Genomic DNA, 71,714 nt, shown 5'->3' on the forward strand with positions numbered 1-71,714 from the left:
TGTATCTGTATTATACGGCACGCAAGTCAATTTATACGGCACGTCTCTGAAAAAGATTGGAACATCTTGTTCAGGTTCGGCAATAGGGTTTTTTTCGTTCGCTTTTTTGACCCCTTTTTGCTATTGTTTTTATACTTTTCGGATGGATAGTTGTTAGGGCATATCTCATATTCTAAGTGTGGTTAAACATGATGATTCAGAAAGCATCAGTTAGCTCTTTGGTTTTTGGCTTTAACAGCGTTTTCCCAGCATTGTTTTTCGCTCTACTACTTTGTACTGTAGTCTTATTAGTTGAATGAGTGACCAAAGGAACGTGGCGGTCTGTAACACCGTTGTAGAGCTTGAGATATAAAACTGAACATAATTGTAGGCTGTCATTTGTGTCGCATCCTCAATCGGTTGCCAGGTTTTTATGCTTCTGTCAGCACACATTTAGATCGTCTCAGGTCTACTATTATTTTGTTGGAATATTTATTCTCAGCGGTTGTGGAAGAGCATCATGAAACTTTCGCCTTTTTTAAGAGACCCAAGTACGACTCAGCCGTTTGGAAATTAAATTACAATTATATTTGAAGCGTTGTTGTTTTTTTTTTCATCTGAAATTCTTAAACTGACTGAAAATAATGTGTTCGTAAAAATCTTTTTGTTATACAAGGTTTATTTTTGTAATTTAATGTTAATGTAGAGGGCCCATTATTCGTTTTTAAAAACTAAGTTACAAATTTTACGTGGTTATAAGCTTAATTTTTTTACTTGGCAGGGGTCGTGTTTTTATGCACCGAAGCAACTTTTTTCAACTTTCAATTCAGGCATTGGTATATGTAACAGTAAGAACGGCTACTGGATTTTGGAAGTTTTAGCCTATTCGTTTTAATAAAGTTTGTAACTGCTTCAATCTGAGCCTGCTGGTCTAATTGCGATTGATATGTATTTTCAATTGCATAAAGTGCAGCATTGCAATGACTCGTTTTATCTTTTGTTTATAACTGCTCATTTTTTCTTAATTTTCGAAAGCAATTAGAATTGAAACCTATTAGCGATTTTAGTCAAGCCGATGAGGTAAAGTTATTGCAGAAAGCGAGCAGCTTGAAGCATGAGTTTTTAAATTTCGTTTGATAAAGATTAGGACTCTTTGGTCAGATTCAGCAAAGTCATTTGCGTTTGCTGATTTAACCCCCTTTTTTGCTGGTTTTAAAGTTTTATGATAGATTTTTGTTAGGTGCATATTTCTTCTGATGTTCTAAGGGTGCTTGTTTATTCATGATTATTCAGAAAATCATTAAGTATCTATTCGTTTTTTATGGCGTTTACAGCTTTATCCCAGCATTGTTTTTCGTTTTACTACTTTGTGCTGTAGTCATTTAAGTCTTGTTAAATGAATTTTCTGGATCATTCTTTACTGTTCAGAAGCTTTTCATTTGGCTATGCTAAGAATTTTTTTGTTCCGACCCCTCCTGATGGAGGGAGGAACTATATACTCAAATAGGTTTTTGTTCAGTCAATCATTGATATATTCATCGCAGAGAGTTGTGAGTGGTATCATTAAAAAGCCCGGCAGTGTAGAATATGGAATTAAAAAGATATTTGTGAATTTGGTTTTCTAGAGCGAGTTATCATGGTTTAAATTTTTGTGAATATTAGACCGATTTGCGTTTATTTGTTGTTAGCAATAGTACTGTTGATTTAATTTTTAAAGACACAAAAAGTGTTGTTGACTATTTTGATTTAATTTTTTTGCTAATATTTTGGCTAAATATTTTAAAATTCAGCCTTTTTCATCAAAAATTGTACGAAATAAGCTTCTTTAGTCCACCTTGATAAAGTTTGCCGGATATACACACCCAAAAACAATTAACACAATCTTTGTAAACCACAAAGGGAGCTAGTCCTATTTCCACTTCCATTGAGAGCAGTCTGGAATTAAATTTTGCCGTTTTTTGCTTATGTGATTATCAGAAATTTTTTCAACTTTAAATTCAGACAAGGACTAGTCAACAGTGAATGACTCCTTAAGCATTTTTGTTTCAAAAAGGTGGAATTTTCAAACTCTAAAAGCGTTTGTTGATTGATTTTGCTGCTTTGTCCTTGTTGTATTTCCAAAATTTGGTAGCTGCTTTCTATCTGGTTAATTCTGCCAGCTCTTCGTTTTTGAGCCCTTAGTTGTAAAATGATACATAGTTTCATAGTGGATTTTAATTGATGGCCGTGTTTTAATGCTGATGACACTCTTTTTTTTGAAAAAATGTTTTATAAACTTTTGGTTTTTGACCGTTTTGCTCGTGTTTTTATTTAGTGAAGGCGGTGGCTTGCTTGCAATTATTCGTTGTGCAAGCTGTTTTCAAATTTTTGTAGCTATTGCTTTTCATGTCTTCGACAGCCCTAGTTACCTAAAAATGTTTTGTTTTGGTCTTTTTTTCATTCAATTTTTCCTCTTTTCTAGTTCCCTGTTCTTTTGTCATATTCGTTGAATTTCGAAGACTGTGTTCGTAATGAGGTGTTTGGTTTGTGCAGCTCTTTGCAGTGTAATTTACAACTTGATCTGCTGTTTTTTTCTAACTTTTTTTAATAAATTTGGGTAACAACAGAAAGAGCAATTCGAGTCATGTTACCGCTTCGTACGAGATTCAAGGAACCTTGATGATTTATAGCTATTTCCGTCTCCACTGTCTCGCGTACAGATATTTTTCTGACAAAATTTTCAATTGATGCACTAATAGGAGTTAACGAATTAAGATGAACGTCGCCACTCTCCAAAGTAAGTGTAGGTTTCCTTGAAACTGATCTTTCTTGACAAAATATTATGCTCAATTTAGATATTCCAATAAATAGCCAGGAATTTAGATTTCTTCGGAGCAACTATTCCAGTACTTGTTTTTACCTGTATCATCAGTTTGTTTTTATAGTTCAGGTCAATAAAGCTAGAGGAAATTTTTCGACAGTCGTGTGCCAATGATAAGGCGTATGTGTTGACAGATATTTTATACGATTTTAGTTTAAAAAACAACTTATTGGACAATTTCTTGAACAGCCCTTTCTTAAAACATGCTTACAATTGTCTAAAATTATTAAGAAAGTATTCGATAGATAGTTCTGGAAATTATAAGTTTCCAACTATATGTCGACGAAATGTTTGTCACCATTTCAAGCTCTTTCTGGAAATGAAGATTTGATTGGAAATGAAGAATGTATTGATGTTTGTCATGATGTTACTGTTTTGAGTCATAATGATGCTTTATGCGTGTTGATTGAGCAACAAAACCTTGATTGGACGTTGCTTATAATTGTAAGACTTCATGGGTCATTGATATCATGTTGACGATTGTCTTGCACGGTAGTTGAAACTTAAACAAAGGAAAATTTAACTTTTTCAGGTATGTCAGCTGTTGTGAAACCTCTGAAAACAGTCGATGAGTTGCTGAGTTGGGATAAAAATGTTATGTCTGAAGATTTCTACGACTCTTTGCCCAGTTTGCCCTCTAATTTTCAATGGCTACCCGAACGACGAAGAACACTGGTTTGCCACGACTTCAAAGGGGGTTATGGAAACGACAACGTGCCAATCGATTCACAGAATGAAGCTTACGATTTCACAAATGATTATTTGTTTTTCCATTGGGATCGCTGTGATCTTTTTGTTTATTTCTCACATCAGTTTATTACCATTCCACCTCATGGGTGGATTTGTGCAGCGCATCGAAACTCCACTCCGATTCTGGGGACTTTGATCACTGAGCATGATGTAAGAAGAATTATCAACTGTCGTATCAAATTTAATACTCAATAGATTGAGTCTGGTTAGAAGCTTACATCTAGACCACGTTTGAAGGAATTATTGTAAACGTGTGTTTTGTTTGTGCAGCATTTTGTTTTGTCGCTTGAGTGATTTGACTTAATCAGTTATTAATTGCTCTTGAACGATGTTCATAGCAATTATTGTAAACGTGTTGGTCTTTTTTATGCAATTTTTTGCTTGACCATTTTTGCGCTTCTCTTCTAGAACATTCTTTGACTTCTCAAGTGACTTTTTGACGCTTTCGTTCTTCATTTTTGAGTGATCTCTGTTGCTTTCACTACGAAGTAAAGCTTGTTGCTATTATAAAGTCGGTTGCAGCATAGCAAAAACAAGGACCTGATTGCCGAGTGGTCAGTGCGTCTGGTTATGGATCGGGAGGTCAGTGGTTCGAATGCCGGTGGGGTCAAATGTTTTTCCACCCACCTGTCGTTCGAGAGCAATTCTTACGACATTCGTCGGTTTATGTTTGTTTCTGTGGATTGAGTGACTTTATTACGCCTCACTTCTCAATTTTTTGTTACCTAAATTCCTCTCCTTCAGAATTTAAGGCCCTAGCTTGATTTGCGGGTTTTTTTTTACAAAAAGTTATCCAGGCTATGTGTTCATTTTTCCTTTTAAATCTTAGTAGTGGTCCAAAAAAGGTAATGACATCATCACAGGCTAAAATTAATGCGAGACCCGGCCCGTCGTTTCAGAGCTATTCGTCCGAGTTTATTCGGTTTATTTTTTGGTGTACATTTTTTAAAGTTAGACTGATTAAATTAAAACTTGCTAGTGTATAAAAACTCAGTTTGGTTTTCTGACAGTAGGGAAAATTTTTTTCTTGCCATAGACACGTCTGCATTTTGCCGGCGCCATTTACGTGAGAAAGCAAAATTCAACAAAAAAAGTGTTTTTCGCGCAGTTTCAGGTTTTTGATCACTCAAACAGTTGTTTGAGCGTAGATAAGAAGTAAATATTTTTAAAACATTTTTTTTTGAACTCTGATCTTGCTGCCTTCCTATTTGGCTCTCGTATAAGTTTTGCTGGGAGTTTTATTTTGTGGAAACTCAACTTCTGGTTGAAGCTTTTACCTAATCAATTCTTGAAATTTGTCTGTTAGCGGCAATTTTTTGTGCACACGTTTACTGTTCTCTGCGTTTTCATGAGGACGTACTATTGAAAAGAATGTATTTTATTATGGCTTCTCTATTGTACAGAGAAATAATATTTGAGAATTTATTTTGGCTTGAAATTGGAACTCTGTTTTGTCAGATTTTCTGGAAGTTGATTATAGCAATTTGAGATCACCCAAGATATTGGACATTTATTTATTTGACTTTTTAAAGGTGTAGGAATTTCATTTTCACATTGTGACACAGCAGTTGGTGAGAATATTCCTATCTTCTTTGATAAATCTATGAGTTTCAGAAGGATGAGTGCGATTGTTTTTCGTTTTTTTCACAACTCATTGCTTTTGCTTGACTTGTTTTAAGTATGAATTTGTTGGGGTTTTTGAACAAATAAGATTAGTTTTATTTTTTCACTCAAGTTTTTCTCTATCATTTGGTTTGTTTTCTATGTGAAAAAAGTGAAAGAAATCAGATAATCCTCTTATGTTTTGTTTGTAACACATGAAGGCATCACGATTACAAGACCGTAAAAATACATATTTAAGGGTCCTCTTTACAGCATTTTTATGTACTCCTGAGATGCATGTCTATAGTCACTGCACTAAAGACTCAAAGACCGCAGGTATAATGCTCAAATTTGAACCTACAAAACGTTTTCATTTCTATAAAATCAATGCTAGAGGAGTTTTTCTGCTTTGAGGTTGTTTCCAATTCTTTGGTTTTTTTGTAGTTCTTCTGGATCCTTCTTTTTCGCTCTTTTCTCCTTTCTTGATTTTTTTGGTGTTTTTCTCTTTTTTTTCGTTTTTCCTTCGAATTTCTTTTTGGCTTTGTTCTCGGCTTGCCTCATTTTTGGCTTTCATTGTTCTTTTTGACTTGCTTTCTTAATTTGTTCTCTTCATTTACAGCTCCTTTTATTCGCAATGATTTTAACAACTTTCATTTGTCTGCTATGCTAATTTTTGTTCTTTTTTGTTGGTCTTTCGTTATTTTTTGCGTTTCTTTCTTATCGTGGTTTGGCCTATTTCATTTTTTCCCCTTTCTAATTCGCTGCCCCATCCATTCCCTCCTCTCCTTCTTTTAGATCTTCCTCGTGTCCTGACTTTTCTCTTTTCCCATTTTTTGCCCTTACTCTTGTGCTGTTTTCTATGGTTTTTCCGTTTTATCTCTTATCGTTCGCTAATTCTCTTTCCCTCTCTGACTAATTAAGGCTGCTGTTCTTAAGGTTTTGCTTGAGTTGATTTCTCTCGTATCTCATCAATTTTTTCGATCTTCTTTCCTTGCTGTTTTTCCACACTTCCTGTTTCTCTCTCTCTCTTTCTCTCCTCTCTGTCCCTTCTGTCTCTCGTTCTTCCCAGTTCTTTTTATTTAAGAAATGCTGTCCCCTGTTCTGTCTCTACTAAGTGCTCTTATGTTGACGTCTTCAGATCTTTGTTTTGCATTTGTTGATCTCCATTTACGCTGTTGCCTCGCCTATCGCTTCGTTTCTGGTTTTTCTCTCGTTATCTCTTTTTGTCTTTATTCGTCTGCTGTTTTTTAAATCTCGTGATTCTTCATTATTCTCGTTCGATACGTTTATCGCTAATTTCCTCACCATATTTTATCTCTCTCATTTGCCGTTGTCTATATGTTGCGCTTTCTCCCTCTCTCATCCTTCTGTTTCTCATCCCTAGTTTCTCTCTAGTTCATCGCGCTTCTCATTTTGCCTTTTTCTATCTATGAACTATTTTTCTAATAAAAATTATCCAAATAATCTCCACTTTTTCTCAACGATTGGGCACTGTTTTTCATAAAATATTAGATTTCATTATCGCTACCCCAGTCCGAAATCTCATTTTTTTTCTAAATGCTTTAATTTGCTTCATAAGATGGGTTATGTTTTTGACATACTCCTTCTGAGACTAATTATTCCGAAAGTTTTATTGGATTATTTTGCAAACAAATGCATCCTTTTTAAGCAACGGTTTGAGTTTTTTCAACAGAATTTAAGGCCGTTTCACTACGGTGAGATAAAGAGTTTTACATGAGAATGCGTATATTTTCATTGGGTTTCGGGTAAATATCTGTATTGTTTTTCTCATATTTTAAAGGCACAAATTGGTCTGTATATGAAAAAATAGCTACCAAATTGCCAGAAGAGCTGATTTTTACTTCAACAAATAACCAACATACGATTATATCCACTAATGAACACTATCGAAATTAGTGGTTATTAAGGTTATCATATCTGGCGTTTTTTTCAAAGAACCATTTGATTTAAATTTCCCTATCTCTGTGATGGAAGCCCTTCTTTGTTAGCGTTGCTTTCAAATAACACAATCTATCACATTCGGAAGCATTGAACTAAGGCAGACCCTAAATGCGCTTTTTATTGCTTTGATGTTTATAGATGTAGAGCTATCTATTTCTACGCGCGAAGTAGACTTACCCAAATCTATCCGACTAACAGACTCTGGAAAACACTGAAGATGAACTTCAATTATTACGAAAAGAAATTTGATTATTGCTTGAGTTGGTTATAATGAAAGACAATAACTAAAATAAATATAAAAGCATTCGCTATATAAAAGAGAATAGTTTTCTCAGTCTATCATTGGCGGAGATGTCACAATAGATATTATAGAATTTCTGTCTGCTGCAGAACTGCTTTTGCTCATTTAGGAAGGCTACAAGAACTGCTGCGACTTTCTCAATTCAAAAGAAGTCGCTGATCGTGTTGCTGATCAGTTGGTGACAATAGCAAAATGTTTCAAATTACAAGGCTGGCTCATCAATATCGAGAACAAGATCCCAGTAGAGCAGCTTCCTTTGCTAGTGGAATGGTTGAGGACATTGCGTGACAAGGTAACCCTGTCGCATAATTTTTTTCGCATGATTTTTTTGGTATTATTGATTTTTCTCGAATTCAATATTCGTTTTCTGGTCCGGGCTGAACTGATTTTTCTGAAATTTTACTGAAGCACACGATATCGAGCCAATGTTTCTTGTGATTGGTGCTCGTAGTTATGGCTGTTCCATATTATCTGATTGCCGGCAATAAATTTTCTGCTATTTTATTTGAGAAAAAATGAAAATTTAGTCATTAGTTGCTATGTCAATTTTTTTAACGGTGAGGCCAATTTATACCAAAAAGCATCGATGAATAATAATTAATTAATTGCATAGTTCCCATTGTGACAAATCGTGCATTATGACTATTTGTTCAAGTTTGTAGCGTTTGATATTGCAGCTCCATCAATCCATTCCCCAAAGCCATCTCATGTGGTATGACAGTGTGCGTGCAGACAATGGAAAGCTCGATTGGCAGAATGAACTAAACAGTGTGAACAAGCCATTCTATCTTGCATGCGACTCCATCTATCTCAACTATACGTGGAACGAAGAGAAAATCGCAATTTCCAAAATCAATTCGACTTGTGAACAAATTGAAGGGAGTCGTGATCACGTTTCAGCTACGGGGTTTGAGAAGTGTTCGACCGATGTGTTTGTTGGGCTAGATGTGTTCGGAAGAGGGTGTTTCGGGGGAGGTCAGTTCTGTTCAGACAAAGCTGTAGAAGGTACGTGACTACGAAGATATGGTAATAAGTGTGAAATTTGTATGTGTGGACTGTATGTCCAAAACAAAAGCCGTAGAGCTAACCGAGCAACAGCGCGTCTGGGTATCACCGTATCGGAAATAGCAGAGCTCTAAAGCTTCAAACAGGACTTCCAAGAGTGATCTAGATGCTCACTCTTGTGATTAAGAAAAATATTTGCTGTTGTGCTCCTTTTGCTTTTAACAGAAGCTTTTAGGTAATCGAATCAAAGCTTTTAGGTAATCGAATTAGAAAATCTTGGTTCATTAACGATCATTGTTATCTGTTCAACCCATGCAATCACCCATGCAATCACACTCGTTTCCTTCTTGGAAAAATTGTTTGAGGTAAAACTTCCTGTTCTGGGCAATCAAATTTCACCTGCCACTGAGTTACAGCTAGTATAATGATGCATTAAATTCTGAGCTCCCCACTCATTGGGTGAATCAAAGAATTGAATTGCAATCGAATTGTCGTCCAAAATTATCTTGAAGCCCAAAGTTATCTTGTAATATAAATTGACTTCAATTTACTTCATTTCCTGTAAATTCTAGCTTTTTGCGGTGGACTGTAATTTTCGCTGAAAAAGGATCCTATATATGCCACTAAATGGTGTGCTTTCTGCTAGTCTTTTATGCATTTGATAGTTCGGCATGAGGTTTTAATAGTCTTTCTTAGGAATAGTGAATCTGAATGATCTAAATAAATCTCCAATAACAACACCTTTTTGTCCACCATCGTATTACACTCCAAATTTTAAGTTACTCGAACAGCATTATTAGTACTGCTACATTTTTTGATTTGGTTTTCATCCAACTGATTGCCTAACGTGGCAATAAGCGCTAGTTAGTCGGTTTTTTTTGGGTTTTTATGTGAAGGCAGACGTCAATTAGATGCAAGGCAATTCATTGATTACATTTTGTCAGCAACTGCATTCCTCGTCAAATATGTATTTTGGAATTTTAAAAAGCAACACTGAATTCCGAGCCATATCAACGAGTAAACAACTGATATTAATCCGGCAGTGTAAATATTTGCAAATTTCTTATTTTAATATTCAACAGAAAAGTTAAGTAAATTGAAGTTTTGTCTCAAATTAAAAAAACGCCTTAAATTTAGAGGTTTTTGAACGCCAACACGACAACAATAAGTCTAATTTATTCTCCGGAATTTAAAGTCAGGCCATGCTGAGCAAGTAACCTTCCACAAACAAGAGTTCAAGATGAAAACAGAGCAGAAGAAAGTTATAAATTGTTTGGGGAATTTTGTTTCTTGTTCGATTTTAATTTTACTAAGTAGTTCATTCCAATCAAGTATTGCTAGTCTTGCAAATGAGTTTTGCATTTCGGTTGAGGAAATTTTCAGGTTCCAGAACAACTTTTTGACTCTAGACCCGCGAGCTTGTTACCTTGCCGGGTGTTATTTGATTTGTCGTCTTCATCGTCTTGTGCTCATTTTTCATTCAGTTTTAATTGCACACCATGGATTTATGAGGGGTTATCTGCTGACGTTTGTAGAAAGATTTTGCGCCTTTTCCGGGATAAACATTCGTGGTAATCATGCAAAGTTTCTTTATGATTCCATAAAAGACATACAAAATTTTTTTGTATGATCTTGCAATGAATGCTAAGATTTACATATGGTATTTCTATGATTACTATGATTCTTAATAATATTTTTATGATTACTAAGAGTTAATTTTAGTCTTTGTATGATTATTAAGAACCGTTCATTCGCTTTGTATGGTTAGAAAGAACAATAGAGAAGTATCTTTGTTTGATAACAAAGAAGCATACATGGCTTTTGTATGGATATCAAGAAAATTGATTTGATGTCTCGCCACTAACCCATTCAGGCATGAATTTCTTGATTGCGTCCCAGATAAGCCAGGCCTGAAAAAAGCAAAGAAAAAGTCTCAGAAAAACCGGGACTGCTAACAAACACGGGGAAAAGAAGTTCCAGATAAGCCGGTATTTAAAACAGGTGCAGCACAAATAGCACATAACGGAAAAGCACATAATGAGAACTAGAAAAGCCAAGATTGGATACAATCACAGAAAGGGTTGCTTTAAAGGGGGGACTAAAAACACGCATGACAAAAGGTTTCCAGAGAAGCCGGGACTGAAAACAAGCACCAGAAAAGTATTCCCAAATAAGCCGGGACTGAAATCAAACACAGAGCAAGGAGTCCTTTCACGGATTTATTGTCGGTATTGTCGAATTAGTTTAGGGGCTGGTTTTTCAATTCAACTTTATACTGCGGTAGCAAGGAGGTAAAATTTTGAGTAAAAAGCCCTCCTAAAAACTAAAAACAAAAGGGATTTCATTTTCAAGGATTTTAGGACATATTGTTATTTTGCGTTAAAAATCATAAATAGCTTAGTATGATTACTAAGATGGCTGCATTTGTGTAATAGTAGTTGCGTCAATTGTTGGTTTCTAACTTAACCTTTGCTTACACTTGTTTATTTGGTTTAATTTACGCATTGAAATTTTTTCTGTTTCGTCTTAGTCTTAGTTCTGAGTTTGATTTTCAAGTTTCCATAAAAACTATATACGGCTTAGTATTATTACTAAGAATCTTTAATTGCTTATTATGATTACTAAGATTTTTTTGATAGTTACCGCGGGTTCTCATGGTCTTTTTTTGAGATCACTAACATTGAGGCTGCGGTCAATTGCATGAATGTTCGTTTGAATGTGAATAAATGATTTGGTGAATTCAAAGTTAAGGCCAGCGGATGACGCTTTGCGGTCAAAAGAGGCATCTTTTTTATGCACAATTTTGCTTAACTTTTCAAGTGTTTGACTTTTCAAGTCTTTTTTGTGCGCTTGAATTTTCGGTTTTACCTGATCTAATGTACATTTTAACCAGCCGAACTGAATTGGAGTCAGTTAACTACTAAATATCAAATGAAAAGTGCGCCGAAATTGATGTGGTTTCCTACTTTAAGTCTCAATACTGATTTATAGCTTCTAATGACGACGTAGTTTGAAATCCCTCAGTGAGCTTTTTTGTCCCCCTCCTTCAGGCTACTCCTCCCGGCCGAAACAGCCTGCAATAGATTAATGCACCCACTTCGTTTGAGAGCAATTCTTTTGACGTTAGTCGGTGTTATTTTAAGAATAGCTTCTACTTATTTATTTGTTGAGTACCTGCAGATAAAGGGCTGATTCGTTTTCTGGCTTTTTCAATTTTTGAATTTCATATGCTAAAATTGTAAGCTTAATTTTTTGTTGCTATTTCTGTTACAGCCGACAGATATCGTTATCTGTTGTTTTGAAGTTTGTCGGCAGGTTTGGAAAGAGATTTTAATTGGTGTCAGACAAAGCTTGTTTTAATTTTGTTCGTTTTTTTTCTAGAATTTGCATGCGACCGAATTTTTTCCGTAAAACTGTTTTGAATTTTCCTCGAGAGAAATGGGGTAAACTGGTAAAGCTCGAGGGCTTTAAATTGCCAGGCAGCTTTTAAAATATTAGAGGATATTGTATGTGATTGCTCTCAATGAGTTCTTCAAAAAAATATTAGTCGAGTCGAATTTTGCTCGACAAAGTGCCTCTGCTGTCCTAAAGTTTCTCCATACCGTTAAAACATAGTAATATATGTACAAGAAGACAAAGTTCAAAGGTGAGAAGAACTTGTAGGCAATAGAAATGCCGTAATCTTGTTCTTTCAGTGTGTAAAAAATTGGACATGTCTGTGGCCATATTTGCTCCTGGTTGGAGCTTAGAGTGTTGCAGCTCTGGTGACTCATATAGCCAGGATTCATTCCTGAAACGAGATCGGCTCTTGTGGCAACCAATGTACTCTCATCTCCCAGAACCTAACCCTCTTTGTGTTGAGCTGCCTTTTGAGACCAACTTCAACTTTGGTCTACGAACGAGAAGTTGTGAAAAATCAGACGAATTGTTTTACTGTTTAAGTGACACTCAGGCGTTACCAGTCAACGCTCTTGAACGATTTATCTCGTTAGTATGATTAACTATTAGTCAAGCCCAATTTACAGGGAATCGGCAATAAAATTCTGGACACCAAAAACGACAAGCTATTAATAAGAATTTGTATAATAATCTGGATTTTAAGAATGAAAAGTGTTTATCTTGGTGTTAGAAAGCTCCTTAGAAAGGATGTTCATTAGGAAAAGAGATGATCATGAGCTGCGATGATAATAAAGAATAAGAATTAATTTCCCAGGACCTTTTATGTGTCTACAAATTATGTAGATAGAAGCTGTCTAAAGGCGACAGTTGACAGGGTTACAAAATTCTAAAATTTTCCGTCAAAATCCTACTACAACTACCTAATTATCAAAAGTTTGTTTTAGAAACGTGAGCTATGACAAATCAAATGCGCATGAAGGTTTAACATTGGCGATGTCAGATTTCGATAAAAAAGAGGAGCTGCAAATTTTGAACTTGAAGTGTACACAAAGTGAACGCTTGACGTTTTCTCTTTCATATGAACAATTATTGAGCAGAAATACATGTACTGTTTCCGCTGAGCTGTTCGCGCAAATACATTCTAACAATGACCTAACTTGTACCCTTCGCATTAGGATACAAGGGGTACCGGATGGTGGAAATTTGGTGGACAGTGAACCTAGTTCAAAGGTCACTCCAGTTCATGCAGAAGTGAAGAACTCCAGTGGGTTTAATTTTAATCACGTCTGTGTGCTGGTCAAATTGGTTGAAGTTGAAGATTCGATGAAGGAACAAATTGGACTTCAAAGAGCTTTTGTTAGGATTAAAAGTGTGCGAGTTTGTTAGTTTGCACAATGTTGTGTGTACTGAATGTTGTGCATACTGAAGATATGCATATCCTTTGATTATTCGGGACTTATCAAATTTGACTTCAAATGACCTCCTAGATGTTGCTATTATTGATCTATTCAATAATTAGTTTAAATTTTGATTCTTCGAAGCCAAATTTAACTGCAGTTTTCAAACTTATCGAATAAAATGCGGTGCTTCAAATTAAATTATAAAGTTTGCCGAAAATTTATTTTGAATTTATTTCTCTGATACAAAATAATAATACTACCAACAGAAAGTCTAATATATATTTATATATTTAGCACAGAGAGGACAGCAGACGGAACCATTGCCCCAATGACATTGTATTACAGAATATTTTGCTAATTATTTTTTATCGATAATACAACTATTTGTAAGTTTTGGTCCGATAGTATTTGAAAATGTCTAATCAAATTAGATTTCAGATTGTATGTGATATTTTGAAGAAATGGCTTTGAGACTGAAAAGCCAGTTCAAGTGTCTAATTGCTGGTGAACAATTTATAAACATCAGATTGCGACTGAAATACGAAGGATGTCGTAACCGAGAGTACTTCAAGGTAGTTTGTTCACACCAAGTGCCCGAGAAATTTGACAAGAAGAAACCGAAAACTCCCCCTTTGGAGATAATTGAAGAGTTGGGCTGGATTGACTACTTTCCTAACGCCATGGGGCACAGATTATTTGCATTAGATGTTACCAGGATTAAACATTGGCTCGCTCTTGGAGTTTACCCGACAAGACCTGTGGCAATGGCATTAGGTATTCCCGTTTTACAAAACTTTTTTCAAAAACGCGTTCATCCTATTGCAGCTCCTATTACCGTTACTAAGCTCCTATTACCGTTACTAATTGTACAGTTCAGCTTCCCTAATCTTTAGCTACCTACAGCCAAACCTCCTTTACCTGTCCTCCGCGAGCAATTTGTCCAGTGGTAGTCAGTTATTTTTCGGGGGGGGGGGGGGGGGGGGGGGGTGCAGAGTAGTTTAAATGACCTGATTGCATATTTTGAACACTAGCATATACTCTGATGATAATTATATACTCTAATGCTCAATCGCTTCTCAGTAATGAACCGTATCTGATTTTGGGCCGAGTTTCTTGGTTTCTTGGTGTGAATGCTGGTAGCTCAAGTACCATTTTTCCTATTTAGGGAAGAATGATCACCGACTGCCTGTTTTATGCTTACAGTTAACGGGGCTAAGTGAAATGGCATGGCCCGTAATCTCTGTGCTGGTTTTTTAGGCTTGGCCGGTATCTTACCAGTGCACCCAGAATCCTACTTGATAGCCTCCAGAAATAGAGCTGAAGTAGAGAGACTCAAAGAGGAAGGAAGCGAGGTGCCTACTTTGGTGGAGCCAGGATTCGACAAGGAGTACTTCACGACCCCTCTGGACGTAGCCACGCAAGCTAAACAAATCAATAACAAGTGGAAATATTAATAACTTTTTTTGTTTTGAGGTTGTATTAAATTTAACACTTTGCCCAGTCTTAGAGATGCTTCAAATTGTTTTTTGAGGAGCATATTCGTAGGTCGAGAAACAACAACCGTGTAAATTGTATATAAGAGATGCTTGACTTCTATGCCGAAATAGAAACTTCTATGAAAATGTGTAGCCTTAAACAAGATAAAGTGAAAAAGCTTGCGAGTTTAAGTTCATTTGGTGTAATCATCCGACGCACTAGGCTTCTAAGCTTAAATATTCAGTTTGAATGAAGAAGTGGCCTATTTTCTGAGAAGCTCGCATTTTTAGACCTGACCTTAGACCCCCCAACACCGTGGAAAGAGTATAAATTAATTCCTTGATAGTTCTGTAATTTTATTTTTCGATGACCCATGATCAAAGCCGAACTTTGTTCATTTGTCTGAATTCATAAGATCTACTGCAAAAAATTATGAACAGTCAATTTTTCATAGTTTATTCTGACATAAATATACTGCTTGCTAATAGGCTGAACACGATCTTAAAATAGCGGACGTTGATTGACCGACCTTGAATGGTGATTTGAAACGTTTCTTTCCGACTTTATTGTGCTCTCACTTATGTTTTACAGCTTCAGACTTGAATGCACATTTTACAGTCACGGATTTACGAGAGGCCGCGATTTGTGAACTAAACAGGCGAGGAATACGAACGACTAAATGAGCGTTGATTCAGACCAGATCCGTCCCGCCAACAACGAGTACAGCCAAAGTGGAGACAAGGGTGATCCTGTCGATTTGGGTTCCAGGTGAGCACGAGGAATCTATTCTTTCTTATTAGTACAAATAATTTTGAGTGCAAATGATATATGTGCAAATAATTTAAATTTATTGATCAACGTACGCAACGTTGAAACAAATGAATGCAAGGTAGGTTTAATTTAATTCTTCTTGTGGTTTAAAAAATTGGAGAAAATATACCATTTAAGACGTTAACTTGAAACAATTGCCTCTATTTTCGAGATCAAAAATAACTAAGATCAAAAATAAGAGGAAATTGTTTCAAGTTAACGTCCTAAATGGTTTATTTTCTCCATTTTTTAAACTAAAGGAGGGATTAAATTAAACCTACTTTGTGTTCATTTGTTTCAATATGGCGTACATTGATTGTTTAAAATTATTTGCACATATATCACTTTTGTCTACCAATTTTCAGTGTTAGTTCGTTCGAATGTTCAAGACAGAAGTTCTTTGGCTTTTGGAAGTTCTATATTTTCTGAGATGTTAATCAAAACTGCATTAATCAAAGCTAATATTAATCATGAAAAGATTATGGGTTTGCTCTTAAGCCGCGCAGGACAAACCAATGGAAGGTGACCCGCTTTTCCACCCCTATTCATTTAACCCCCAATAATTTAACCCCGATTTATTCACCCTTGTATCCATTTAACCCCACTATCTTTTAAACCCCTTTATCATTTTACCCCGATCGAGTAGTGATCCCCTACTATGAGACATCACTGCATCGTACATAATTTTAAAGACAAGGCACTATAACCCTTTAGAACTGCGTCATGAGAATTGAATTTCTATATAAACTAATTTGTTATGAAAGCTGACATTAATTATAGGCGAGAGTCCGAAAACACGAACGAAAGAGGGAGTAAGCGTTCATCGACTGCAATGGAAGGAGCGGCCGTTCCTTTCATCAGTTCGGACTCCCAGAACAACAAAGTGATCAACGTTAACCGAGTGGAATCAGAGGACGATTCGACATCTGTATTGTCGTTCCATCGCCTTGACTACAAGGTTATCACTGGCCGACCATTCAAAAGGAGGGTCAAAACTATCTTGCGTGATGTTAGTGGGATATTTGAGCCGGGCTTGAATGCGATCATGGGTCCGACGGGTGGTGGGAAAACCAGTTTGTTGGATCTGTTGGCTAAGAGGAAGGAAGCGGATGGTCTGATGGGTGACATTCTCCTAAATGGGCAACCACTTCCCAAGGATTTTAGATTGATGTCAGGGTAAGTTGACAGCGACTTTTGGATGACGCACGTTTCTTATTAACAGATGATGTAATGCTGTTGCAATTACGGCATTCAATTGCGGATAGCTGTTTGTAATTTTAGTGTATGTCTAGAAATGCTGAAAGCAAATCTGAATAACGCAAGTCTAGATAGTGAGCAGTTATTAAGGTTGCCGACATTGCTTATGTTCTTGAATTTCAGGTCTTCAGTAAAGAGTCGGGCAATTGGTACGTTGTACTAACTTAAATAGTTAATTTCTATCAACCTAATTGATTGTTTGCATGATGCTTTCTCCACGCATGCTTTACATATAGTAGTTCTAAAAAATGAATGTTTTCCGACTTCATTGGGTATTGGGTACACATGGCATTCCGCCAAATTCAGAATGTTCTTGAGTTTCCCAATTTCAAAATAACTTTATTGCTTCATGCTTTCTTTAACCCGTTTTGTCTCGATTTCATACATAGCACAGGAGTATGGAACTGTCGCTTCAGTTTGGATTACGTTAGGTAATATAAAGCTGATAAAAATATGCTCGTTTTCTTGGCTTGTTGTCTCCTTTCTAACTGCTATGAAGCTGAAGAAAACCTATAGCTTTGAGTTTTTACTGAGGTCGAGTTTTGTAAGTGTGAAAATGAATATTGAAAGGCAGCAAAAAAGCCCAGCAAAAACTTTTTGGCGAAGTGATGTTTGCCGTCCTCGGATTTAATAGTCGCGAAGCTATATTAACATAATTATGGGTCTAGAAGTTTTTTACGCACCAAAGGTGAGTATTTGTTTTCTATCGGGTTTTTGATCTTAGATTTTTTTTTTGCACAAGTCAACAAAAGTTTTAGGGCAATTTGCTTAACAAAAGTACAAAGCGAAGAGAAAGACTGCTTTTGTTCAGGTTCCTAAATGGTGCAATTTCCAAAAATGGTGCATTGTTTAGACCAAAGCTAAGCCCGAAACCTATCTCAAGTTGCATCATTTTGTACACTGAAAAAACAGTCATTTTCTCCGCTTTTGGCTGTTATTCGACAAGTTGCACTTAACTTTTGTTGACGTAATACCAAAAAAAATCTGAGGTCACCTAGCCTAACTCGCCGTTCCAGATTTTTGTGCCACAAATTTTTATATATTTTGCGAAGGAATTGCTTATTTGGTAGTGTTTTGACCATTTTAAGCTTTTATTTTGCCTTCATGCTGAATTTGGGGCTAATGTGTTTTAAGCTGTTTTAGACACCGCTCAGCGGTTTTATGATCTTCTAGTTGGTGCAGAGTACGGGGAGTTTTTGTTGTCATTAATTGGCTTTTTGATAGCAGTATAGTTATGGCTGAGTTAAGTTATTAATAGCCGCCCTCATCTTCTCAGCCGGATATTATAGCGCTCCTATTTTTACTTTGTCGAATAAAAAAATGTTTCGCTTTACCTCATTTTAACGCTTTTTCAAAATCTCGCGTGATATCTTTTTGACTTCTCTAGGCTAGTTTCTCTCTTCTCTCATTCTGCTCTAGACTCAGCAAAGCAACATAAAATGAACGGAGTAAAAAAAGAAATCAATAATAGTAGGGGATAAACCCATAGAACCAAATTTTAGATGCCTGCTATTTGAACGTCGTTCCTATAAGTCTTAGTTACCATCTCTCAGGTTTATTGGTATTGATAGGAGCCCCTGTAGCCTCTCTCTAAGAAACAGAAGTACGTTATGTTCAACTACGAAATGCCATCAAAATAAATCGGACTTAAAAATGTTTTTGTACAAAAATCTTTTTTTTTCAGTATCTTCTATTCTTTCAATCCCAATCATGCTTATTGGAATCAACGGCGGTGTACGTTTGAAGTGACTTTGACCACCTGAAGCAAATATTAGAATTTTAGACTAAATTTAGAGGAGCTTCTTATTTTTGTCATTTCGTTTTTCGGACGCTTTTTGACCATTTGTATCCTTTGTCAATTTTCTATAGTAATGGAGGAATTTTATTTAAGTTACTTTTTATCTTTTGCTAGATGTGTTAGCGTCATTTCCATCATTTCCATTTCATAGGAATTTATATTCAGGTGTTTCCAAGCGAAAAGTAATTGAGTCCAATTTTCGCTCATGTGTCCAGTTTTTAAAATGCCTGTTTTTGTACATTTGGCAATAACTTTTAAATTCCTTTGTTCACAGAGTATTTCCATGGGCTCTGTCTCTAAGAGAAGAAACATTAGGGAAGTTTTTAGATAAATCAGTGACTGCTTTTTTGAATTTCCCTCTTATCATTTGTGTGATACAGGAGTATCCAGTGTCCAGGAGTTAGCAACCAAGCATTAAACTATTTCATTGCATATGTTATTTAAATACTGTCTTTGTACATACGTTACCAATTGGTGTGAATTGCTCATTTCAAGCAACCTGTCAGTTATTCAGTTAAAGTGTTAGTAGCACATTGGAACTGTGCAGACGAGTTAAAAGATAGTTATGATACAGTCGCCTCGTGGCCTAATAAACGTTGCTGCACAATCTGATTTTTCTCTACAAGATACTGAGAACTATATAAACCAGGAATTAGATAGATCTAATACTTCCTCACCACACATACACCACATAGAAACAGATAAACAACTGGTTTGGTCAAATCCTTTTCACAATACACTAAATCCACAAATCACACGCCAATTGGCATATTCAGATACGCCTCTTATCATGGCGCAGTCAGCAAAGACTCCATTAGGAGTAAACCTGTTTTGGGATGCAGAAGCGACCCCCCCGATAGAATGGAATTAATGGTTTTCCAAAATAAAGATGGCGATAATGGCACGCGATAGTATTGAAGTAGACAAACTACTTAGAGTGAACCCACAACCCACAGATTTATTCTACCACACTACCCACTTACGAAGAGGAATTTGAAGGAGAAACGGAGGACGAAGCAACAAATAGAGAGCAGAGAAACGAAAGAAGAGTAGATTTCGAGAACGAATGTAAAGTAATTGAACGAAAAGGAGCACTAGTGAACAGAATACCTTGGGACGAGGCGGACACAAAAGTCAAAAGCCTCATTTACTTATCAATTGGAGCAGAAGCTAGAAGAACTTACCACCAGAAAAACAATCACACAAATAGAAAAATGCACCACACACGAACTAGTACATGAACTCAACATCACATTCACAATTCCACGCAAAACCACTTTCGACAGGTGCAAGTTTTTCAAATCCATGCAACAATCACACGAATAATTAGAAACATTCTATAGCAGAATAAGAGAGGCAGGCGCACTTTGCAAATTCAAAGATCTGGAAGAGGATTTAGTAAAGGACCTTTTCATATCGAACTTGAATAACACATCCATCCAAATGGATTTACTCTCAGAAGTACGAACGCCTCAACAAGTACTTAACTTCGCCATCAACAGAGAGAGGGGACAAGCAAACCAACAAGACCAACAAGAAATACTAAGAGCACACAAACAACACCAGTTGGTCTCAAGTATCATACATCAGAAACAGACCAGGAGCCCCCCATTCCACAACGAACCCTACAACAATCTATACTCCCTACACCAACAGCTGTTGAGATAGAACCATGTTACAAATGTGGCCAACCATTCATAAAAAACCATCTGAACAAGTGCAGGGCTCAAAACTTCACATGTAAGATATGCATAAAGATTGGGCACTTGACATCACTTTATAAAGCACCAATGCCCGAATGGAGGAATCCACCGATGAAACAAGACATCAGAAAAAAACCACAACAACGGAGTACATCACAAACAAGAAGACTACGGCATATAAAAAGAACAACAATGCGAAGAAGAAACAGAAGAGGAAACAGTTGACGCAGAAGCCGCACTACATAAAAGAGCTAATGGAAGATTGGTCGTCAGTGAACACGATCAGACCAACTGGAGTTGGAGTTAATGAAGTAAACAACGTATCGTTAAATAAAGAAGCAGGAGAATTCTGGGTAAAAACGAACTACAATAACATAGTTAGACTGGCTAGCAGACACAGGTTCGCCAAGGTCGTTCATGCAGTATTCAAGAGCACAAGAGATAGAAATCAAAATCACATCAAGCAAAATAACAACATTCAAAGAGAAAACAAGATATAAATGTTTCAACAACCAGGATATAAAGATAACAGGCGTACTACAAAACCCTCAAATCGGGATCATGGACGGCCAAAAATTGCAACATCCTACTGGTGAACAACCTCCCCCAAAATGTGATGGGTAGAGACCTTCTCCAACAACTAGGAATTCACCTCACAGCCACAAAACCAACTGGTAAGACAATTGGCCTAATATCAGATTCATCAACAGAACAAATTATCATAAAATGGATATTCAAAAAATATCCACACTTATGCACTCGCCTAGGCCGCTCAATAAACCATATGGCAAAATCAACCTTCACAGAAAACTTCACCCCAACACAACACAAGGGTAGACGAGTACCTCTACATCTATTGGAACGCGTGGAACAAGAATTCAAAAAATTAAATCGAGGACAAACAAATAACCAGACTCGAGAAATGCTCAGACGAATATTTCATAAGTCCAGTAGTAATAACAGTTAAAAAGGACAAAAGTATCAAAATAGCCCTAGATTCAAAAGAATTAAATGACTCAATACATAAGAACAAATACCAAATGCAAAGCATCGACCACCTTATAGACGCAGTAGCAAACTACGCCTCCGAACGGAGCACAGAACATGGAATATTTTATTTCTCAAAAGTAGACTTGAAATACGCATATAGCCAAATACCATTAGACCCACAGCTTCAAAAACATTGCAATTTGAACATTCTAGGAGGAAAAGCAACAGGTACATACAGATTCCTAAACGGTTTCTACGGGCTAAGAGATATGCCAGCAACATTTCAAAAATCCATAGACGTCACATTAAGAAACTGCCACAACAAATTTGGATTTCTCGACATCCTAGTAATACCGAAGGGTAGCATAGCGGACCACGAAAAAGAACTTGACAAGATAATATATCAACTGGACAACGAAAACCTTGCAAAGAAACTACAAAAATCCGAATTCGCTAAAAAAAAAACAAATAACTTGGTTGGGTGACCAAATAACACCAACTGGTATAACACCAACGAAAAAGAAGTATGAATCAATAAACAAAGTAGAAATCCCAAAAACACTAAAACAACTCAGATCGTTCATGTGATGCATTGATCACCTAATAAAATTCACACCAAGACTAGCGGAACTTTCCGAACCACTAAGACCACTATTATCGAAAAACAATACAAAAGCACAAAATAAACTATTGGAAAGAAGAACACACAATTGCATTTGAAAACATCAAAAAACAAATAATAAACATTTCAGAGAACAAACACTTTGACATAAACAAATAGACCAGAATTAAAAGCGATGCCAGTAAAATAGGGTTAGGCGCTTGCCTAGAACAAGAACACGGACATATATGGAAACCAGTCGCATATGCAAGCAGATTTTTTAATAGACTAGAAAGGGAACAGGCAAACCTGATCTCATTAATCCCAGCACCACAGCATACTACACAGAACGAACTCACCAAAGCTCACACAATCGAAAAAAACGGACATCCAAAAGACTGACGACACAAACGACATGACGACCAAGAACAACACAAGTGACTCACAGGAACCAACTGGTATCACACAAGAAGAAACGATCACAAAAGATGCGAACACAAAGAACACTAAAGACAATGAACTCCAACTGGTAAACATACTTCAAACAAAAACTCAGAACTCTATCACAAGCAGCACCACCTCCCAAGAATACTGAACGCCTCTATCTCCAAACAGCGATATATCGGACAAACACAGCAGACTTAGAGGAACTAAATGAATTACTGTAACACAGCGTTTCATTTCAGAGAGAGGGAAATGTGATACAGGAGTATCCAGTGTCCAGGAGTTAGCAACCAAGCATTAAACTTTTTATCTATAAACACGTATTGCATATGTTATTTAAATACTGTCTTTGTACATACGTTACCAATTGGTGTGAATTGCTCACTTCAAGCAACCTGTCAGTTATTCAGTTAAAGTGTTAGTAGCGCATTGGAACTGTGCAGACGAGTTAAAAGATAGTTATGATACAGTTGCCTCGTGGCCTAATAAACGTTGCTGCACAATCTGATTTTTCTCTACAAGATACTGAGAACTATATGAACCAGGAATTAGATACATCTAATACTTCCTCACCACACATACACAACATAGAAACAGATAAACAACTGGTTTGGTCAAATCCTTTTCACAATACACTAAATCCACAAATCACACGCCAATTGGCATATTCAGATACGCTTCTTATCAATTTATTTATTTTTGTCTTTTTTGGTAACTAATTTAAGAAACTCTTAAAGGATGTTTCCAGATTGATTATTAGCCAATATGCTGCCAGAGTACGATGAGCACTAACAAGAGTTTTTAAAATTGGACTATCTTTTCGACCACTTTCGTATGTTTCGATATGATGAGTGGTAAGAAAAGTGGTGGAAAAAAGATCAACTGATTAAATGTGTATGTACGTTACGCATGCGTTGTAGTCACATCCTGCATTGAAAACATAACCGCTCGGATGTTAGCGCCCTCTCGAAATTACGCTAGATCACCCTGAAAGTCGGCTGCGCTTTGGAATTTGAAAACTTTTCGTCGACAACATGTTCAACGTGCTGTGTAATTTTTATTGTTGTTAAGCCTTAGTGTTTCCGTTCTTCGGTTATCACTGTTTGGGTTCTTTTCGTCAATTGGTGGTAATTTTTAAATGAGGTTGAACTGTACTGAATGTTTTGTTGCGCATATTATTTTCCGTATCGCAACTTGTGAAGGTGAAGCTGTTGAAAAAATTTTGTTCCTTTTTTCAAGTGTCAGTTTTCTTAGTTTAAATCGGTTTTTTGTTCCACTAATGATAGATTTTGCTGTTTGACAAATAGAAAAGTACTGCAAGGTAAGGGACATATCTGTGCAAGAATAGCACTTTATTGAAGAGTTCCTAAAAAATGTCTTATGAGTCTCTTTTTTCATAGTTTTTTTCTTGGGTTTATTTGCCTTGTCTCATTTATTTTCGAATAGAATACTATTGTGAATTGCATAGTTTATTGAATGAAGTAGGCAGCTGCGCTCTAGGTCATTTTTTGCTTCCGGTTTTGTTTTTCCTGTTTCGTCAACATTTTTGTTTCGAGCGTATGACTTCACGCGTGAAATTAGTTTTCATTTTGACTCATTTGATAATCGACATTTTGAAACTGAATGTAGTGAGTGCTTTTTCATACACGTTAATAGTTGTTGTTCCCACGTGGTTCAACTCTCTCAAAATGACGTTTCCTCTCTCAAATTTCACAACAATTACAGGAGTCCTCTTTAAGGCAGTCCTTTTTACACAAAATAAACTATATTGGAAAGAAGAACACACAATTGCATTTGAAAACATCAAAAAACAAATAATAAACATTTCAGAGAACAAACACTTTGACATAAACAAATAGACCAGAATTAAAAGCGATGCCAGTAAAATAGGGTTAGGCGCTTGCCTAGAACAAGAACACGGACATATATGGAAACCAGTCGCATATGCAAGCAGATTTTTGAATAGACTAGAAAGGGAACAGGCAAACCTGATCTCATTAATCCCAGCACCACAGCATACTACACAGAACGAACTCACCAAAGCTCACACAATCGAAAAAACGGACAACCAAAAGACTGACGACACAAACGACATGACGACCAAGAACAAAAGTGACTCACAGGAACCAACTGGTATCACACAAGAAGAAACGATCACAAAAGATGCGAACACAAAGAACACTAAAGACAATGAACTCCAACTGGTAAACATACTTCAAACAAAAACTCAGAACTCTATCACAAGCAGCACCACCTCCCAAGAATACTGCACGCCTCCTCTATCTCCAAACAGCGATATCGGACATAAACACAGCAGACTTAGAAGAACTAAATGAATTACTGTAACACAGCGTTTCATTTCAGAGAGGGGGAAATGTGATACAGGAGTATCCAGTGTCCAGGAGTTAGCAACCAAGCATTAAACTATTTATCTATAAACACGTATTGCATATGTTATTTAAATACTGTCTTTGTACATACGTTGCCAATTGGTGTGAATTGCTCACTTCAAGCAACCTGTCAGTTATTCAGTTAAAGTGTTAGTAGCACATTGGAACTGTGCAGACGAGTTAAAAGATAGTTATGATACAGTCGCCTCGTGGCCTAATAAACGTTGCTGCACAATCTGATTTTTCTCTACAAGATTCTGAGAACTATATGAACCAGGAATTAGATACATCTAATACTTCCTCACCACACATACACAACATAGAAACAGATAAACAACTGGTTTGGTCAAATCCTTTTCACAATACACTAAATCCACAAATCACACGCCAATTGGCATATTCAGATACGCTTCTTATCAATTTATTTATTTTTGTCTTTTTTTGGTAACTAATTTAAGAAACTCTTAAAGGATGTTTCCAGATTGATTATTAGCCAATATGCTGCCAGAGTACGATGAGCACTAACAAGAGTTTTTAAAATTGGACTATCTTTTCGACCATTTTCGTCTGTTTCGATATGATGAGTGGTAAGAAAAGTGGTGGAAAAAAGATCAACTGATTAAATGTGTATGTACGTTATGCATGCGTTGTAGTCACATCGTGCATTGAAAACATAACCGCTCGGATGTTAGCGCCCTCTCGAAATTACGCTAGATCACCCTGAAAGTCGGCTGCGCTTTGGAATTTGAAAACTTTTCGTCGACATGTTCAACGTGCTGTGTAATTTTTATTGTTGTTAAGCCTTAGTGTTTCCGTTCTTCGGTTATCACTGTTTGGGTTCTTTTCGTCAATTGGTGGTAATTTTTAAATGAGGTTGAACTGTACTGAATGTTTTGTTGCGCATATTATTTTCCGTATCGCAACTTGTGAAGGTGAAGCTGTTGAAAAAATTTTGTTCCTTTTTTCAAGTGTCAGTTTTCTTAGTTTAAATCGGTTTTTTGTTCCACTAATGATAGATTTTGCTGTTTGACAAATAGAAAAGTACTGCAAGGTAAGGGACATATCTGTGCAAGAATGGCACTTTATTGAAGAGTTCCTAAAAAATGTCTTATGAGTCTCTTTTTTCATAGTTTTTTTCTTGGGTTTATTTGCCTTGTCTCATTTATTTTCGAATAGAATACTATTGTGAATTGCATAGTTTATTGAATGAAGTAGGCAGCTGCGCTCTAGGTCATTTTTTGCTTCCGGTTTTGTTTTTCCTGTTTCGTCAACATTTTTGTTTCGAGCGTATGACTTCACGCGTGAAGTTAGTTTTCATTTTGACTCATTTGATAATCGACATTTTGAAACTGAATGTAGTGAGTGCTTTTTCATACACGTTAATAGTTGTTGTTCCCACGTGGTTCAACTCTCTCAAAATGACGTTTCCTCTCAAATTTCACAACAATTACAGGAGTCCTCTTTAAGGCAGTCTATTTTACGGCAAACTTAATCTGTTGAATCAATGTCGCAAGCAAATTTCAAGGGTAGCTTTACAGTCTAAAGAAATTGCATACAAAATAATTTTCTATTAAAGCCTTTCAGGTTTTTTCCGTCATATTCTTGTATTTCAGACTACAAGTCTATGAAGCTCACAGCTAGGTTCTGGAAATCTGACAGCTAAGTTGATATGATGGGTATCGTTTTTTAAATTGAATTTAGTCAAATATGTGCCTGTTATCTAAGGTTTTTAATTTTTTTTTTTGGAAAACAATGTTCTTAAAGTTGTTCAAGTAGATATCGCTGATGGTCTTTTGTTATATCACATAGATTACCCTTTTCTGCTGGCTTTTGCTTTTGGCTAATTTTTTGTTCTCTATTGTTTTTTTGTCACTAATTACTGTTTAATAGCCGCCCTCATCTTCTCAGTCGGCTATTATAGCGCTCGTGTTTTTTTTTACTTCGTCAAACTTTTTTTTGCTTTACCATTTTGCCGCTTTCGACATTTTGCGTGAAATCTTTTTGACTTCTCTGGGCTAGTTTCTCTCTTCTCTCATTCTGCTAAAAGTGAATTTGAACATCAGTTGCTAAGCAAAGCAATTCAAAATGAACAGAGTCGGTATAAAAAATTGAAGTCAGAAATAGAAACGGGATAAACCCATAAAGCCCAATTTTAGATGCCCGCTATCTGAACGTCGTTCCTATAAGTTTAAGTCAACATCTCTAATGCTTATTGGTTACGATAGCAGCACCTGTAGCCTCTCTCTAAGAAACAAAAGTATGTTCAACTACGAAATACCATCAAAATAAATCGGGCTTAGAAATGTTTTTGTACAAAAATCTTTTTTTTTCAATACCTTCTATTGTTTCAATCCCAATCATGCTTATTGGAATCAACGGCGGCTATTTTCCGGCAATCTGCCGGATATGTTCTTTATATTGCAGACTTCTGAAAATAAGTTTTTGACATGGTTTGATAGGTTGACTAGCTATTCCTTTAGGAATTCAATAAGTTTATTTCGTTTTACCAAAAAGTATTACAACACCTATCATACGGAGAAAACTAACTCTTAAATACCTATTGGCCCTGGAAGCGATGAAACATCTAGAGCGATAATCCAGTGACTTTCAATTAGACAAACCTTATCCTCTCAATTAACCTGAGTTAGTAACTATAAGTTATCTATTTGGAAGCAGTTAATATCAACAGAACAAGATCAAAACAATAAATACAGCAACTACCAAGAAAAACGAGAGATAGGGAAAGAAATCAACCTATCATACCATATCTTTTTTCTTGGTAGTTGCTGTATTTATTGTTTTGATCTTGTTCTGTTGATATTAACTGCTTCCAAATAGATAACTTATAGTCACTAACTCAAGGTTAATTGAGAGGATAAGGTTTGTCTTATTTAAAGTCACTGGATTATCGCTCTAGATGGTTCATCGCTTCCAGGGCCAATAGGTTTTTAGGAGTTAGTTTTCTCCGTATGATAGGCGTTGTAATACTATTTCGTAAAACGAAATAACCTTATTGAATTCCTAAAGGAATAGCTACTGTTTGGCTGTATTTTAACTCGTTCTCTATTTTTGTTGGTACAAATTTATCACGCGCCAGAACAGTTAGTTACTTTTTTGATTACTTCTAACACTGAGTAGCGGAATTTGTGAGCCTGGTCTCACCTGTTACTCCCTTCAGAGTTTTTGGTCGGTTGTACGAATAATTGGAGCGTAGATGAACTAACCCAATTAGGGTTTTTATTCGCTCATTTGTTAAGCCTAAATTGAGAATATTAACAAAAGTCAGATAAAAACTATTAAAGCAAATTTTAATAGTAAAAATATAATGTAGGGGGGGGTGTATTGCAAAATTTGAATTACGAGATGCAATGAATTGTTAATGTTTTTCAATTTCTTGCCAGACGACTGCCGATTTTTAATTGCTCCCGAAAGAAGCAATTATTGTAAACGTGTCTTTTTCTGAGAGATTTTTGCTTGACCGTTTTCTGTATTTTTTTATTTTACTTCTCGAGTGATTTTTTCACTCTTGAGTGATTTGAATTGCGCGTGTTCAGAAATTAGGTTTCACTAAAATAGAACCGATTGTGAGGGAAACAATACATCGCCCGTGTTGTGCAGAGGTTAATGTCCTCGATACTTTGCCGAGAGGTCGCCGGTTTCAATGCCTCTCTAGTCCAAAGTTTTCGCACCATGGACCTTTCTCTAGCTCTGCCAGTCGTTAGAGAGCAATTCGTCCGGCGTTAGTCCGTTTATGTATAAGAAGTATTTCAAAGCGTAAAATTTGAGGGAACTTAAGAGAATAGCTATAATTTATACAAAATACTATAAATTTGAATTTAGGAAAGATGGCTCCAATTACTTCTTTAGATCCCTTTTTGACTAACGAAATCCGATTATGATAAATCGTCATTTCAGTTTTTCTAAACCTACAACTGTCTTTTTAAATAGCGGCGAAGCCATAGCGGCTATTGTTGGGGACATCGTGGTTTATTTAATTGGTCGTCTCTATCGATGATTCTTGCGGCCTGACTTCTTGGAATTGACTGTTTCATTTTCAGTGATTTCTACTGCTTTGCAGTTGAAATTTGCGTGCGGGACGTCATTTGCTCTGCTTTTAGGCAAATTGCGTGACTTACCTCAGTCAAAAAAAATGACTTCTGACCTGGCCTAATGAACTTTATGAACATTTTCTAGTTAAAGGTATTGGAGCTAAGCTTAACAACTCAGAAATCAAATTGAATAGCGCTTCAAGGTCATTTCAAGCCTTAAAGCTAGAATAGTGTGACAAGCGAAATTTAATGCTACATTCTATTGAAGTCATATGGATTTGTTCATTTTGTTCAACATTTATATTTAGCAACTATTATTAGTACACAATCGTCATTCATGAAGTCAAACTATAACTCAAACTCGAACTACCTCAACCACCATCAAAACAATACTACGACTTAACAGTTTTGCATCAGATTCTTTGCGATTGGATTGCGAATCAACCTATTATTGATACAGAATATTCGACAAAACTTCTACATGGTTAACAAATTTCCCATGACATCAAATTTACACTGAAAAAGTGACGTTAAGGAAAAGTGTTCACATTCTGTCGACATCATTATCTACAACCAATCAACAGTTGAATTTGACATGTAAATCCACGTGACTAGCAGCATAAAAGGAGCTTGAAAAACTACCAAAAATCAGTTGAAACTTGTGAAATTTGTCTTATCAAACTGACATACAGTGCGTATTGAAGCACACTTTCTTGAGCGGTAAATTACTTGTTATCGTGTCTTGTTTCTGTAGATGATATTAGTGATTGTACAGTTTTAACTTTACTTTGACTTGTGAAAAGAGAATTAACTTTGATATTCTCAAAACTTTCTTTCTGAGGAACGAAATTCCTAAGTTAGAGAAACTTTGTGCAAAGCATAAAGTCAGTTTCTCTTACTGGCTTTAACGAAGCCTACTCTAGTTCGAAATTGGTGTTATTGAAACCAATAGAGAGACTTGCTAACATTAAAGTTAGAAAAATTATTATTCTTGTTCACCTATAGTTACAGTAATTCAGCCCCTTTCTGTAATCTTTGTAGCAGAAAGCTGAAACTTTGTAGAAGTATAGCCAATTTACAAGGCTACAATTTGTTGGAAATGAATTCCTAAATTCAGTTTATAACTTGAGTTATTAACAAAAACTCAACAAAATTTTGATTGTTTCAATTTGAATTATTTTGTTATTCTGAGAGAAACAAGCTTGGTATTCAGCAAAGCTGAGCAATTAGTTATCAGAAGTAATTGAGCAACAAGTAATGCAACGGTATTCTACAGTATAGCGGATAATAAAGTTCACAGAAGTTAACTGCAAAAACACAATATCCGGACAGATTTGAAACCGCTGAAACGAACTGGGCGGTGTAAAGTTTTCCTTGACTTTGATAGGAGAGCAGCCGTTACATTTGGTCCGCCGACCCGGACAGTGGAAGGCAAACTGCTGTCCAATCTGATGAAGAGAGTGCAGAAGGCACCCCTCAAAGAGAATCAAACAAATCAACAGCGCAACGCCAGTGAGGCAGAGCGAAAGTTGCGAGTGCACTTCACAAATTACGTTGAAGAACTAACCTCGCTTAAAAGGAGCAAGCAAAGCAAAAGGCAATCAGGCAATCCTAACACAATCAGCAGAGAGGAGCTCCAATCAACAGCACAAAGGTACGACAAGAAGTTCCAAGATTTATTAGAAGAAGTCAACACCAAAACAGGGATTGGCTACAAAATAATTGAAGATTCAGATCGACCCAACAAATTAAAGGTCCTCTATCAACAGACTGTCCACCTCCTAGAGGAAGAAATACCCAAGCAACTGCAGCGTCGAAACAAGCTTGTGCCCTACCAAGCAAATTTCGTTGAAGAACATCTGAAAGAAGCAAGGAAGTGCAAAACAAGTTTGGACTATCATTGGCTTTCATATATAAGCAAAGGCACGCAACCAGAAATGAATGCAGAGCAAAACAACGCAACCCAAGCTGTGAATGACAGCGAGAGCAACAACAACTACCCAACGGACAACCCAGTTGCTCAAACAGTGCAAAACGGAGCAACAGCAACCTGCCAAGAGACCCAGAATGTTTCGGAAACATCTTCAGCAAAGCAAAGGCGAGAGGAAAGGATGAAAAAATTCGATATTGAATTCGAAACCAAGATGCGATTGGAACAAGCACGGTTTGAGCGGCGGTGGCTAGAGCTGGAAATGCAAATGAAGGAACTGGAAACCAAGCATCAACTACTGGAGGAAGAGCGCGAGCTAGAGCGCAAAGTGAAGAGAACAGCATTAGAGAACGATGATGCTCGTTCCCAATCAACCAGTGCTCGAGAAAAATCACCCTTCAACTGGACACCCAAGAAGAGAGATGTCTCTGACTGGGCCAGCAGAATCGACAACCTTCTAACACCAGATCGATCAACAGCTCGCTTCGAAGTGACCCCTGAAGTGAACAGGCAAAGTCACTTCTCACAATATCGCAGTTCACGAGACCGATCCTCAAGTGTTGAAGGCCGGGACGTTTAGACCAGAGCTGGTCTACTACGATACAACAGTGGGTATGCAGGTAGCAGTAACCTACCAAAGCTGAAAATGAACAACTTCGACGGAAACCCTCTCGAATGGCCGGAGTGGTCTAGTATGTTCATTGCTACAGTGGATCAACGACCAATACCAGACTCAGAGAAGATGAGCCGTCTGAAGACTCTACTGACAGGCAAGGCAAGGTCAGCAATCTCTGGAATGGGCTATTCTGGACAGTTCTGTGGTGCTGCATGGAGCATTCTGGAGAGGAAATTTGGAAGGCCTCATGTGATCATTGATGCACAACTGGAGAGTCTTCGCAAAGCAAGTCAGGTGAAACCACACGACTCAACAGGTCTGATCAGTTTCTCAGTTATTGTTTCGAACTTTGTGAATGTGCTCAAAGAGTACAAGCAGATTGGTGATCTGCAATCAAGCTCGACACTGTATATGGCAGTAGATAAGCTACCCCAAGTTCTCAAAGAGAAGTGGTGGTTCTATGTTGATGATAAAGATGAAGATTGGCCTGATCTGATTATGTTTGACAAATGGCTATCAAGGATAGCATTCGTGCACGAAGGGTTTTCAGCTTTCAAGGGAGAGCGAAGAGAAGAAGACCGAAGAAGCACAAATAGAGACAAACGGTTCTCGAAAACGTCGAACTTCAGTGCAAGTTCCAACGTGAAGGAAACGAAGCAAACGCCAAGTGATCACTGTCCGCTAGCTGATGGCACTCATAAAGTATGGAACTGTCAACTATTCAGGAACATGAGTGTGAATGATCGGTACGCAGCAGTGAGAAAGCAATACTTATGTTACGGATGTTTAGGCAAAGGACATGCAATAAAAGATTGTAAAGTCAATGCGTGCGGCATCAATGGATGCATCAAGAAGCACAACCGATTGCTGCACTCAGAAAACCAAATGGACGCAAAGGTGAGCAAAGCAAAGGCGAGAGGAAAGGATGAAAAAATTCGATATTGAAATCGAAACCAAGATGCGATTGGAACAAGCACGGTTTGAGCGGCGGAGGCTAGAGCTGGAAATGCAAATGAAGGAACTGGAAACCAAGCATCAACTACTGGAGGAAGAGCGCGAGCTAGAGCGCAAAGTGAAGAGAACAGCATTAGAGAACGATGATGCTCGTTCCCAATCAACCAGTGCTCGAGAAAAATCACCCTTCAACTGGACACCCAAGAAGAGAGATGTCTCTGACTGGGCCAGCAGAATCGACAACCTTCTAACACCAGATCGATCAACAGCTCGCTTCGAAGTGACCCCTGAAGTGAACAGGCAAAGTCACTTCTCACAATATCGCAGTTCACGAGACCGATCCTCAAGTGTTGAAGGCCGGGACGTTTCCCCCAGAGCTGGTCTACTACGATACAACAGTGGGTATGCAGGTAGCAGTAACCTACCAAAGCTGAAGTTGAACAACTTCGACGGAAACCCTCTCGAATGGCCGGAGTGGTCTAGTATGTTCATTGCTACAGTGGATCAACGACCAATACCAGACTCAGAGATGAGCCATCTGAAGACTCTACTGACAGGCAAGGCAAGGTCAGCAATCTCTGGAATGGGCTATTCTGGACAGTTCTGTGGTGCTGCATGGAGCATTCTGGAGAGGAAATTTGGAAGGCCTCATGTGATCATTGATGCACAACTGGAGAGTCTTCGCAAAGCAAGTCAGGTGAAACCACACGACTCAACAGGTCTGATCAGTTTCTCAGTTATTGTTTCGAACTTTGTGAATGTGCTCAAAGAGTACAAGCAGATTGGTGATCTGCAATCAAGCTCGACACTGTATATGGCAGTAGATAAGCTACCCCAAGTTCTCAAAGAGAAGTGGTGGTTCTATGTTGATGATAAAGATGAAGATTGGCCTGATCTGATTATGTTTGACAAATGGCTATCAAGGATAGCATTCGTGCACGAAGGGTTTTCAGCTTTCAAGGGAGAGCGAAGAGAAGAAGACCGAAGAAGCACAAATAGAGACAAACGGTTCTCGAAAACGTCGAACTTCAGTGCAAGTTCCAACGTGAAGGAAACGAAGCAAACGCCAAGTGATCACTGTCCGCTAGCTGATGGCACTCATAAAGTATGGAACTGTCAACTATTCAGGAACATGAGTGTGAATGATCGGTACGCAGCAGTGAGAAAGCAATACTTATGTTACGGATGTTTAGGCAAAGGACATGCAATAAAAGATTGTAAAGTCAATGCGTGCGGCATCAATGGATGCATCAAGAAGCACAACCGATTGCTGCACTCAGAAAACCAAATGGACGCAAAGGTGAGCAAAGCAAAGGCGAGAGGAAAGGATGAAAAAATTCGATATTGAAATCGAAACCAAGATGCGATTGGAACAAGCACGGTTTGAGCGGCGGAGGCTAGAGCTGGAAATGCAAATGAAGGAACTGGAAACCAAGCATCAACTACTGGAGGAAGAGCGCGAGCTAGAGCGCAAAGTGAAGAGAACAGCATTAGAGAACGATGATGCTCGTTCCCAATCAACCAGTGCTCGAGAAAAATCACCCTTCAACTGGACACCCAAGAAGAGAGATGTCTCTGACTGGGCCAGCAGAATCGACAACCTTCTAACACCAGATCGATCAACAGCTCGCTTCGAAGTGACCCCTGAAGTGAACAGGCAAAGTCACTTCTCACAATATCGCAGTTCACGAGACCGATCCTCAAGTGTTGAAGGCCGGGACGTTTCCCCCAGAGCTGGTCTACTACGATACAACAGTGGGTATGCAGGTAGCAGTAACCTACCAAAGCTGAAGTTGAACAACTTCGACGGAAACCCTCTCGAATGGCCGGAGTGGTCTAGTATGTTCATTGCTACAGTGGATCAACGACCAATACCAGACTCAGAGATGAGCCATCTGAAGACTCTACTGACAGGCAAGGCAAGGTCAGCAATCTCTGGAATGGGCTATTCTGGACAGTTCTGTGGTGCTGCATGGAGCATTCTGGAGAGGAAATTTGGAAGGCCTCATGTGATCATTGATGCACAACTGGAGAGTCTTCGCAAAGCAAGTCAGGTGAAACCACACGACTCAACAGGTCTGATCAGTTTCTCAGTTATTGTTTCGAACTTTGTGAATGTGCTCAAAGAGTACAAGCAGATTGGTGATCTGCAATCAAGCTCGACACTGTATATGGCAGTAGATAAGCTACCCCAAGTTCTCAAAGAGAAGTGGTGGTTCTATGTTGATGATAAAGATGAAGATTGGCCTGATCTGATTATGTTTGACAAATGGCTATCAAGGATAGCATTCGTGCACGAAGGGTTTTCAGCTTTCAAGGGAGAGCGAAGAGAAGAAGACCGAAGAAGCACAAATAGAGACAAACGGTTCTCGAAAACGTCGAACTTCAGTGCAAGTTCCAACGTGAAGGAAACGAAGCAAACGCCAAGTGATCACTGTCCGCTAGCTGATGGCACTCATAAAGTATGGAACTGTCAACTATTCAGGAACATGAGTGTGAATGATCGGTACGCAGCAGTGAGAAAGCAATACTTATGTTACGGATGTTTAGGCAAAGGACATGCAATAAAAGATTGTAAAGTCAATGCGTGCGGCATCAATGGATGCATCAAGAAGCACAACCGATTGCTGCACTCAGAAAACCAAATGGACGCAAAGGTGAGCAAAGCAAAGGCGAGAGGAAAGGATGAAAAAATTCGATATTGAATTCGAAACCAAGATTCGATTGGAACAAGCACGGTTTGAGCGGCGGAGGCTAGAGCTGGAAATGCAAATGAAGGAACTGGAAACCAAGCATCAACTACTGGAGGAAGAGCGCGAGCTAGAGCGCAAAGTGAAGAGAACAGCATTAGAGAACGATGATGCTCGTTCCCAATCAACCAGTGCTCGAGAAAAATCACCCTTCAACTGGACACCCAAGAAGAGAGATGTCTCTGACTGGGCCAGCAGAATCGACAACCTTCTAACACCAGATCGATCAACAGCTCGCTTCGAAGTGACCCCTGAAGTGAACAGGCAAAGTCACTTCTCACAATATCGCAGTTCACGAGACCGATCCTCAAGTGTTGAAGGCCGGGACGTTTCCCCCAGAGCTGGTCTACTACGATACAACAGTGGGTATGCAGGTAGCAGTAACCTACCAAAGCTGAAGTTGAACAACTTCGACGGAAACCCTCTCGAATGGCCGGAGTGGTCTAGTATGTTCATTGCTACAGTGGATCAACGACCAATACCAGACTCAGAGATGAGCCATCTGAAGACTCTACTGACAGGCAAGGCAAGGTCAGCAATCTCTGGAATGGGCTATTCTGGACAGTTCTGTGGTGCTGCATGGAGCATTCTGGAGAGGAAATTTGGAAGGCCTCATGTGATCATTGATGCACAACTGGAGAGTCTTCGCAAAGCAAGTCAGGTGAAACCACACGACTCAACAGGTCTGATCAGTTTCTCAGTTATTGTTTCGAACTTTGTGAATGTGCTCAAAGAGTACAAGCAGATTGGTGATCTGCAATCAAGCTCGACACTGTATATGGCAGTAGATAAGCTACCCCAAGTTCTCAAAGAGAAGTGGTGGTTCTATGTTGATGATAAAGATGAAGATTGGCCTGATCTGATTATGTTTGACAAATGGCTATCAAGGATAGCATTCGTGCACGAAGGGTTTTCAGCTTTCAAGGGAGAGCGAAGAGAAGAAGACCGAAGAAGCACAAATAGAGACAAACGGTTCTCGAAAACGTCGAACTTCAGTGCAAGTTCCAACGTGAAGGAAACGAAGCAAACGCAAAGTGATCACTGTCCGCTAGCTGATGGCACTCATAAAATATAGAACTGTCAACTATTCAGGAACATGAGTGTGAATGATCGGTACGCAGCAGTGAGAAAGCAATACTTATGTTACGGATGTTTAGGCAAAGGACATGCAATCAAAGATTGTAAAGTCAATGCGTGCGGCATCAATGGATGCATCAAGAAGCACAACCGATTGCTGCACTCAGAAAACCAAATGGACGAGGGCAGTCACGCAGTCAACGTAAGCGCAGCAACAATCAACCAGAGTAACGAAGTTACTAGCTTTCTTCAGATAGTTCCTGTCTCAATACAGAGCGGTGGCAACAGGCTGAACACATATGCTTTCCTCGATAGTGGTTCAACGGTTTCATTGATCGATCAAAGTGTGCAAGAGAAGTTACGGGCCCAAGGCACCGATGTGATGCTCAACATAGCTGGCATACATGGAACAAAGGACCTGAAGACAGAAAAGGTTCCTCTCAAAATAAAGGGACTACGTTCAAAGGTGCATTCAATCGAAGCGTTTACACACCCGTCAATCTCCTTGGGAAACACAAACTACAACTACAACAAGCTGAAGCAAAGCTTCAACCACTTGAGTGTTTTACCAAACAAAAGCTTCAACTTGATGGAAGTTGGCATCATCCTTGGTCAAGATGCTTATGAGCTACAACGCCCATTGGACTATAAGATAGGAACTCGAAGCGAACCTTTCGCCGTTCTAACAGAGCTAGGATGGGTAGTCAGTGGACCCATGACGGGCAAAAGAAGACAAAATGTTTGTCATTTCGCCTTCACTGAAGATGTGAAAGTGGCTGAGAATATCCAAACCTGGTGGGACATAGAAACCTATGCTTCCAAAATCAACGTCGTCAGTCAGTCAAAAAAGGAACTGCAGGCACAAAAGATGCTAGAGAGTACAACAAAGTTCACAGGCGAGCGGTATGAAGTGGGAATGCTGTGGAGTGAACCAGAGCCGAACCTACGGAACAACTACAGCTCAGCCTTGGGTCAGCTTTACTCACTGGAGCGAAGATTCCAAAGGGACCCAAACCTGAAGAATTTGTATCAACAGTCAATAGATAGATGTAGAAAAAGGATTCGTAAAGATATTGGACGAGTCCGAAATGAAAGGCACCTTCGGGAAAGAATGGTATTTGCCACATCATCCAGTGCTAAACCCGAACAAGCCTGGCAAAGTAAGACGTTTTTGCAATGCCGCTTCAAAGTACAAAGAAGTATGCCTAAATGATAAGCTACTAGCAGGACCTGATCTGCTACATGGGTTGATTGGAACAATATTCAGATTCCGCAAAGGACCAATAGCCCTAACAGCCGACATCGAATCGATGTTTCTACAAGTGCAAGTTCCCGAACAGGATAGAAGTTGCTTGAGGTTTTTATGGCGTCCAAGAACTAACGAACCTGTTCAGATATACGAATATCAGCGTCACGTATTTGGAGCTAAGAGTTCTCCAACTTGCGCGAACTATGCTCTCAAGCGAGTGGGACTGGACAACGAAAAAGAGTATCCAATAGCAACCAAGGCAATACAAAACAACTTCTACATGGACGATTTCATCAAATCAGTAGAAACCCCGGAAGAAGCAATTGAAGTTTTCAATCAACTACAACCTCTTCTCTCGCAACATGGATTCGAATTGAAGAAGTGGATAAGCAACAACGAAGCAGTTACCAAAGCAATCCCAGCAGACTTGAAGTCAATCAGCAATACGAAACAAGTCGAAGTGGAATCCAATACGGAGGGATCCTCAGTGCTAGGACTACAATGGACCGTTACTGATGATAGTCTTCAAGTATGCAGAGGTACAAACAAGGAAGTTGAAGTACCTATAACCCAGAGGAAGATTCTGTCACTGGTATCTTCAGTATTCGACCCGATGGGATTGTTTGCTCCGTTCAGTGTTCATATGAGACGACTTCTGAAAGGCATCTGGACTAAGAATGGACAACATTGGGACAACGAAGTGGAGCCTAGTGAAGAAGAAGAATTCCTGAGATGGAAAGAACAGCTTCCAATAGTGGCTGAAACCAGCATCGATAGAAGATACTTTAACAGAGAGAGGGATAAAACCGAACTTCATGTGTTTGCTGACGCATCTGAAGACACGATGTGTGCAGTGGCCTATCTACGTTCACAACCAAAAGAATACTCAGCTGACTTAGCATTTGTCATTGGAAAATGCAGAGTGGCACCGATGAGGCATCTTTCAATACCCCGACTGGAATTGCAAGCGGCAGTCATGGCAGTGAGGTTGAAAGAACAGATAGTCAAGGAACATGAAATGAAGATAAATAGTTGCAGTTTTTGGTCAGACTCAACAACCGTATTGCAGTGGATACACAATTCCCATCGTAAACAACAAGTGTTTGTGGCCAATCGAGTGGCTGAGATACTAGATACAACCGATGTTTCGCAGTGGAAACATGTGAGCGGTATCAACAACCCAGCTGACATTGGCACGAGAGCAATCAACATTGAAGAACTCAAGAGAAGTGAGTGGCTCACTGGGCGGGCCTGGTTGAAGCGACCAGAAAGTGAATGGCCAGAGCAAGTGAACCTGGTCTTCGCCTCAGATGAAGAGAATATACCCGCATCGGTCTTTGCAACGCAGACCGAAGAGAAGAAAGCTGTTATCCAGTGGGAACGATTCAGTAACTTCAACAGACTAGTAAATACCGTGGCATACGTACAGCGAGCATTGAACAAAGACAGACCTGCAACACTCGTAGTCAACATTGAAGAAAGAGAAAAAGCAAAAGCAACAATCTTCAAGTTACTACAGCAAGAACAGTTTGGTGAAGAGATGAAATCTCTCAAAGCTGAAAAGGAAATTCCAAAAGGCAGCAAAATCCTACAATTCTCACCCTTCCTAGATGAAGAAGGACTTATTCGAGCCAGAGGCAGAATAGGCAAGAGCTAATTGGACTTCAATGCAAAGCATCCAATTTTGCTACATTGGAAACATCATGCGGTTGAATTATTCTTGCGAAACGAGCACAAGGACAATCAACACGAAGGCACTGAGCATGTGAGAAACATTGTTCAGCAGAAGATGTGGATACTGGGCATACGGAACGCCTTAAGATCAATCAAGAACAAGTGCGTTACCTGCAGAAAAGGCAGAGCACAAACGATAGCACCAGTCATGGCAGATCTACCCGAAGAGCGGTTAGATGCTTCAACAGCTTTTACAAATATTGGAGTCGATTACTTTGGCCCTTTCATTGTGAAGATTGGGCGAAGAAATGAAAAGCGATGGTGTTGTCTCTTTACTTGTCTAACTATGAGAGCGGTGCATATAGAAGTGGTACCTAAGTTGGACACTGATAGTTGTCTCAATGCAATAACGAGATTTATTGCTCGAAGAGGCAAACCGAATACGATCATCAGCGACAACGGGACAAACTTTGTTGGAGCTGAAAGAGAATTTGCAGAATACGTTGCGGCATGGAACAAAGAAGGAATCGAAGAACATTTAATTCAACGAGGGATCAGATGGAAGTTCAACCCACCCGCAGCACCTCACTTTGGAGGAGTATGGGAGCGGTTGGTGAGAAGTTACAAGAAAGCAATGTATGCAGTGTTGGGGAACAGATCAATCACCGAGGACGTTCTTTCAACAACGATGTGTATTGTTGAGCAGACGTTGAACGCAAGACCGTTAACTCCAGTCAGTTCAGATGTTAATGACTTAGAAGCATTGACCCCCAATCAATTCTTGCTGGGCAACAAGAACTTTTGCTTACCCTACCTACCATGCGCAGAGGAATTTGTTGATCATCGAAAGCTCTTTCTGAAAACTCAAGCCTATGCAAATCTCATATGGGACAGGTTTCCGAAAGAATATCTGCCAACTCTGAATAATCGGCAAAAATGGCGATCTACGGCGAACGAAACCCTTAAAGAAGGCGATCTCGTTTGGTTGATCGAAGACAGCAATAAGCGTGGATATTACAACCTTGGTCGAATTACGGAGACCATCGATGGGTCTGACGGTGTGATTCGATCAGCGATAGTTCGAACGAACGACGGAGTGTACAAGAGACCAGTAGTGAAGCTCGCCCCAGTACTACCTGGAAAAGATGTTTTCGCGATGGAAAACAGGGCCGGCGATATTGCGGCTAAGCTTAACAACTCAGAAATCAAATTGAATAGCGCTTCAAGGTCATTTCAAGCCTTAAAGCTAGAATAGTGTGGCAAGCGAAATTTAATGCTACATTCTATTGAAGTCATACGGATTTGTTCATTTTGTTCAACATTTATATTTAGCAACTATTATTAGTACACAATCGTCATTCATGAAGTCAAACTATAACTCAAACTCGAACTACCTCAACCACCATCAAAACAATACTACGACTTAACAGTATTGCATCAGATTCTTTGCGATTGGATTGCGAATCAACCTATTATTGATACAGAATATTCGACAAAACTTCTACATGGTTAACAAATTTCCCATGACATCAAATTTACACTGAAAAAGTGACGTTATGGAAAAGTGTTCACATTCTGTCGACATCATTATCTACAACCAATCAACAGTTGAATTTGACATGTAAATCCACGTGACTAGCAGCATAAAAGGAGCTTGAAAAACTACCAAAAATCAGTTGAAACTTGTGAAATTTGTCTTATCAAACTGACATACAGTGCGTATTGAAGCACACTTTCTTGAGCGGTAAATTACTTGTTATCGTGTCTTGTTTCTGTAGATCATATTAGTGATTGTACAGTTTTAACTTTACTTTGACTTGTGAAAATAGAATTAACTTTGATATTCTCAAAACTTTCTTTCTGAGGAACGAAATTCCTAAGTAAGAGAAACTTTGTGCAAAGCATAAAGTCAGTTTCTCTTACTGGCTTTAACGAAGCCTACTCTCGTTCGAAATTGGTGTTATTGAAACCAATAGAGAGACTTGCTAACATTAAAGTTAGAAAAATTATTATTCTTGTTCACCTATAGTTACAGTAATTCAGCCCCTTTCTGTAATCTTTGTAGCAGAAAGCTGAAACTTTGTAGAAGTATAGCCAATTTACAAGGCTTCAATTTGTTGGAAATAGAATTCCTAAATTTGGTTTATAACTTGAGTTATTAACAAAAACTCAACAAAATTTTGATTGTTTCAATTTGAATTATTTTGTTATTCTGAGAGAAACAAGCTTGGTATTCAGCAAAGCTGAGCAATTAGTTATCAGAAGTAATTGAGCAACAAGTAATGCAACGGTATTCTACAGTATAGCGGATAATACAGTTCACAAAAGTTAACTGCAAAAACACAATATCCGGACAGATTTGAAACCGCTGAAACGAACTGGGCGGTGTAAAGTTTTCCTTGACTTTGATAGGAGAGCAGCCGTTACAAAAGGTCAATAGTGTGCATCTAAGTAGTGCCAAACGTATATGACTTAATTCTTGAGTATTAGAGTCTCCAGTTTTTGATTTAGGATAATAATTTTGAAAAAACTCTTAGGGATGTTTCCTTATAGAGCGTGTATGTCTCATAAAATTGAAAGTCCGAATATATCCAAAAAGTCTAGTGGCCTACTAAAGTATTGGTGGTCAATGTCTTTTTTTAGTTGTTTCAATTCATGGAAGGCCACAAGCGTATATGGTGGCGTTTTTTCGGCAACCGGAATCGCCGGCTATATTCAGAAAATTGCACTCAATGGAGTGCAAAAGATTTTCGAAAATGTGTTCCTTTTGCAATAAATTCAACTGTGCGTCCGTTTTCTAGTCTGTAATTGCTTTTATAGTACAGTTTTTGTGAACTATCTGTTGTACAATATTTTTTGGTCATTTCACTATCTTTACAATTGTTACTTAAGTTGTTATGTTCGTTTTTGCGGTTTTCTAGAACATTCTTTGACTTATCAACTGACTTTTCACGCTTTCGTTCTTCATCTTTGAGTTCTCTATTGTTCTCACTCTGAAGTAAAGCTTGTTGCTAATATAAAATTGATTGCAGTATGGGAAAAAGAAGGGCGGGGTTGCCGAATGGGCAGTGCTTCTGGTGAGGGATTGGGAGGTCCATGGTTCGAATGCTGGCGTGGTCAACTATTTCTGCACCCATAAAAATTTATCTAGGCTACAGCCCTGAATTAAATTGCCTCGCCAGTCGTTCGAGAGCAATTCTTCTGACATTAGTCGGTTTATGTTTTTGAGTTGAAAATTGTTCTGAAATGAAATTTATTGCACAGTTTTGTCATTTAATGCACATAGAGGAAGTTAATCATTTAGCAACAAAATGCAAAATTTTGTTTGCAGTTATGAGTTAATTTTTTTTTGAAAAATTTAATTGTCTCGTTCATTTCGAGAATCTGTTTCCTTCGTTTCGAGAACGTCGTTTTAGGAACGAAATCTGAAAATGCATTTAGTGAAATCGACCTACCTAATTGTTGATGGCAAAATTATTATCCTGCGCCAAATGGTTCAACAAAAAGCGGGTTTCATTTTAAAGCCGTTTTACATATTTTCAGAGGCTAGATCTTTATGCTGTGTGTTGTTTTTAATTTTGGAGTGTTTTTGAGTACGATTAGCTGGATTTTTTTACTTTTTCTATTATGTTTGCGTAAATTTGTAATGTGCCTAAACCTCGAAAACCTGGAGGAGTATTAGTTCTCAGAAGTTTTTTTAGTTAACGATAGTGCAAATAGTGAGCCTAAATAAAAGAGAAAATAGTTGTTACGGGCGTGCCACTAAATAAGCTATTTGGATTAATAAAATCCTGTATATTGAACAAATAGGACCAAAAATACATCTGAAGGGCACTTCTCGATTTTTATCATGCAATTTTAAAATAATTAGAACAAAATATCGATTGTTCAATAAATGAGAGGGCGAGGGAACAAGTCCGATGACCATCTAATGCACGTAGTGGAAAGCAAGGCTCTTTTCTTTTTTTTGCTTGCTGAATTAATTATCGTTTGAAGCTCTTCCAAATTGTAAGTGGTTATTTAAATTGTGATTTCAGTTACGTCACTCAAGATGATGTAATAATGGGGACTCTGACAGTGAGAGAGAATCTGGAGTTTGCAGCTAACTTGCGTCTTCGCAACTGCACGAGGAGAGACATAGAGGAGAGAGTGAATGAGTTGATACACGACTTGGGACTGGAGAAGTGCATGGACACTAAAGTGGGAACTGAGTTGATCAAAGGAGTCTCTGGTGGAGAACGGAAGAGGTGCAATATTGGCATTGAGCTGGTCACCAAGCCCATGGTGCTATTCTTAGGTATGTTGATAACAATTCTGTCAAAAGTTTTTGGATCTATTCTGTTTCGGCCCCCAGTGTTTTTTATGACCCCCAGTTACAAATTATATGTTGTTAAATAGCACGTTACTATGTAAGAAAATAGCACGTGCGCCTGGGGGTCATAAAAAATTTATGCTCACTAAGCTGGGAGGGGGGGGGGACAGAATAGATGCAAGTTTTTGTACGTAGAAATGTTGGGTCTTTCCCATTATAGCCCCCCCCATGAAATTATAGCCCCCATTATGGTATAATTGCCATGATTGAGGGGGGGGGGGCTATAGGTTATCTGACCACTAAACTGGGGGGAGGGGGCTATAATGGGAAAGACCCGAAATGTTTGTGCGTTTGCGAACACCGGCGTGTATATTATTGATTTCGAGATCTTGATGTTCTCAGTGCCAAATTTTAAAATTTCGAAGCGTATCAGAAGCTCAGATTTGTGTCACATTGCATGGTTGATCCAAAAATCTTAAAGTGAAGGTGAATTTTTGCGTATCTAAGACATTTCGAAGTCGACGAAGTGACCGCATTTTAAACAAGTGAGCAAGCTTCGAAAGTTGTAAATAACTCTGTTCTAGATGAGCCGACTACCGGGCTTGATGCTAGTACCTCATTCCACGTGATCAGTTTGCTTCGTGAGTTGACAGTGCAGGGTAATCGGACAATCGTCTTCAGCATCCACCAACCCAGGTTCTCAATCTTCCGATTGTTCGATCGACTGCATTTGCTATCTTGTTATGGACAAACTGTCTATCACGGAATGGCACAAGAGGCTGTGACCTATTTCGCAGCTCAAGATATGATATGCGAGACCTACAACAACCCCCCTGACTTCTTCCTGGACATCATATTGGAACACTGCGATCCGTCACAGGCCGATTTGAACGCCTCCGAGCTGCCATCGAAAGATGCCAGTTTCTTCATGGAGAAGAATCCCTTGGAGTCCGAAAAGAAAGTTGACCTTCCTGCCATTTTCAGAGAATCTTCCGAGAATCAAGCACTGCTGACATTGTGTGGGGAGATTTTGGAGAAGAGTTCAGAAAGGGGGCACGAACGAAGCATGGGTTATGCGACTAATTGGGGCCAGCAGTTCTTTTACCTCGCACAGAGGTCATTCAGGAACCTACGCAGGGATCCCCAATCATCGTTAGTCCCGTTGGTGTCAATGATAATCTTAGCAGTGCTGGTCGGATCTCTGTATCTGGATCTAGAGTACGATCTTAATGGGTTTCAGAATTTATTCGGAGCCCTTTTCTTCGTCGCTATTCAGATGTTGTTTGGAAATGTAGCTGCGCTGCAAGCGTTCATAGCCGGTCGCAACTTGTTTTTACACGAGACCGCCAATGGCTTCTATAGAGTGTCATCATACTTCGTTGCAACTATTTTTTGCGATCTGTTGCCGTTAAGAACGTTTCCTACTATAGTATTCGGAACCATCTTTTACTGGATGGTTGATCTTAAACATGACTACCCTTTGTTCATGTTTTTCCATTTGACCAATGTAGTAACCACAATGTGTGCGTGTTCTTTGGCATTCTTCATTAGTGTTGCGTCAGGTGTGTATGCAGTTGCCCAAGCCTTGATCTCTGTTGTGTTTGTAGTTATGATGCTGTTCTCAGGTCTAATCTTGAATGTATCTAGCATGCCTGCAGCATTAAGGTGGCTACAATACACTAGCATCCCCCGGTACTGTTTGGCAGTCCATGCCAGTGCTCAAATAGTTGATATCAATTTCTGTGGTGTGAAAACGGTCAGTATTAATGGTTCTACTTACACGGACGAGTTGTGTGAATCGGGAAAGGGATTACTAAAGGATCAGGATATTGACTATGGTCTTGAGAGTCAGTGGATGGATATTGGAATTATGGTTGGATATATTGTGGTCTTTTTCACCTTGACTTACATTGTACTTCGCTGCATTCCTAAGAAGAAGTAACGATTGTCTTATGAGTTGTAACAAAGAAAAGGAACAACGACAGAAGCAAGGCTTCGAAATCACTCATTGCGTGAATCGCAGCCGATTCATTAAAATATTAACTTATAGCCTATTGTGCCTTACCAAATTCTAAATATCTTCAAGTTTATATATATCTTGTAAAATCAAAATTATTGAGACGTAATATATTTTTAGAGTAATGGTGCTCTCAACTTCTATAAATTTATATATATTTTGCATCTGAGAAGCCTTAAATGTTATATGCTGTATTTTGTCTAAAAGATACTTTTTAAAGAATATTTTTTTGAAAGATTTGTCGGGAAAAAATGATCACATCGCTCTTTCTAGGAATAGACAGCTGCAACTTATAAAATAAGACTTAGTTTCTGATTATTCGGATCACAACGGTTAAATTTTGACGATTTTCTAAAAGTAGTTACCCTGTTTGAATCCACATCAAAATTCCAAACCCCCACAAAAATGTTTTCCCAATCTCGGGCAGTGCTGATAAAGTTGAACTACGTTTGTATTTTAATTTTCTGGACACTTATGACCAGGCAAATCCGAGTTACTAACTCCCATACTTACTGTGGAAGAATTAAAAATAGATTTTTTAAAAGTGGACCAAAGAAGAGTCTTAAACTAAATTAGATAAAAATAAATTAACTTATAATTAATAGCCGCCCTCATCTTCTCAGCCGGCTATTATAGCGCTCCTATTTTTTTTTTTACTTCGTCGAATAAAAAAATGTTTCGCTTTACCTCATTTTGCCGCCTTTTCAACATTTTGCGTGAAATCTTTTTGACTTCTCTAGGCTAGTTTCTCTCTTCTCTCATTCTGCTAAAAGTGATTTTAAACATCAGTTGCTCAGCAAAGCAATTCAAAATGAACAGAGTTAGTACAAAAATGGATGTCAGAAATAGAAACGGGATAAACCCATAAAGCCCAATTTTAGATGCCTGCTATTTGAACGTCGTTCCTATAAGTCTTATTTACCGTCTCTAATGCTTATTGTTATTGATAGGAGCCCCTGTAGCCTCTCTCTAAGAAACAGAAGTATGTTCAACTACGAAATGCCATCAAAATAAATCGGACTTAAAAAATGTTTTTGTACAAAAATCTTTTTTTTTCAATATCTTCTATTCTTTCAATCCCAATCATGCTTATTGGAATCAACGGCGGCTATTTTCCGGCATTCTGCCGGGTATGTTTAAATTAAGAATTCCAGTTGACATCAATTTCAAGCACAAGACACTAATATAGGCCAAATAATAGTTATTTCATGATACAAAAATATTTTAACTAAAAGCGAAAGACACGATTATCAGCGAGAATTATCCATTTATCAATAGAACTAATAAATTTGAAATTCAAACTCTGAATTAAATTTGTAGAGGGTTGGTTAATTTCAAGAAGTTTATACTTGCATCACAAATACAGAAGAAAGTAAATTAGACCAAAAAACTGCCAAAAGCACTTTCTCAACAGTTGTTCCGAATACTCGATTCTAGATCAGCCGAGAAGCCTCTTGCCACTTCAACGGAATGCACTAACATCTCAGCTTCGGTACACCTGGAGGTATATTACGGACCGGGACACTAAATGAGCTCCGCTAGCCGGTGAAGCTAAGTCGACTGAATCTATTCTCTTCTAAAGGTATCGTGGAGAAAGAAACTGAAGAGCTCCTGGTTATCAACTATAACGTACGACTGTACGTATGCAGGAGGAGGATTTACATTTTTCATCTTATTGACAGAAATATAAATGTTTACGAGTAGGTTTTTTTGAGGAAATAGTCAGCATTACTGTCCCGGAGTTTTTTGGGGGAGATAAATTTTACATCCACGTAAGTTTTGGCAGTCGTAAGGCATTTGAAAAGTTCCTGAAAACTATCAGTTCAAATCTTTGACTTCTTTGAGTCAAGCTCAAAGTGATTTGATTCTCCCTCATGGTGTTGGATATTGTATCATAAAACTTTTTGAAGACGATAATCGTATGCGCTCAAGCGTTTGAGCAGGATGAACTATTTTCATTATATATTTTTTGAAACCATAATTTAATGCGATGTGTTGTTACAGGCTTAGCGTAAGTAAATAAATACTGCAAAAGTTGTTTCGGGTGCATAATATCGAATTTTAAACAACACCAAAATGGTGAGCCACTTTTGACTAACTAAGTGAACGTGATTCGCGGAAGACAGCATGGAATCAGTTTTAATGCCCAAAGTAGTAAAACTAGTGACTGGCGATTCTGGTATGATACAATATTCCAGTAAATTGGATACAAAATCCTTATTGATTGATTAGGTCGTTGAAAACGTCTGACAATTTTATTTAAATTTCCAGAATAGCGGAAGTTTACTGCACTGCGTCTAGTTAAGTATTTTTGCCAGAGGCTTTTGTTCTCCGAGAAAGGCCGATCACTGTGTGATCTGTTTCCTAAAAGTTTTTTTAATGTTAAGAGGAACGAGAATCAATTGGTGAGTACCTAACGGTCATCTAAAGTATTCTTAAAACAGAAAATAATTTGTTGGCTTTCGACAACTTATTTCGCCATTGTTGGTCTATGACTTGTTTAATAAAGCTGTGATTTGTCATCGTAGTGAAAGGGTGCATAGATTACTCGTCATCTCAGTGAAAGAGGTTGCATATAAGGTATTAAGGAGGTGCAGGGAAGACGAAGCTAATCAGATAAGAATAGTAATTTCAAAAATCTGCATATTGTTTTAATCAGTCTGCTCGCTTATTCTAAACCACGAAGCATGTAAGTTTCATTTGTTGGCTTTTGAAACAGTCAAATTACAAACAAGGTTTCTGTACAAAAAAGTTGCAACTATCTCAACCATCTATTGTTAAGCGTCACTGTTTTTTCTGTTTCCGGAGGACTGTGCTGTTGAATTGTCGACAAGTTCTGCTGTAAAAACTAGATTATTGAAAAGACGGGAGAAAATAGACAGATTCAATCAACGGAACATGAACAACCTGAGAAACAAGGTTATCAAATTAAATCCGTGAAAGTTACTCGTAACTATTTGTTTAAATTTTCTGTCGATTTTTGATTATTTTGCTCTGCCGAAATCAATATACTTAAGCTTGCTTTCATACAAGAGTTCTGAGAAACAAAAAAATACAAGCTACTAAAAATTGGTACCTACGAGTTGAAAAAAATCAACCTCTAGTTCTCTGCAAGATACACTTCAAAAGGCAGTTCAACTGAATTTTACGCGTTCAAAAAGACTTGGATCATTTTTTCAATAAAGATTTCTGACTTCCTGTTAATTATCATCAATTCTACTTCAATGAACTGCCTCATATTTTTTAGCGCTCAGGACTATTAGAGAACTGTCCCCCGAATCCTGGGTGTCAATGTTCTCTGAATTATGGGTTCATAAAAAGTTCTTGCTGACAAAATTGTTTGCGAATTGAGTTAAATTGTTTTGCTTAACAGCAGCAAGCAATTTTGCGTTTTGTGGAAACAAAACCATTTTGAGCGGGTAATTAGCCTAAAACTTACTTCAGGATAAATTAAAAATTAATTTTTACATGTGATCAGTGATATGGTTTATTGCAAAACTGCTAATTGTCCTCTTAATGCACAATTAGTATCGAGGGGGGCAGTTCTGCAAATAATCACCAATAAGGCTGTCGTCCATTTCGGTGATTTGAAACTGTATCCATGGGAAAGAGTAATTGTTAAGCAAATTTGAACTAAGTTAAACTAGTGTGATCATTTCGACACAAGTTTAAAACTCTAATCTTAGAACATGGGTCGTGAAGAAGCCCGACAAAATCGAGCATATACACTCAAATTTTCAGACATTGCCCACAATGATTACCGATCCTCCATGTTTAAAGCTTGTTTTTGCTCCCTCGGTGCTGTCTGCAAATAATATTTTGGTAAAATTAATCGGGAAAGAACAAGAATTTGTATTTGCCTTAATCATTAGGAGAAAGATGATGTACAATTTTCAGGTTTTACTTTTTGTTGAAATAGAGAATGGGATGAAGTTCGTCAAATTTACAACAGGATAATAGGCCACAACTTCTAATTTTTGTTCTGAAAACAAAGTGCTCAAAAACTGGATTTATAAAATGGCGAGAAGTTGGAAGGCGAGAAGTTGGAATATTACAACGCTTCAGTTTTATTTATTTTGAAGGAAAACCCAGCAGCTGCTCACAAACTTGGGCACAAGCAAGGTTTCAGAAATTGAATGATTTTAGCTGAAATGTCACAAAATAACAGCAGTTTGTATGAGAGGTTCATATTGTGGTTGTTGTTCTCTTTTGTTCCTATATGAGAGTATATATATATATATATATATATATATATATATATATATATATATATATATATATATATATAATGGACGCAGATAAAGCCCTGGGTTGGCAACTCTGGGTCCACAACTTTTGGTATTTTTCTAGGAAGTTGCGAAGGTACGTGACTCTTTCAGGTGGAATGGGAGAAGAAGCCAAGATAGAAATTAATGGCCTCTCTGGGACCTCTGCTGTCGACAATATCAGAGTCTCAGATCAACTCTTATCACAACAACAAAGTGCTAGCAGCCTCTCATTCCATAACATTGTCTATACAGTGAAGGTTGGAAAGCCGTGCAAGAAAGTAGACAAAGTTATCTTGAGAAATGTCAGTGGGATTTTTGAGCCGGGTTTGAATGCGATCATGGGTCCGACAGGTGGTGGGAAAACCAGTTTGTTGGATCTGTTGGCTAAGAGAAAGGACTCCAAGGGTCTGGAGGGAGAGATCATGTTGAATGGCAAAATGGTTCCAAAGAACTTCAAATTGATTTCAGGGTTAGTTATTAATAACTTTTATGATCTTAGCTATCTCTTCTGCTTCTCCTTTAGGAGAGTAGGTTATGCTGTAAGTAGTTGCATCTATTTTTTGGAGAGCTTCATTTAATCGGGAGAGTTCGGTTAGGGGACATTTGCGGCAACAACTGAGATGTGTTATTGGTCGTTTTGGTTTGTACTAAACTTCGTGTCACAAATATACCTTTTTTGGCAAGATTTATAAAACAAGTGCATTTATAAAAGCTGAAAATAAAGGCAGATCCTAATTATCTCCTTGTAATTCTTACGTTGGCATCCCAGCTAGTTTTGAAAAGTTATTGAAATTGAAAAGTTTATTGAAAGTTTTTAAACCGTGTCTCTTTTTAATTCAAAATTTTCCCTTTACCGTTTTGAATTTCTTTATCCTCTTTACTCTGTGCTCGTTGACTTTAGTGTCACGGACATTTGTGGGCGATCATTTCATATAATTCTCATTCTTGAATTATCTCTCTCCAAATGACTCCTGAGGTGTAACATATATATTTCGAGGATGACTAAGGCAATTGAGATTTTGGGAGTAAACGCTAATGAAGCTAATCAAGGTAACTTTTACTGTGCGGCTTCAATCTCTTCTCTTTAAACTGATATAGCTCTGTAAAAACGAGTGTTCGTATCTTACATTCACTGTTGATCTTATCGGTTGAGATGTGGTTCAAGTGCCCTGTGACAGCGCTGACTATCGACGATTGGTTTCAACTATTCGCGAACTTTGGCTCATGGAATCATGTATGAACAATACCAAATTTTAATTGACAAACTTGGTTCAAACTTGTAGAAGGTATATAGAGTCCGTTTGGCCTGGACCAAAAATATGGCAAGTTTCTCTAAGTAAATAATTCTTGATGTTTGAATATTTGTGTTCACACGTTGACAAAAGGATTTGTTCAAATCGAATTTTTATATGATAAACTTCTTGCTTTGGAATCGTTTTCATTGCCGTTCCGATTTTCAATAGCTCTGAATTTTCTTTGATTCGACTGTAAATGGGCAAAATTTTTGCTTCTCTAACTTCTAGAAAGACGACGAGACTGAGACTCCCTACATCGAAAATTAAGATCGAATTTTGTCACTTTTTCCTTAAAACGGCAGTCCCACGTAAAGTCAACTTTAAAGTTCCCACATAAAGTTCCCAAATTCACAACGCAAAAACTAGCGTGTGGTGGTAAATACATGACCAAGTTGAGCAGATCTCTGGGAATCACAATCTTCTATATTGATTTTTTATAAAAGTGTTGTTAACAATTTTCCTCAATTTAGGTCTCTGGAGTTTAATAAGTATATCAATTTTAATTTAATTCATGTAACAGATTTCTAAATAAAATTGTAATCGGATTGATTCTGAAAATGCTTGTCCAGAGCATGCAGTTGACCATTTAAAGTTTTTGTAGAGCGTTTTTTGAGCGTGTCAATTGATTCAGAATTGAAGACACAGTTTCCGCCGTTACACATCTTTATCTTGGTTTGTATTCTCAGTTGTCAAAGCTAGGGGTACGGTTTTCCTTAAATTATGTCTTCTGTAAATTAATTTAAATTGTTTTGACGCCCAATTTAACGGTAACTGGACAATAGAAACAAAAAATTGGGACAATAGATTGAAAATTAATCTCTATTCTCATTGGCTGAAATGAAGTGTTATTGATGCTCTAAAACGAAGTTTAAAAACAATTACATTAGTCCTGTGGTCTTTTTATGCGATTTTTCGCTTAACGGATTGATTCTTCGTCTCAGCCTCTCAAATTTTCATCTTCAAAAAGGGATGAAACAGGTAACGCACGGAGAGCTTTAAGGGCTCTTAGAGCCTTTCGGCTTTCTAGACTCTTAGTATACGATTCACCAAAATTTTTTTTGGGGACATAAGTGAAGGGCGGTTCTCCCTCCCCCCCCCCCCCCCCCACTTCACCTCTTCGCCGTTACCCCCTCTCCACTTCACGCTCAATCCCCACCCCTGCACATCGTTCCACTCGTAATCCAGCCCCCTCCCCCCCCCCCCCCCACACACACACACACCCGCCACGCTCACCCACGCTCAATTAAGATAAACCTAGCCGGCCTAAACCTTAGCTAGCTACTGACGAAGTCAACCGCCAGTAGTTTGAATGCAATTTGTCCGAAGTTACCGGCCTTGGGACTTGATATGAATCTATTACAACCGAGCATATTGTCAAGACCGAACATGTTATACCCGAGTGCGTGAATCTGATTGGCCAATATGCAATTTGGGATCTTTTCATTTTGTGCCTCCAGCTTAGTGGGTGCATATTATTTGCAGGTGCATATTTTGCATAATGATTTACTATTTAATGGCACGTTCTCCCTGATTGGGGGTGCAGAACGTACTTGGGGGACACAAACGGAAAAGATCCGAAATTTGAATAGTTTCGTTTCCGATCTATTGTCCTAGCACTTAATTTAACGTATGTATTTTGGGGTTTTCTAAGTGCAGCAGTTTATCCACTGTTTTTCTAATAACGAGGCTTTATTTATAATACCTTCGGATATTGTTGAGTGTCTTGTTTTTGGTGGACAAACTGTTACATGCCTCAGCAACATACGGTAAAAATTAATGTCTCGTGTATTTAAGATACGTTGTACAAGATGACGTGGTTTTGGGAACTCTTACTGTTCGGGAGAACATTCAGTTTGCAGCTAATATGCGAATGAGAGGCAACCTGTCACATAAGAAAAAGGCTGAGTGGGTGGAGGAGTTGCTGCGTGATCTGGGACTGGAGAAGTGCAAAGACACCAAAGTGGGAACTGACTTGATCAAGGGAGTGTCGGGCGGAGAGCGGAAGAGGTGCAATATTGGCATTGAACTCGTGACAAAGCCACCAGTGCTGTTCTTAGGTAAAATAGACACTCTAAGTTAAAGTACACTGTAAAAGACCATGTCTCAAGAACGATTTCAGCTTACTAAAACGTCAAATTTTGTACGTTCTCAACCAAAACCTTCCTCCGCACTAGTTAATCGCTCTCAACTGCTGGGGTCTTTTTTGATGCAATTGTTTTATATTACCAATTTTTCGTCTGATAATTTTTTGTCTGACCAACAAATTTTTGTAAAACTGATCAAACCCGAGGGCATTAAGTCACTGAGCAGTTATGTTTGAGCCTTACAAGTTTATAAATATGCGATTTCGGGAAATTTTTGAGGAGACATAAATTCATGGTGTGAAGCCCCCCCCCCCCCCCTTAACCTTAACGAACTGTGTAGGTGTTCGTTATACATACATGCTCTGAATAATTATATCTTAGCTTTTCCCTCCTCAAAGGAAGTTACGTGCAACCAACTTTAATACACGATAAGTTCCTTAAAATTAGATAACTTTTTTATCAACGTTTTTACCTGTACTTTGAAAGGTAGGGCTAGAACAATCTCCATTTATATTTTTGTTATATTTTTGAATTCGGGTTTTGTCAGCAGGACTAATCAAAATGAGTCTCGTTAAAGGAGACTTGGTAAAAAATAACAGGATTGTTGACGACTTCTGGTTTAGGATAGCGTAATATCTTGGAGCCGGTTGTTTTGCCACTATTGAATCTAACAGACAACGTTGCACAGAAGCCTTATTGGCTGTTTTGTTGAATTGGGCACCAATAGAACAATTTTTTTGTCGAGGGTATTCCACAACATAAGGCCGTTTTTTACACGTATTAGGAAAAGTTACGCGGATTTGAAGAGTTGAAACGGACCAAATTGTGCGACCCAATCTGGTAGGGATGCTATCATGTGATGGCACGTAAGTAGAAAATAGGTCAAAAACAGGCAGTTGCCTGTATTATATAGTTTATTGAATGTTGGCGAAGACCTGAGAGATGATGGATCAGCTGATCGAACGCAATTTTTGCGAGTCAAGATTATATTGTCCTTGGTGGAACTAAAGTATCTCAGATGAAAGCCTCCTTTAGCGTATACGTTTTCTTGCTACCCATCGTATACACTGGAGCAACTTTTTTACCGATAAGAAAGTCTCAATGATTTGCTGCAAGTTGGTGCCAATTGTCATTTCTTTGGATTAATCTATTTTTCCGTCTAAAAAGCAGCATCTGCGATGGGCACCATGAAAGATCTTAGCCGGAGTAAAGAAAACTCACTGAATGTTCCTCCAGCAGAAATGTTTTCTCCAGCAGAACTCTGAAATGTCTCCCAATTCACACATAGTCCGTTTTAGGTCTTATTGTTTGTTTAGTCAATGAAAATTCTTGGAATTGTACGTCAGGATTTGTCCTGATTTGTTTTTTTTCGTCGTGTGACGCTAATTTTCGTTTTACATTTGTTCACACAGCCAAGCTGAAAAAGTCAATTTTTCTGAATGACTTCTTCCTCTCAATAACTGCATTTGCGCGCTTGACGTCATTTCACATTCTCTCTCTAGCAAAGGTTTTAAGATCAATGGATTTTGAGCATACGTCAGTTACCTCACTAAATAAAATGACTTTTGCATTTTAAAACTTAAATTTAATTTCAAATAGTTTAAAATCAATGGAACTTATATGTGATGTAAAGGTTCCTAATAAAAGGCTTCTACCGAATGAATGTTAACCAGCTTTTTAAGTTTATCGCTGAATGTTTTTTACTTAGCTTTTTGAGCTGCCTCGTTTTTTTTTCAATTTAGATTTGTATCTGTTTCTATCTCTATTATACGGAACGCAAGTCTATTCTTTCGCAGCTGTTTCGGTAATCTGCAGGATATGTTTCTGATTTCCGCAGCTTTTCTTAGCCGAAATTTATGATCAGAATTAAAACTAAATGCAGATCATTTTCGTAGTCAATGTTTTTGTATCTTTTATCTTGTACGTTCTTGTATTATATAGTTTATTGAATGTTGGCGAAGACCTGAGAGATGATGGATCAGCTGATCGAACGCACGCAATTTTTGCGAGTCAAGGTTAAAGCCCGGAGGTCATTAAGTGGCCGTGCAGCTCTCTTAGAGCCTTACGCTGTACTAATATCATCTGAAGATTTGACGCCCTCTCCCCCTTCCGCCACTCCCCGGAGCACCTTCGCCACTCCCCTGTCCGCCTTTCTCCACATTGCGATTAAAAACCCCATCCACTCCCCTCGTGTTATTTCTATCTCTAACCCCGTACGCTGTGATGACCCCACCCGCGAGAGCCCAACTTCTAGCAGTCATTAGCCACAGCCTGGCCTGTCGTTTGAGATCGATTCACCCGACGTTAATGGTTTGTTTTTCAGTTCTCTCGAACAATATTTTTATTGACTTTACGTCCTTGATATGTTGCTTTTTGTGTGCTTCAAATTAGTCTTCGGCTCACAATTTTTAGCTGCGGAGCTCAAGTGAAGGAACTGATAGAATCTGAATTGTAGCGCAGTTTTACAATTGATTGTCCGTTATATGAATTTTATATCTAATTTACCAGTAAGATCTTGAAACAACTAATCTCGAACGTAGTTTGTGGCAGTGATATTTGCCGTGCGGTCTTTTTTATAGCTGCGAAGCTGTAAGCTGAGCGTAGCTATATTGCGGTGCTCTTGGTTTTTTTTTGTTTCGTCGTCTGACGCTTCATTTTCGTTTTACATTTGTTCTAGAACATTCTGTCTCGTCACTGCTTAAATGGCTTTTTCGCGCTTGATTTCACGCTTTCTGCGTGACCTAAATTGCGGTTATTCAGAAACAGAATCTGTTCCTAAAACAATGTTGATTGTAAGAAAACAGATTGTATGGTCCGACAGCCGAGTGGTTAAGGCGACTGGATGTTAATCCGGAGATCGCCGGTTCGAGACGCGACAGGGAAATTTTTTTTGCACCCAAAAACAACCTCCTTTGAAATAAACTTGTAAGTTTTATAGGCGGCGGCGATAACTATTATCAACTCACTTCTGTATCTTTTTCCATCTGTATTTTACGGCACGCAAGTCTATTTCGCAGCTATTCCGGCAATCTGCCGGCTATGTTGTTGCAATGTTTCGCTTGACCAATTTTTTGTCTGACCCATTTGACTTTTTGTTCTCAAAAATCAAAAACGGGATAAACAGGTAACGCTTGGAGGGCATTAAGTTCTCTTAGAGCCTTACGCCTAACCATTGTCTCGGAATGCGATTTACCAAAATTGTTTTGAGGAGACAATTTCGTTGTGCAAAGGGTAGTTCTTAATCTTGAAAGTTCGCCCCCAATCAATCACCTCAACCCCCTCCCCCCCCAATGAATCATCTCAACCCCCGCCCCCTCACCCACTCGCCCCCAACACAGCCCCTGTCCTCCCTCTTCTACCTGGCGGTTTCGACCCCCCTGGTGTAGCCCTCCCAACCCTACTCTCCCTAATCGGTTGACCCCCCCCCCCCCCCACATTGCGCTAACACCCATGCAAGTATCTCTAATCCCCAGCTAGGTACTACCGAAGCCAGTCGCACGCCGTCGTTTGAGAGCAATTCGCCCGGCGTAAGTCATATGTTAAATGCTTTCAAATTCCATATCTGGCAGTTTGGTTTAGATGAGCCGACAACAGGCCTAGACGCAAGCACCTCTTTCCACGTTTTGACGTTGCTGCGGGAGCTAGCTGACCAGGGCAACCGAATCATCATCTTCAGCATTCACCAGCCGAGGTTTGCCATCTACCGGCTATTCGACAGACTTCACCTTTTGTCATCTTTCGGACAAACAGTCTACCATGGACCAGCCAATCAGGCTGTGGATTATTTCGCAGCCCAAGGTCTGGTATGTGAACAGTACAACAACCCTCCAGATTTTTTTCTGGACATTATTCTGAAAAACAGTGGGTCCAGTGAAGTTGTAGAAAGTGCCGTAGACGATGATCAGAAGCTACACGTAGATAGTGAATCTGAAAAACGTGATTTGGCGCAATTATTTGCGAGTTCGCCCGAAAATGAGAGATTGATTGCTCAATGTGATGCTTTGAGTCTGAAAGCTAATGAGTTACCGGATGACACGAATAAGTATGAAGTTGGTTATGCTGTGAGTTGGTGTGCTCAGTTTTATCACCTTTCTGTGCGGGCATTCAAGAACCTCATTAGGAACCCTCAGACATCAGCCGCGCCGTCGGTCATGGTGATCGTTTTATCATTGATAATCGGAATCCTGTACTGTCAATGGACCACAGATATGAGTGGGTTTCAAAATCTGTTTGGAGCTTTATTTTTCGCCACATTGCAGATGATGTTTGGCAACATGGCAGCTTTGGAAGTGTTTATTGAGGGACGCAATCTGTTTCTCCACGAATCGGCCAACGGATTCTATCAAGTTTCTGCATACTTTGTGTCCAAAATTGTGTGCGATTTAATACCGCTGCGAGCACTTCCAACTTTCATCTTTTCCACTATTTTTTACTTTTTCCTTCGTCTCAAACTGGACTTTGGTCTGTACATGTTCTTCGTCCTCGTCAATTTGTTGGCGACAATGTCTGCATGCTCTCTGGCCTTTTTCTTCAGCGTTTTAACTGGCGTGTTCTCAGTTGCCCAGGCTTTGGTTTCAATCAGCTACGTGGTTATGATCCTTTTTACTGGTCTGACGTTGAATGTGGAAAGTATCCCAAAAGTGTTGCAGCCTCTCAAATACATCAGCATTCCCAGATACACCCTGGAAGCGCACTGCTCTGCTCAGATAACGGGTCTGAACTTCTGTGGGAACATCTCAATGGAGGTGAATGGATCTGATATTTCTATGTACACGTGCCAATCGGGGGAATCTTTGTTGGACCATCAAGGAATCGACTACGGGTTGGCGGAGAGATGGATCAACTGCAGCTGTTTGTTAGGATTTGCTATCGTGTTCTTCGGTCTCACGTATTTAGTGCTCAGACTAATTCCGAAGAAGAAATGAAACTCATTTGAAATGAAGCAAAAAAAGTTAAAAAAAAACTTTGATGTCTAAATTTAGTCTCAAATAGAATGGTGCAGGTATGTTGTGTTCGTACTTAGTTCATTGTTGTTCGACTTAGGAACTTTTCAACTAATCTCTGCCTTTGCTGCTTAGTATACTATTGCGAACCAGTTTAGTAGTAATATAGTGAGCGACAGTCCACGGGGAGGGTGGGGCCCCATGTATTAAGATATGGTATAGCGTATTTATGCCCTATCTTAATACATGGGGTGCAACCCTCCCCGTGGACTGTCGCTCACTATATTGCTACTCAGTTTAAACTACGCTTTACCATATTATCAGCTAATTCTTAATTGACGAGGAGCCTGCATTCTACAATTATTACTGACCGCTTGTCACAGCAAAGCCTGGGGACACTTAACTCAGGTTTTTTGTTCCTGAAATAACAAGTCGTGCTTTGGGTCATAGTGTGAAATATTTTTTTTATTGAAATGGCAAAGGAGGATAATTGAAAAGTTGTCCAAGATGTCTTCTTTTAAATTCACCCCAAAAATGTTGCTAAGGTTGTTAAGGTCACAAAAAATTGTGCAATTTCAAATTACTTCTTTTAGATAGTTCAGTTACTAATCATACATACTTTATGTTGCGTTGTTTAAGATATAATTTGTAGAAATTATAGTTCTTGATATTTCTTATCATGTCTGTTGAAAAACGGATATCAAATTTACCCTTATTTCTGTGTTAGCTGGTCACACTGGTTGCTGTTATCAATCTGCAGTGCTTATACAATTACCCAAAGCTTCAGGTGTCAAAATTTTACCCTTTAGTATTGTGCAATTTTCAATTTAGCAATTAAATAATTGGATCTTTTCCGTTTGTGCCCCCCCCCCCCCCCACCAGTACCTTATGCGCCCCCCAGTTACAGAGCACGTGCCATTACATAGTAAATCATTATGTAAAAATATGGCACGTGCGTCCGGGGGGCGCAAATAATATGCGCCCACTAAGCTGGGGGGGGGGGGGCACAAACGGAAAATATCCACAAATAATTTATTAGTGAGTTGTAGCAAATCTTGTGCAATTTTAAATGTAGTGAAATTACATCTTTATGCAAAATTTAATTAGGTCGCAGTACTTTCATCGATTTTGATTTATTTAAAATTTGTAAATCTTTTTCAGTTATTCTTACTGTCTTGCTATTTATGGAGTTGAACTTAATTTATGATAAGTCGATGTAAAATTATAAAATCTGAAACCTCGAAATTTATTATTGACCTCTAATTTTTATTAGCTTAGCAGCTAACAAAACGATTGCTGAAGGACGCAATTGTAGCGCTGCTGCATCGTTGGCAGAAACGCTTGCGCTCATCGGGTGTTCATAAGTTGAACCATTACTAGTTCAAAAAGTTGGTTTATTATTTGGTTTTTGATTAATTGAATTATATTGGTTATACTTTTCTTACACTGAATCATTTAACCCTGTATACAGGTTAACTTGCAAGCGTCAAAAATCCAATTGGGCTAGTTAATAGTGACAAAAAGTCAGAAAACTAAAAAAATAACAACGTATAGAACTCAAAATTTATCAAAAAATTTTAAGAACACAAAGTATTGGAGCCATTAAAAGAACGAAAGTTTAAAATTTATGGTAAACTGAAAGCATTTTGATTCTTCACTTGGGTCTCATTGGATTATCAATGGGTCCTCTTTGTGAAGTGTCTATGTGAGAAAAAAACAAAAAATGAAATGTTAAACAGTATAGAATAGCAGGAAAAATGCGTATGAAAACACATTGAGTAAGCCCTAAAGACAACAGTAAAAAATATAACCAAAAGAAAAATTGATGTTCTGTCCTCCCTTCCTCGCTATATAAATGTTGCGCCTCCAAACGCACGTCATAGTTTAATGTAGAAAAGTGCAATATAACCAAAACGTTCATGTTGAAACTATGTAAAAAATCTAGAACTCCAAAGCAAAAGAATTGCGTTCAACATGAAACCAAAAATCAATTGTTCATGTGAATAATTTTACTATCTTTCTTTCTTTTATGAATATAAGATTGGGAATTTTTGAACGCTCTTAAATAGGGGAGGAGGATACTCTCACGATGAAAGCCAAATTTTCACCCAGTTTTTGTAATATATTTTTTTTTGTGTAGCTGACGGAACACATTCCAGTCAGTTATTTCCTTTCCTCTCTCGTTGCTTGATATCTCATTGTTTGACATTAAGAACTTGACATACTAATGACATGAACTTTCAAAAATTCAGGTTTGAGTATTTTTCTCTGTTTGCTCGGTGAAAGACAAGTGATATAGAGCTAGAGATTAGCAAGGCTTCAAAAGCATGAGCATTCTGCTCAAATAGCGACTGAAAAACCTGAAAAGGGTGCAAAGGTATCTGAAAGAACAAACTAAAAAACTTGTTATGAATCATTACAAGAGCGGGGAGGGGGGGGGGGGGGTTGGAGAAGATGGAGACAACGCGTTGCTGATTTTGATTTTAGTATAAAAAATCCTGAGAATCGCGAAAAAAATGCTACGCTCAAGCCACACCACCCTGGACAGATAAATAAAATTTGACTTGAACGAGGAAGATTTATAGCGAAGAAATAAAAAATCTAAAATGAAATTCTGAAAATGAATTATTATTGATTCGGAGTTTGGTAAAACTGGACCATCAATTTTTAACGTGAATTGATATTTAACGTCGAAGCGATATGTCTTAAATATAGCTCAATTAACCCTACACCACAAATTTCAATTCATTTAGCTAATTACGGTCAAAATTGTCGCATTTAAAATATCCTATATATACTCGCCATAAAGACAATATATCTGATTATGCTCTCTCTTTTTTAATATTTCAGATGGTTATAAGTCTGTTTTCTCAACCCTCAACTCATCCTGTTCAGTCCTTTATTTCTTTCAGTTAAAATGAGCTGAAAACTCGTTTTTTTCACGTTTTTATGGGTTTTTTATGCAATGCAAATTTGAAACTCCTCCATGATTTGCTTTATCCAATCAAGTTCTGAGGACACTCGTTGGAATAAAGTAGCTGGTCCATCACACGCAAATTCATTTCCATGGCTTACGATTCCATACAGACAAATTGGTTTATTAGTGTAGCGTTCCAAAGGGTAAAGTGGACCACCGGAATCTCCAGAGCAGGGCTCCATTTTTTGGCTCACAGAACTTTGACCGGCGCATATTTGACTGTAAGGGTTGAATTCGGTGAAGTTACACAATTCGGGGTAATCTCTTTATCAGCAGCTGTTTCTATTTGCAGGGTTCTTTTTGTTCAAATTTCTGAGTAATCATATAAGGCCATACATGATTTGTATGATTTGAATTGATCAGATGATGAATTTCTTGTAGAAATTCAAAGATCATTCAAAAAACAAGGCGGCTCGGTAATGTGCAATGGCACATAAGGTTCCGACCCCGCCCATCCACAATTTTGTGGATGGGCGACCAAATGAGGAACAGATAGAAAAACCCAAAAATTATTTTTTGCGAATCCCAAAAAAGCCCAAGTCTTTTTCAAAAAATTCTGTATGAACGATAAGATAACCTCCAAAACAAATAACTCAGTGGAGTAAAAATTGATGCATTAGATTGCTGTAATATGTCAATATTAAGAAAGCGAGTCAAAACGAACAGCAAAATCAAACAACAACAACAACAAACATTAATTATATCAAAAAATTTATGTCCCTCTTAAAAACTAAATTTAATAACAAAGTCAGCATACCGTCAGATAAACCTGAAACTAAACAAAAATAACTTAAAAATCACCAGAAAACATATGCGACCAGTCCATAGAAAGGTTGGGTAACAATTATACAAAAAAGAACAAAAACAGAAAAGTAAAAAAAATTAACTTATTTTTTTGAAACAATTAACTTCAAAGTAATAAATACCATTAGGAATAAATTAATATTACCACAAATTTGCGATTACCACTGCTTCTATAGAAGGGCATTAGGACCTGACCTTATTCATTTTATAGAGCGGCTAAAAAGAACAACAAAGAACAAACAAAATTTAAATTGAAACTTGCCAGAAAACGCTGTCAAAACCGTCAAGCCAAATTTTGGCACTCAAAATATATTTGATTGCGCCTTCTTTAAACAGCTATAATGTAGTACGTGGCCATTCATTAGTAAGACTAGGTAACAAGTAGACAAAAAAGCGGAGTGCTAAAGTATGTAATACTTTTAATTTTTTTTTCGAAACAAAATTACATTCAATGTCATGAAAGGCATTAATTACAAAAAGAGCTATTTAAATATCGTCGTTTTTTCATGAAAAAGAAACCCTCGAGATCTGTAATTATCCAGAATATTTCTTGCATCTACAAAAAGAACGTCAAATATGACAAAAATCAAATTAATTTAATTTTTTTTTGTGAAAAAGCGGTGTCGAAGCCAGTAAGGTCATAACAAAATCTTAAAAAAAAAGATTTTTGGACACTAATCCCTTTTATTCCCTTGACACCCATAATGTCATATTTGACCTGTAATCAACTAACGAGATTAGGTAACAAAAAGAAACATAAAAAGAACAAAATTGCGAAGTTAAAAAAGTTATTTTTTAATTTTGGAAAACGATGGGTTTGAAAGTCATAAAAGCCATCAGCTATCTGCTAATATCAGAATATCAGTTTTTCTATTCTTCCATGAAAAGCCAATGAAAGCTATCACTAAACAGGAAATTTCATACGACCGAAACGACAAAGTATAAATGACAGTTAAGACAAAATTAAAAAATTCAATTGATTTCTTCAAGAAAGAGGCGTCGAGGCCATTAAAACGATGATTTATATCTTTCAAGATTTTAATATGTTCAATTGTGTTTTAATTTGAATGCTAATAAGGTGACATGAGAACTGTCAATAATGTGATAATGTGACAAAATTAGAAAACATGAAAAACTGGCAAATATCAAAACAAACAAAAATCTAAAATCTTGTAGTATCAAAGCCAGAAAACAATAATTTCAGGCTTAAAACTGCAACCGAGAATAAATGTTAACTCAGTAGAAAGAAGAAGCAGTCTTTTTTTGCTGACACTAAGCTGGAAGTTGAACAAATTAAGAAAAAAATAGAGGAAAAGTTAATTAAGCCATTATTTATTGAAAAGTCAATTATTTTTTAAAAAAAATGACCATAAACTTTCAATTAAAAAACTAAATGAATTAGCCTGGAGCTGTTTCGCAAGCGAATTGGTTGGACCTATCACTCCTGAGCTTTGATTTGATATGTTCTGTTCTTTATTATTAAAAAAAGTCTTTTTTTTAAAAAAAAAGACCGACTGATTACAACCCGATTTTTTTTGGATTGTAACAGTCCAAGAATGGCCCAAAACTACCCCTGTTAATACTTATTGTCCGTTAAGAACAATTGATTTTTCAATGTTGTAGATATAGATATTTTCTGAGTTGAAACTCAAAATAAATTTTGCATTTTTGATAATCAACGAGTAAAGTTAGCAAAAAACGGCAAAGTTTTAACTACAAGGCACTCTCTGCGGACTCTGAAGTAGAAATAGCCCCCCTCTGAGTCTACAAAGATTGTATGAGTGTTGTTTGGGGGTGTACTGTAGGCAAATTTAATCAAAGTGGACTAAAGTAGCTTATTTCGTGCTGTTGTTGATGAAAAAGGCTAAATTTTGAAATGTTTATCCAGATTTTTTGACCAAAAAATTAAATCAAAACAATCAAAAATGCTTGTTCGTCTTCAAAAATGAAATCAACGACACTATTCTTAAAAATTATAACAAATTTTAGCAAAATTGACGAAAATTTAGGCAAAAATTCCGGAAAATGTGAATAAAAACAACGTGAATTCACTCTTCTTTTCTCAGAAGTTTAAGCCTCGATAACTCCCTGTAGAAAACGAAAATTAAAAAAATCTTTTTAATTCCATATTCTACGCTGGACGAGCTTTCTAATGATACCAGTCTCAACTCTCTACGATGAATATATCGAGCGGCGAAAATTCACTGAACAAAAAAAAAAAAACCCAGTTGAGTATATAGTTCCTCCCCCCTCAAGAGGGTCGGAACAATAAAACTGGTCTAGGATCAATTGGCGATGAGAAGGGAGCTTTACCCAATTAAGATTGAAGGGGAATAACACCCAGGCTAGTTATGAAAATTGTAAAACTTAATGTTTGTGGTTAAAGCACAGGCGATAATTAAAAAGATGGTTTCATTTATAGATAAAAATCACTTCCGCACTTAAGCAAAAAACGGGTTTTTCAAATATTTCTTTCAAAAGAAAGAAATATTTTTTTTTCAACAGCTTGGCCTACTTTAAGTTAGTAATATTAACAACCCAGGCTGAGGTCCTCGTTCAAAATAACTTTCCGCTATTTTTGCTCATAAAAATACCATTTTTGAATTGGCCTCTGAGTCGCTAGCTTTTGAACTTGAGACCGGCTCTTTTTGTGATATGGCTGTTTTACTCATTTTTAGAAAAAAAAACATTTGAAATAAACTTTAGAAGCATTCGAAATAAACATTACCTCTCAAAAGAAAGATTAGCTGTTTCAGAAGTTATTTTTATGTTTAACAGAATACAGAACCCTTAATTTTGATTTAAAATATTTTACTTGAGAAATAGATTTTATATATTATATCTGATTGGACCGATTGGTTATGAAAACGATTTATTTGTCAATTCGGGAAAAAATAGAGTCGAGAAACAACCTCCTTAAATCCTTCACAATCAACTCTTGTAGAACAGACGGGTCCTTATATCCGTCTATATCCCCCATACCACAAGTGGCTAGTTCGTTAGATTTCCCTTCGTAACTTTCATTACACATGGGTATGACTCGCCCTGCAGGTACCCTTTCGGGCAGGAAAACTATAGCCATGTCATAGTAGAGTGTGGTAAATTCATAATGATGGTATCTTTTTCCTATTCCTCTAATTTGTTTAACAATTTGCGGTGGGTTCTTTGTGAAATCGCCAACTTGAACATCGATTGTCGTAGCAAAATAATAGTAGGAATTTTGCGGGTTTTCTGTACAAAAAATAATACATACAATGTGATAAACGGAAATGATCGAAAAAATCCCGTAATTATATAGGATAAATGACCAAGCAGACACAAAGTAAATTATCATGGTCAGAAGTGAGCCCCTTTTCTAAAGTAAAACCATATTTTTTATGTTCATAAGCGTAAACTAGACATTTTTTGGGTTTCACTGATTTTAAAAACCTAGCAAACTTCGGAGGTAAAATTGTCAGCTAAAGTGTTGCCAACAAAAGCGGCTTCGAAGAAAGTGCAAATTATGATACATTTTTATCACTACATCTTCCATTGCGTTTTACGTTTTTTAGCCCAAATCATAGGAAATTGTAGTAAACGAAAAAGTGCAACTACAATTTGATATAAAATTGTTAGCATGTATCTCAGCATAGTATTTTATTGTTTTGAATAAATAAAATAAATTAATTGGTTAATGACTATCATTGTTCTCGTTTATATTTATTGTCCATTGTTTTTCAAAATCGTTTCGTTCTTTCGTTCTCATTTTTTCCGTCAACTCAAGATCCAACTTTTCAGCTAACTTCCCAATGGATAAATCGAAACAGCCGATTAATATTTATAAAAGTCACCGCTCACTTTGTGACACAAATATACTTTCAGCAATTGCTATGAAAATTTGTTTTTGCCCAAATTGTTCAACTTTCATAGATTTCCCCACTTAATAGGCTGATGAGATGATATACAACCTTATCACTTTATAAGATGATATATAACCGTTGTATTTTAACGTGCCCCTGTTGTTGAGCAGCAGTTGGTCAAGGTACTTCTAGATGATATTAGTGTTTAAAAAGAAGGAAGACAATTTTGGAAAGACCTCAATTTGCATCTGTTGCCTCCGATAAAGGTTTCATGCTCTCATGATGGCAACCCATAGTCTTGTTTGACTGAGCTAGTAATAGTGGCAAAAGATTGATCTTTTTTCCATGAAGATCTTTGAGCTTCTCTTTCACAAATTATCAGGGGATAAAACGAGATAGGCTTCTTTAAACGTGTATCAAAATACTTATTTTTCCTTCTTTAGCTCTACTCTCTATTTTGTCTTCAGGATTGCTGTAGAAATAAGATTTTTGACTCTGTGATCAAAGCAAGCTTTTTCTCAAGGGTTTTCTATTACCTTAATTTATTGATTAGTTTCCAGAGCTGACTCAATATCTGAGTGTTTTTTTGTTGACCGGTTGCTTTTGAATGCAGAGAAAGGCCAATATGCCTAACTACAACTAGCACATCTTTTTCCGCTATGTTTTAGAATAATCAGGTCGGCCTCTTTTCAGAAGACCGCAAAATAAACCCTAAGAATTTTTGCCACACTCATCACATATCACGGGTTATTTTTTTTTAATTTTCAGACCATATCGTTGAACCGTCGAACATATCTTTGAACCGTTTTGAAACAGTTCCTTGTCTTCCTTGTAGGGCATTGCGAGCATTACTGCCCATTGCCCGCCATTTGAACGTCTCTCACGATGGCTCTCCACTGACGCCGATTCTGTGCGGTCTCCTTGGCGATATCGAACCAGCAAGACTCGTATTTCTTGTGAGTCATTTTGAGGGGTTTCAGGCAGGGTTGGAGCTCTTTCTTCACTAAGCGCCTCCATGTATCCTTCGTTCCTCCGGGGGGTCGCGTCCAATTGTCAGCTTTCTCAAATTCGAGGCTAGCGTTCGGTATCATGTCTGGATCCATGCGTAAAGTGTGTCCCAACCATGTCAGCCTTCGCTTTTGTATGGTCGTACTGATGTCTTCCGCTGCTACACCGAGTTTGGTGAGGCTTCTTCGGTTGAAGGAATCAAGGCGGTGAGCGTCGGAGATTTTTACGGGCCAGGATTCACATCCGTACAGCAGTACGCTTTGGACACATGCTTTGTAGACTTAAGCTTTGATTCTCTGTAGAATTGATCTTTGTTTCCAAAGCTTGTCGAGCTGTTTAAGGCGGCTTGTCAACTTGCCAAGACGGGTTCGGATTTCGTGGGATACATCACCATCAAGTTGGAGGTTGCTGCCCAGGTAAGTGGAGGAATCGACTTTTTCAATCGGTTTTCCGTTACAAGTCATTTGGTCCTCGGGGCAAGCTGAGCAAAACTTGTTCTAGGAGATGTTTATTTCAAGCCCACCGTTTGCAGCAGCCTTTGTAACTAGATCGAGAAAGGTCTGCGCATCGGCTGTGTTGTCGTCTAGTAGGCAGATATCATCGGCGAAGTCAAGATCAGTTATTATCATATCGTCGAGAGCGATGCCGAGGAACTGCTTTTTGATGGCCTCATGCATTGCCCAGTCGATAACAAGGATAATAAGAAAGGCGCAAGTATCGCGCCTTGTCTAACTCCAGAGACGATCGCGAAAGGTTTCGATAATGGTGGAAGGTTTCGGGACTAGGTGGATTGGTATCAGCTTGTGCAAGGGATTGACTGCGGAAGTTGAGGGAGGCTGGGTTTGCTGTTGGTCGATTTAACAAGTTTTCGAAGTGTTTCGCCCATTGCTTGGTCTTGTCATCTGTGTCAGCAACAAGTTTTTCATTTTCATCTTTAACTGTGTTGAAAAAGAAGGAAGACAATTTGGAAAGACCTCAATTTGCATCTGTTGCCTCCGATAAAGGTTTCATTCTCTCATGATCGCAAACCACAGTCTTGTTTGACTGAGCTAGTAATAGTGGCAAAAGATTGATCTTTTTTCCATGAAGATCTTTGAGCTTCTCTTTTCACAAATTATCAGGGGATAAAACGAGATAGGCCTCTTTAAACGTGTCTCAAAATACTTATTTTTCCTTCTGTAGCTCTACTCTCTATTTTGTCTTCAGGATTACTGTAGAAATAAGATTTTTGACTCTGTGATCAAAGCAAGCTTTTTCTCAAGGGTTTTCTATACCTTAGTTTATTGATTAGTTTCCAGAGCTGACTCAATATCTGAGTGTTTTTTGTTGATCGGATGCTTTTGAATGCAGAGAAAGGCCAATATGCCTAACTACAACTAGCACATCTTTTTCCGCTATGTTTTAGAATAATCAGGTCGGCCTCTTTTCAGAAGAGCGCAACATAAACCCTAAGAGTTTTGCCACACTCATCACATATCACGGGTTATTTTTTTAAATTTTCAGACCATATCGTTGGACCGTCGACCATATCGTTGAACCGTTCTGAAACAGTTCCTTGTCTTCCTTGTAGGGCTTTGCGAGCATTACTGCCCATTGCCCGCCATTTGAACGTCTCTCACGATGGCTCTCCACTGTGCGGTCTCCTTGGCGATATCGAACCAGCAAGACTCGTATTTCTTGTGAGTCTTTTTGAGGGGTTTCAGGAAGGGTTGGAGCTCTTTCTTCACTAAGCGCCTCCATGTATCCTTCGTTCCTCCGGGGGGTCGCGTCCAATTGTCAGCTTTCTCAAATTCGAGGCTAGCGTTCGGTATCATGTCTGGATCCATGCGTAAAGTGTGTCCCAACCATGTCAGCCTTCGCTTTTGTATGGTCGTACTGATGTCTTCCGCTGCTACACCGAGTTTGGTGAGGCTTCTTCGGTTGAAGGAATCAAGGCGGTGAGCGTCGGAGATCTTTACGGGCCAGGATTCACATCCGTACAGCAGTACGCTTTGGACACATGCTTTGTAGACTTAAGCTTTGATTCTCTGTGGAATTGATCTTTGTTTCCAAAGCTTGTCGAACTGTTTAAGGCGGCTTGTCAACTTGCCAAGACGGGTTCGGACTTGGTGGGATACATCACCATCAAGTTGGAGGTTGCTGCCCAGGTAAGTGAAGGAATCGACTTTTTCAATCGGTTTTCCGTTACAAGTCATTTGGTCCTCGGGGCAAGCTGAGCAAAACTTGTTCTTGGAGATGTTTATTTCAAGCCCACCTTTTGCAGCAGCCTTTGTAACTAGATCCAGAAAGGTCTGCGCATCGGCTGTGTTGTCGTCTAGTAGGCAGATATCATCGGCGAAGTCAAGATCAGTTATTATCATATCGTCGAGAGCGATGCCGAGGAACTGCTTTTTGGTGGCCTCATGCATTGCCCAGTCGATAACAAGGTTAAATAAGAAAGGAGCAAGTATCGAGCCTTGTCTAACTCCAGAGACGATCGCGAAAGGTTTGACGATCGCGATAATGAATTGTACACTCTTACTGTACTGAAGGTTTCTGTGTACATTGCTCGAAGTACCTGAATGAGCTTGGGCGGGAGTCCGTGACTTTTCAGGATGCGCCAGATGGTCTCACGATTGACGCTGTTGAATGCAGCTTTTTAGTCAATGAAGACTAGTACGGTCTGCCGGTCGAACTCGTATCTTTGCTCAACTATTTGCCTGATTGCAAAGATTTGGTCGCGGCAACCGCGCTTCGCCTCGAAGCCCGCTTGATTCTTGCGGGGGACTAATTCGTAGGCAGGTTCGATCCTGTTTTTCAGAATTGCCTATAAAATGTGAAAAGCGATGCTAAGAAGGGAAATGCCACGATAATTAGCACACTTCGCCTAATCTCTCTTTTTGTGAATTGGGACAATAACGGCTGTCTTCCAGTCATCTGGGATCTTCTCTTTGTTCCAGATAGACAACAGGAGGTGTTGGAAGCGGTGGAGCAGTTCATGCAAGCCATATTTGAAGAGCTCGGGTGGAATATTGTCATCACCCGCGGCTTTGTTGGTCTTCAGCTTGGCTTTTGCTTGCATGATTTCTTCGGGACTAGGTGGATTGGTATCAGCTTGTGCAAGGGATTGACTGCGGATGTTGAGGGAGGCTGTGTTCGCTGTTGGTCGATTTAACAAGTTTTCGAAGTGTTTCGCCCATTGCTTGGTCTTCTCATTTGTTTCAGAAATAAATTTTTCATTTTCATCTTTAACTGTGTTTAAAAAGAAGGAAGACGATTTGGAAAGACCTCAATTTGCATCTGTTGCCTCCGATAAAGGTTTCATTCTCTCATGATCGCAAACCACAGTCTTGTTTGACTGAGCTAGTAATAGTGGCAAAAGATTGATCTTTTTTCCATGAAGATCTTTGAGCTTCTCTTTTCACAAATTATTAGGGGATAAAACGAGATAGGCCTCTTTAAACGTGTCTCAAAATACTTGTTTTTCCTTCTGTAGCTCTACTCTCTATTTTGTCTTCAGGATTACTGTAGAAATAAGATTTTTGACTCTGTGATCAAAGCAAGCTTTTTCTCAAGGGTTTTCTATACCTTAATTTATTGATTAGTTTCCAGAGCTGACTCAATATCTGAGTGTTTCTTTGTTGACCGGTTGCCTTTGAATGCAGAGAAAGGCCAATATGCCTAACTACAACTAGCACATCTTTTTCCGCTATGTTTTAGAATAATCAGGTCGGCCTCTTTTCAGAAGAGTGCAAAATAAACCTTAAGAGTTTTGCCACACTCATCACATATCACGGGTTATTTTTTTAGTTTTCAGACCATATCGTTGAACCGTCGATCATATCGTTGAACCGTTCTGAAACAGTTCCTTGTCTTCCTTGCAGGGCATTGCGAGCTTTACTGCCCACTGCCCGCCATTTGAACGTCTCTCACGATGGCTCTCCACTGTGCGGTCTCCTTGGCGATATCGAACCAGCAAGACTCGTATTTCTTGCGAGTCATTTTGAGGGGTTTCAGGAAGGGTTGGAGCTCTTTCTTCACTAAGCGCCTCCATGTATCCTTCGTTCCTCCGGGGGGTCGCGTCCAATTGTCAGCTTTCTCAAATTCGGGGCTAGCGTTCGGTATCATGTCTGGATCCATGCGTAAAGTGTGTCCCAACCATGTCAGCCTTCGCTTTTGTATGGTGGTACTGATGTCTTCCGCTGCTACACCGAGTTTGGTGAGGCTTCTTCGGTTGAAGGAATCAAGGCGGTGAGCGTCGGAGATCTTTATGGGCCAGGATTCACATCCGTACAGCAGTACGCTTTGGACACATGCTTTGTAGACTTAAGCTTTGATTCTCTGTGGAATTGATCTTTGTTTCCAAAGCTTGTCGAGCTGTTTAAGGCGGCTTGTCAACTTGCCAAGACGGGTTCGGACTTCGTGGGATACATCACCATCAAGTTGGAGATTGCTGCCCAGGTAAAGGAAGGAATCGACTTTTGGAGATGTTTACTTCAAGCCCACCTTTTGCAGCAGCCTTTGTAACTAGATCGAGAAAAGTCTGCGCATCGGCTGTGTTGTCGTCTAGTAGGCAGATATCATCGGCGAAGTCAAGATCAGTTATTATCATATCGTCGAGAGTGATGCCGAGGAACTGCTTTTTGGTGGCCTCATGTATTGCCCAGTCGATAACAAGGTTGAATAAGAAAGGAGCAAGTATCGAGCCTTGTCTAACTCCAGAGACGATCGCGAAAGGTTTCGATAATGAATTGTACACTCTTACTGTACTGAAGGTTTCTGTGTACATTGCTCGAAGTACCTGAATGAGCTTGGGCGGGAGTCCGTGACTTTTGAGGATGCGCCAGATGGTCTCACGATTGACGCTGGTGAATGCAGCTTTTTAGTCAATGAAGACTAGTACGGTCTGCCGGTCGAACTCGTATCTTTGCTCAACTATTTGCCTGATTGCAAAGATTTGGTCGCGGCAACCGCGCTTCGCCTCGAAGCCCGCTTGATTCCTGCGGGGTACTGATTCGTAGGCAGGTTCGATCCTGTTTTTCAGAATTTCCTATAAAATGTGAAAAGCGATGCTAAGAAGGGAAATGCCACGATAATTAGCACACTTCGCCTAAACTCTTTTTGTGAATTGGGACAATAACGGCTGTCTTCCAGTCATCTGG

General features: G+C 38.4%; 4 protein-coding genes across 4 annotated transcripts; all 4 read left to right on the top strand.

Annotated features, from left to right (window-relative positions):
* The first annotated feature begins 3,375 nt into the window (after positions 1 to 3,375).
* Positions 3,376 to 13,577, top strand: LOC142344845 (uncharacterized). Its single transcript, XM_075396858.1, has 5 exons — positions 3,376 to 3,739; positions 7,564 to 7,746; positions 8,132 to 8,459; positions 12,155 to 12,446; positions 12,803 to 13,577. Exons 1-5 carry the CDS (start codon positions 3,437 to 3,439, stop codon positions 13,242 to 13,244), a joined length of 1,548 nt encoding a protein of 515 aa, XP_075252973.1. The 5' UTR covers positions 3,376 to 3,436; the 3' UTR covers positions 13,245 to 13,577.
* Positions 13,578 to 13,689: 112 nt separating this feature from the next.
* Positions 13,690 to 14,764, top strand: LOC142344849 (small ribosomal subunit protein bS16m-like). Its single transcript, XM_075396872.1, has 2 exons — positions 13,690 to 14,032; positions 14,516 to 14,764. The coding sequence occupies exons 1-2, from the start codon at positions 13,720 to 13,722 to the stop codon at positions 14,710 to 14,712; spliced, it is 510 nt and encodes a 169-aa protein (XP_075252987.1). The 5' UTR covers positions 13,690 to 13,719; the 3' UTR covers positions 14,713 to 14,764.
* A 527-nt stretch (positions 14,765 to 15,291) lies between these two features.
* LOC142358691 (broad substrate specificity ATP-binding cassette transporter ABCG2-like) lies at positions 15,292 to 45,480 on the top strand. Its single transcript, XM_075410212.1, has 4 exons — positions 15,292 to 15,502; positions 16,325 to 16,720; positions 43,064 to 43,323; positions 43,923 to 45,480. Exons 1-4 carry the CDS (start codon positions 15,414 to 15,416, stop codon positions 45,278 to 45,280), a joined length of 2,103 nt encoding a protein of 700 aa, XP_075266327.1. The 5' UTR covers positions 15,292 to 15,413; the 3' UTR covers positions 45,281 to 45,480.
* A 4,258-nt stretch (positions 45,481 to 49,738) lies between these two features.
* On the top strand, positions 49,739 to 58,073 carry LOC142344854 (broad substrate specificity ATP-binding cassette transporter ABCG2-like). Its single transcript, XM_075396886.1, has 3 exons — positions 49,739 to 50,092; positions 52,713 to 52,975; positions 56,582 to 58,073. Exons 1-3 carry the CDS (start codon positions 49,740 to 49,742, stop codon positions 57,925 to 57,927), a joined length of 1,962 nt encoding a protein of 653 aa, XP_075253001.1. The 5' UTR covers position 49,739; the 3' UTR covers positions 57,928 to 58,073.
* The last annotated feature ends 13,641 nt before the right edge of the window (positions 58,074 to 71,714 follow it).

Source organism: Convolutriloba macropyga, chromosome 1 (genome assembly GCF_964194025.1).
Source record: "Convolutriloba macropyga chromosome 1, txConMacr16.3, whole genome shotgun sequence".
In the NCBI taxonomy this organism is placed as follows: Eukaryota; Metazoa; Xenacoelomorpha; order Acoela; family Convolutidae; genus Convolutriloba; species Convolutriloba macropyga.

Excerpts from the sequence above, each read along its gene's own strand:
- LOC142344845 (XM_075396858.1), top strand. The coding sequence starts at position 3,437 with ATGTCTGAAGATTTCTACGACTCTTTGCCCAGTTTGCCCTCTAATTTT. Across the intron at positions 3,740-7,563 it reads CTTTGATCACTGAGCATGAT|GAAGGCTACAAGAACTGCTG; the intron begins GTAAGAAGAATT and ends TTGCTCATTTAG. Across the intron at positions 7,747-8,131 it reads TGAGGACATTGCGTGACAAG|CTCCATCAATCCATTCCCCA; the intron begins GTAACCCTGTCG and ends TTGATATTGCAG.
- LOC142344849 (XM_075396872.1), top strand. The coding sequence starts at position 13,720 with ATGGCTTTGAGACTGAAAAGCCAGTTCAAGTGTCTAATTGCTGGTGAA. Across the intron at positions 14,033-14,515 it reads ACCTGTGGCAATGGCATTAG|GCTTGGCCGGTATCTTACCA; the intron begins GTATTCCCGTTT and ends CTGGTTTTTTAG.
- LOC142358691 (XM_075410212.1), top strand. The coding sequence starts at position 15,414 with ATGAGCGTTGATTCAGACCAGATCCGTCCCGCCAACAACGAGTACAGC. Across the intron at positions 16,721-43,063 it reads GATTTTAGATTGATGTCAGG|TTACGTCACTCAAGATGATG; the intron begins GTAAGTTGACAG and ends TTGTGATTTCAG. Across the intron at positions 43,324-43,922 it reads GCCCATGGTGCTATTCTTAG|ATGAGCCGACTACCGGGCTT; the intron begins GTATGTTGATAA and ends ACTCTGTTCTAG.
- LOC142344854 (XM_075396886.1), top strand. The coding sequence starts at position 49,740 with ATGGGAGAAGAAGCCAAGATAGAAATTAATGGCCTCTCTGGGACCTCT. Across the intron at positions 50,093-52,712 it reads AACTTCAAATTGATTTCAGG|ATACGTTGTACAAGATGACG; the intron begins GTTAGTTATTAA and ends CGTGTATTTAAG. Across the intron at positions 52,976-56,581 it reads GCCACCAGTGCTGTTCTTAG|ATGAGCCGACAACAGGCCTA; the intron begins GTAAAATAGACA and ends AGTTTGGTTTAG.